The 72,089-nt window shown below is 38.4% G+C and overlaps 1 pseudogene; it reads right to left on the bottom strand.

Annotated features, from left to right (window-relative positions):
* Window positions 1-16,769: 16,769 nt before the first annotated feature.
* On the bottom strand, window positions 16,770-37,013 carry LOC149190785 (putative E3 ubiquitin-protein ligase ARI2 pseudogene; annotated as a pseudogene).
* Window positions 37,014-72,089: the final 35,076 nt, after the last annotated feature.

The raw sequence follows: 72,089 nt of genomic DNA, 5'->3' as shown, positions 1-72,089 counted from the left end.
AGTATCCATGTTCTGAGATCCTTGCCATCAAACTTCCTCATATTGATTTTTGGAACATGGTGGGTCTTCAATCTAACATTAGAGTCTATGAAATCATGATTAAAATTTCTTTTATTCTCATCATGAGTTTCCTTTACTACCCTTTCACCATTAGTGACGATTTCTTGTAGCAACTTATTCAAATTTATCTTCAATTCTTCCCTCTTATCATCCATGCCATTCATCTTAGCATCCATGCCATTCATCTTAGCATCCATGCCATCCATATTAGCTTCCACGCCATCCATTTTAGCTTCCACGCCATCCATCTTAACTTGCATGCCATTCGTATTAGCTTCCACGCCATTCATATTGGGTTCATTTACCTTTAGTCAGAGTGAAATTTGTTGTACTTGGTCTTGTAATTTTGATATATCATGTTGCATTTCTTCCTCTTCTTCACAAGTAATGCTAGAGATTTCAGGGTGCTTACTAGTTGTTTCCATTTTCTTTCTTTGGGGCATTAATTAATGCTAATAATTCTTCACTATTCCATTTGAATTCCTTCAAACTAATTTTTCAAACCAATCTTATGCAAAATTAAAAAAAAAACTACACACCTTTTTTTCACTTTGTAAGAGTGCGATATTGAATCTATTGTATCTTTGTAACTGTGGATCTCAAATATCTAAAATATCGTCCTCTGGTAGCCCCTTGAGTCCTTTTTCTAACCTCACAAGTCTGATCATTATTGGATTCTCCAAGGAAGAGTTATGCCAAATCTCCCAAGGTGACCTGATTATAGAATAGTTCAGTAGAGCGAACTTGTATGACGTGTCACGCATCACTCTTTCGAGCTTAGTAAATACAGGTCGTGCTCTTTTTGAAAATTCTTATGAAATTTCAATCTGATGCTCAAACCGAAAGTTATGACAATTTTCCCTAGGTCATTTGTTTGGAATGTAATTCGGAGTCTGAAAAAACCATAACTTCCTCAGATCATATCTCCGCAAATATAGCAAGACAAGCTCTAAAATTTAGACCCAAATTTCAGAACGATTCCAGCTCAAATGGGTTTTGTTTGTAGCTTCTGAAACATCGCAAAAAAAAGGTTATAGTGAAAATTCCACGATGACTTGTTTGGAGTAGCGAAACCGTAGAATCCAAAGCTCTGATGCCAAATTTTAGGAAACCAACTCACAAAAAGATAGAAAAGATAGATCAACACCTTAGAATTCAGCCTCTTCGAGGAGAAAACCTACTTTACATTACACAAATGAACAATTCTTGGATGATACAAATGACTAAACGTCCCTTCTATATATAGGAGTCTAAGGGGTCACAATATAATCAAGCCGACATAACAGTAATAACATAAGGGCACAAAAATAACAATAAGGGATACAATGAAAATAGTAATGGGGGAATCACTAGTATTATAGGGGCCTAACAGATGGATACATTATAACTGAAATTTGAGTGTTAGTTGAACTCCTCTTCTGCGATGTTTCGTAATTAGATACTTAGTTTACACATCATATATATGTGACTTGATAAATGTATCTGGTTATGGAATATGATAAGTGACCCCTTTTAGATATGTTGCTTACATGACACTGATGTTGTGTTGACACATATGTCTAACTAGTAAAAGGAAATGTTTTATACTCACCATCCCATTTATGCTCATCTATATTGAGCATTGCGTATGATGATGAAAAAATCTAATTTTTTTATGAGTATTAATATTTCTTAATTAGTTTAGATAATATTAGTGCTTATTTGATAATGGATATCATGATTTTTCCTTGATGGCATGGTTGATACTAGTTGATATTTTCATGTTTTGAGTATTAATATTACACAAAGCATTGGAATCCTTATGATGATAACCACTTGTGCAATTTAGTATTATTTATGAGGTGGTCTTTTGAATTAATCACATCATTAATTGTTGGTCAATGTTTTGAACCATCTAATGTGGTTTGTCTTCAGGATCTTATTTAATATTAGTGTATCCTTATTTCGATATGATCAAGGATGTGCATATTTTTAATGATGTGCATATGTTGGATGACTTGTTTTAATGTAGGTGAGTGTTAGATATTATTACTTTAATATGGTTCACAATATATACACATATGGTAGATACCTTGGTATGATATATATATGTGCTAGGATACCCCTTTGTTGAATGTGCAACATAGTTTGAATTTTGATACATGCACTCTCTATTATGATGTATACATGTACATGATTTCTTACCAATATCACATTCCATATTATTGTTGGTAGTGCGTGATGCTATTAATGTCAAGTTATGCATTGTCGTTGATGTCAAGCTCAGGGGGAGTCAAATGGTTATCATAGAGTAGAGTGTCGAGTAGGGTGTTGAGCCAATGAAATCAAGTGCTTACATAGGGTTCTTGCATGGGGAGATGATTTTCAACTAGTAGAAGGACAAGTAAGATTTTGGAATCATTTCCATGCTCGTGCAGACATTGAACAAAAATTAGTTTTTCACAAACCAAAACTTGTGTTCCAACGATGATTAACCATTAGATTATCAATGCCTAGATATGTGTCAAACATGAAGATCAATGGTCCATATTTATATCGGTCTCACAACACGTGTGAAGTCTAAAGTGTGCTTATGCATGTCATGGACGAAGAAGCCTCTAGATAGTGCTTATATCCTTTTATTTCCTCATTATTTCTCATCAAATACTCCTCGCTACTTATCAAATCCTCCTCATCACCGCTTATCAAGTCCTCCTTGATGCTAATCAAAAGCTCAGTTGACAAAAATATGTTATGATTCTATGGCCACTATCAGGCAAGAAGAATAAAAAAATTAATTTGAGAAGGGGATTGATCATAAGCAACCCTAGATGGCCAAATTAGTGCATTTTATAGCGATAAATGTAACTAGATTCCTTTTCTACCCATCCACATATTTTCAATATTTCTATATTTGCACAGATAGATGTTAAGGTCTTATGGACCACATAAGAAAAGTGACCTCATCCATGAAATCTATTCCATACATTTTTTGGTAGCTATTTGTAATCATGGGAGTTGAACATTCATATAATTTAATTTCATAACTCTTTGTAACCTTATAAAATTAGTTTTCTTGCACATTCATAATTGACGCTTTTAAGATTTAATGGTTGATGGAGTAGCTTAATTTTACTTGGTGGGATGGATTCATGGTTTAAGGAAAGTGGAAAAATATCTTAATCACAAAAATATGAAAATTACTTGATCATGCCAAGTTAGTTATATTAGTATTTATAGAAAAAATAGAATTAGTATTATAATATATTTTCCAACATTAATATGGAGTTTCTTTCTTTTATGTAGACTTCTTTTTTATTAACAATTCTTTAAAAAAAGTATTTTTGACTTTACATAAGTTATTGGGATTTTCATAGAATTAGAAAAAAAAAATAAAGAAATTTATGTATCCCTTCAAATGCACTAAAGTTTTTTAAATATACACATTATAAGTGATTTTCTGTGGGGTTTGAACCATAATCTAGTTATTATAATCTGTATTCTGATATCGTCAACCAATTATTCAAAGTATAAAAGCATGTCTAGGGTGTTGTAAAGGTACATTGGATCCCTTGATTTAGCATACTTATACTTACAAAAATATTGAAATTTCATTTCATTATTATTTTAATAACTCTTTGAGTAATGAAACATGAATTTTCTTACTTTTCTTTGAGTTGACCCCCTTACGTCCCTCATTTAATTTGGAAGAAAAATGCTATCTATAGAGATCTTCACTACTCCGGATGAGGAGGACAATTTCATGTGGTGCGTGCACCAAGTTACTAGGCTTATTTTATCCTTTTGTATTATTGTTCACTCAATTAAAAGGAACTCTTTCCCTTCTTCCAATTCAATATTTTTGTAATTTAGTATGTTTTTTTTTGGGGTAGGTAAGCACCCATGGGGGATTTGAACCAGTGACCTATCATAAGGAGTGCCTTAATAGTACACCCATTCACCATCAATCCAAAGTCCCATGGGCAATAATTTAGTATGTTGTTATATAAGCATTGAATCATGAATTTTTTCATGTTATAAAATCAAGGTTTTTTGAATATGCTATTGTTCTAATTCTAACATAAGATTAAAGTAGGAATATTTGATTGAGTGATTTACATCAACCTTTGTCTAGCCACGTGCACAGATCAACCCTATATAGTAGTTTAATGGAGTTCTCTTATTTGTTTGGGCATAAATTCTAAGTTTCTTTTCATTGCTATATTGTGGCTTTAAACCCTAGTTATAGGAAATAATATCATTTACACCTGAGATAAGAAAATACATTTTCCTATTATTAGAGGAGGATATCAGATAAGAAAATACTTTCCCTTATCCCCTTGAATATATATATATATATATATATATATATATATATATATATATATATATATATATATATATATATATATATATATATATATATATATATATATCGTAATTTATCATTATTGTTACATTTTGTATATGCAGAGCATTACTTAAGTGAGGCATTGCCTATTCAAAAACATGAAAAAACTTTTGTACATTCCTCCATGCAGGGAGTGAGCTATATGAGAATAACAAAAATAGAGAACTACTGGCCTCTTCACAAAGAGGGTATGGTGCTATATAAAAGTACTGATAAATATTTACAATATAAGAAAAAAGATAATGTCAAAGATTTCTTGTCCCTTGCAATGCTGCTTCAAACATATTCAGGGTCTATGAAGGGTCTGTGGTAGTGCTGATAGACAACACCATACTTTTCCTCACATATCAAGCAAGTATCGCCATCCTTGAGTGGTGCTTCCTTGGATAAGTGGTCGGAAACTGTGTTTCGCTCCCTATAAATATGATGGCAAGTGAAAGAGTCAAAAGACATAAGAAGTCTATGAGTCTCATCCAGAATGTGCTTCAATGTATATGCATTGCAGATGTGTTTTTTTTTTATCCAGTTAACAACTAGTTTTGAGTCACCATATAGTTGCGGGTTTGTGCATTGTTTATAAATAGCGTATTGGATGAGGTATTTATCAATTAAAAGCTCAGAATAGTTATTTATTCCTCTACCCAAACCCATTTGTATTTTGAAAGAATTTTATACTGATAAGTGCAATACGGCTCCCCCCCCCACAGCCCAATTCCTGTGTCGATCTATCAAAGTAAGCACATGGTATGGAGGAGTTTATGACTTCTGTCTCAATATTTCTGTGCTGTATTTGACTGGTGTCTTTATGCATTGAATGATAATCTGCTAAGGTTTTGTTCAGTGTGGAAGGCCAGTAGGGGGACTTTTGCTGAAATATAATTTGATTCCTAGCTATCCATAATGCCCAACATATGAGCAGAGGTATATTCCTTTCCTTGCCTATGGTGTCTTTCCACCAATTATTCCATGCATCCTTTAAGTTGTTTTTGTGCGACCGACTATGAATGGAGACCATTGAGAGAAAACCATTCCATAGCTCTTGTGAGATAGAGTAGTCTAGAAAGAGGTCTTTTGTATCTTCATTGCTATTCTCGCATAGGTGGCACCAGAAAGGCCCTGAGAAAGATTGTTTCATCAGGTTTGCTCCCGTTAGGACCTTGTTGTTTAATATAGACCATAGAAGCAACTCCATTCTTGGGGCCGCTTTTAACTTCCATTAAAGGTTCCACCAAGGCTCAGAGGCTGGCGGCTTGAGGGGATCCATCAGAACTAGATATCCTATCTTGTGGGCATAATATCCATGTTTGGCAAGGGCCCAAATGAGATCATCATCTCCTTTTGTGATTGTGATATGGGCCTTAGTTAATGCAAATATGTAGTCTCTCCAGTCTTGTTCTTAGGGCGGGGGAATGTTTAGAGAAAATCCTGTTTTCTAGGCCTATTGTGTCAGAGAGGATCGACCATTGTCAACTATATGGCATATATGTGTTATACCTTGATCAGCGAGGTGTGTTCTCAGTTCTTCGGGAAGTCTGTGTGCATTACCATAGCCTACCCAGGGGTCTTCTCCTATGCGCACCCGGGAACTGGATTGAATTCTCCAAGTCAATCCATTTCTTATTAGGTCCATAGCTTTTGTTACTTCCTTCCAAATGATAGATATGTTCCCGCTAGATTAGTGGCCATGTCTAATCGAATCAAGTGGGTTAAGGGGTGATGTATTTTGAAGTAACAACCTTCATCCATAGACTGCGATTATTGAGTAGCTGCCAACCCAAATTTGCTGCAAGAGCTTTGGAAAATGTGTCCAATCTCTTAATCCCCCATCCACCCCATTGTTTAGGCAATGCCAAGGATTCCCATCTTGTCCAGGCAAAATTTTTCCCTGTTTGTTTCCCCTTCCATAGAAAGCGACAGCAAATGTTTTGCAACCTATCTAGGATGCCCCTAGGAATCCAGGCTAAGGTCATCCAGTATACAAGTGTTGCTTCTAAAACGGCTTTGATCAGAACGAACCTGCTTGCCCTCGACAGGTATTTATGGTACCATATGTTCAAATGCTTTTCTACCTTAGTAATAAGCCAGATCCAATTAGCTATTTTGTAACCAAACGGCTTCAGGCAGTAGCCAAGGTACCTCAGACCTTCCTCTATAGGTTGGGTAGTAAAGGGGAATCTCCTTACGGTGAATTGTAATTCGTTTTGGGAGCACCCAAATGCTGTTAAAGTGGATTTGGATTTGTTCAACACCATACATGTGGCCATCTGAAAGGTACCAATAGCTTGGTGAAGAGCAGAGAGATCGTTGATGCCCCCATTGAAGAATATGAGAACATCATCCATAAAGAGCAAATGAGTCAATATAGTTGTGTCAGTGATTTTGATGCCCTTGATTCTCCCCTGTCTGTGTTCTTGTCCTATAATTCTTCTTAGGCCCTCCAAGGAACAGTAGTGGGGATAGGGGGCATCCCTTCCTGAGACCCCGCTCTGCATGAAAAAAGGGGGATGCCAATCCATTAATGAGAACACTGTAAGGAACATCTGTTATACAACTCATGATCCGCTTAACGAAAGAAAAAGGAAATCTCAATTGAGTTAATAGGATTCAGAGTTATAGTCAGTTGACTCTATCAAAGGCTTTAGATAGGTCTATCTTCAGAATCATTGCTTTTAGTTTCTTGAGCTATACATAATGAAGGAGTTCTTGAGCAGTACCATTTGCCTCATGTATTTGCCTATTATGCAAAAGGGCAAATTGTTCATGGGATATGTGAAGAGACAGAATTGGCTTTATTCGATTGGCTATAATCTTGGATATAATTTTATATATACAATTGCATAAGGATATAGGTCTGAAGTCATCAAAGGAGGAGGGCTTGTCATCTTTGGGGATGAGTGCAATAAAAGTGTATTTAAGGCCATCTGATATCCTTCCGTTCCTTCTCCTCTCCTCTATGATTTGCTGGAGGTCTGTTCCTAAAACCTCAAAGAAGGCGATGTAAAATTCCACTTTCCATCCATTCGGCCCCGGAATTTTGTCCTTCTTTAGCCACTTCAGAGTATCTTCTAGCTCTTTTAGAGAAACTTCTCGCATGAGTTCCTGTTCCGCCTCCTAGTCTACATAACCGGGAAAGAGCTACGCAATTCACATTACTTCAGCCAGGGTAGCATTGGGCAGAGCCATGTAGATGCCTTTGAAGTGTGAACATGCTAATGCAGCTAGCTCTTGGAAGGATTGAACTGATCATCCATGTGTGTCTTTGAGCTCCCATATTGTATTAATGGCCTTCCTCCCGTTGGCATTTTATGATAGAATTTAGTGTTATCATCCCCCTTCTTCAGCCAGATGACCCGGCTACGGAGTTGTCAGCTCTCTTCTTTGTCTCTTAATATTTGAGTTCTCTTTTGCAAAGATGCATAGTATTTATCCTTTTTCTACTGAGATGCTATAAATCCTCTTGTGTCCTCATCAAAAGAGTAGATATATTCCTCTGCTATTCTGAGACTATGCTCTTCTGCTTCCCTTTTCTTCTTAGCCCACATATTGGAGAGGGACTTCAACTCCATATTATGCGAGAATTTGTGTATGAGGTTCCCTATAGAGCCAGGGGGGTTTGACTTCCAAAAATTGGTCACCATTTTTATGTATTCCACATCTCGTAGCCATGTGGAATTAAATTTGAATAGGGCCCTTAGTTTGTCTATTACATCCTATAGCTCTGGGTAGATAGGTCGATGATTAGATAGGCTACCAAAGCTCACCCATTGTTTGATACGAGATCCCCTATTGACCAAGTATTTTTTTATGACGAATCTATCAAGCCGTCTAGATAGGCTTGCATCCCCTATTCTATTGTTCCTCCAGGTGGGCTGCAATTTGGCTGAGGGGATATCAATAAAGTTGTGGATATCCAGGAGGTTCTCAAAGAAAGCAGACAATGCATCCACCTGTGCTTGATTTCCCCAAGTTTCTGCATAACCCAAGGAGAAATTTAGGTCCCCCCCAAGATGATGTTATCTTGTTGTAGGATGGTTGTATTAAGCAGTTTCCTCCAAAAACCGGCTCTGTCCTAACAGGGACCATATACATTAATGATCCTGAAGTCTGCTTCAAGAGTAGGTGAGTAGATGCATGCTCTCAAAAACCCCTGTCCTCCCCAAACCCTCAGATTCTTGATGGTACGATTGCAGATACCCAAGGTTAACCCACCAGATCTGCCCATGGCATCTAGGGAGTGGAAAGTCCAGCCTGGTAGCCAAGATTCAAGTAAGGGGGTGATGGTGCTCGCAGGGTCAAGGGTTTCTTTAAGGAATATAATGTCTACAAGTTCTGTGAAAAATATACGCTTTAGGGCTAGTTTTTTATCTAGGCTAGCCATCCCGCAATAGTTGAAGGAGAGTAGCTTCATGGAGAGGGGGTGATAGGGGTTTGCTCTGCTCTGAGGGCCCAGTAGATGGTTTTCTATTTTCCATATGCAATTTCCTCCCCAACCTAATGGTTGGCTTTGGATAAATGGGAGGGATGCTGCCGGGGTTTGGGAAGAGGGGGGTTAGAGTCTATCCTGAAGCCTATGATGTCGAGGCCCTCAGATTGCATTCTAGAGCGAAGGGGGTAACAAGATTCCGGAGGAGGGTGAATAGGTAATATGGAGAGGGTGCTCTGGAGAGGGAAGGCTGAGGGAGGGAGTAAGTGAGGGGGGGGGATGCACTAAGGGGCAGTGCTAAAAGTGAGGGGGCTGATGGAAGAGCCAGGGAGGATGAGAAAACGAATGAGAGATATTGAGGGGTGCGACCGAAGAATCTGAAGTCCAGTCATGTAATGGAAAGGATGGCAATAGAGGAGAAACAAAGGTAGTATATGCAAGAGAGAGAGAGGAGAATTAGTCATACCCATGGAATAAGAGTCCCCTATAGCCACCCGAGCTCTCGTTAGAGGTGGGGAGGGAGGCCGAAGTGGAGCTTTACCACGCTTCTTCCTTGATTCTTTCTCGTGCGCCTTGTCTGCTTCTGTCAGGACTTGTTGTGACTGATCTTCCACTTCCATAGCTGGTTGAGGTTGGTCCCAAGGGGTACGAGCATCCTGGTCTTTGTCCTCTGATTGGTGACCACTCTTTTCTATCAAGGGGCGGTCCTTATATACGTGTCCGACCTTGTGGCATTTGCGAAATCTGTAGGGTATACCTTCATACTCCAATGGCTGCTTTCGGGTGAAAGATCTCCATTGAATAGTAATGTATTCCTATAACCCTCCTCTGGTATCCATATGCACCAGAATCCTAGAAAAATCCATCTTTCCAGTAGATAAATAGGATTTATCAAATTCCATGTGTGTGCCAATTGAGTTCCCAATGCGGCGGAAAATGTCTTCTGACCAAAAGTGTAATGGGATCCCTGATAATCTGACCTAGATCAAGCAAACACCTATCTTTTTCTGTATCTAGGTTGAAGAGGGGTGACCAATGCTTCAATAGGACTAGGGCATGCTCAAAGTGCTAGTATGACGATAGGACCCAGTTTGTGTGTTCTGGCATGGAGAAACATAAGGAAAAACACCCTTTCACAAATGTCTGTACTAGGGTAGGTCTGCTAAATGATGCCCCCAGACCTCTGAGACCCATGTTTTTAAGCCAGCCACCATATAGTTCTGTCCCGAAATTCTTCCGACTAGAACCCTATCTGCGAAATCCATTGTATCACTGAGCTGGATATCCTCCTCAAGCTTGAGAAAGGTGTCAACAACTTTGTTCTGAAAGCACTTGGTCTTCTTACAAGGCCTTACTTCAGCAGTTGAGTCTCCTCGATGGTTAGAGATGTACTCAGATTTAGGGGGGTTCACGGGGGGAAGGGACGAGTCGACAGGGAGGGAATTTGATAAAGGGGGGATATTAGTGAAACTGCCAAAATGGGGAAAGGATGAGCGCAGCATAATCAGGGGAGTCGTTGAGGAATATGGAATGAGAGGAGCGGGGGGATAAATGGACAGAGGGGGATGGGAGTTGTGACTAGGGGTAGGAGACGGAGGGTTACGGTTAAGGCACCCCGTTGAAAACCCTAGGGATGACGGAGACGACGGGCGAGTGGAGAGGGACAGCCAGGTTGGTGGGTTGTCTGGCAATATCACCAAGTGATCAGATGGACCTGAGAGAGAGGGGAGACTGGAAATTGTCTCAGTTAGCTCGCTACTAGATGAAAGTGACCCTAGCTTAATAGAATGCGGGGTCGTCGAGATAGAACCCTCCGCCAACGGTTCTTCCGAGTAATCCACCATATTTAGGTCCATCGCTGTCAGGTAACTTGGATCACCAGCTACCTATGGTAACCGCCAAGGGAGAGAGTAGCAAGGAGAAATGGGTGATGGTAGCTAGGGGTCAAAGTGTCAAACTGCAGGGTAGGTAAAAGGCAGGCACTGTAAAAATGGTGTAAAAAACATAGTTATAGAGGCAGTAAAGGAATATAAAAATGAGTCTACCCTATATAGAGGGAGATGTGTACTCGCGCTGTACAGCCAGCTGTGCCAACATGCTGCAGACACACAACATCTAACCAAAATCCCTTGTCTGCTCCATCACAATGACTCCTTCCCATGCTCTTATATATATATATATATATATATATATATATATATATATATATATATATATATATATATATATATATATATATATATATATATATTTATTTTTTGTTTTCTTTGGTTTTAATTATGACACCTCCATTGTATATGTCAGAGTTTCAAATTATAATAGGCGATGCCTGGAGAATCCACTCAAGATAGCCTTTACGGTTATATTAAACTTGAATTGTGCGATTGATAGACTATAAATAAATTTGAGTGTTTTACATTGTTAGTTTAACTTCTCTTTTGTGATGTTTCCTTATTGGATACTTAGTTTCCACATCACATATATGTGACACGATAAATGTATGTACTTATGGTATATGATCAATAGCCTCTTTTGGATATAATTCTTACATGATAATGATGTCAACACATGTCTAACTAATAAGAGAAAATGGTCTATACTCACAATCTTCCTTATCCTCACTTCTATTAACCATAAAGTGTGATGAACCTAGCCGCTATGGAGTAATCCAATTTTGATGAGTATTAATATTTCTTAATTAATTTAGAAAAGATTGATAGTTATTTGATGGTGCCTATCATGATTTGTCCTTGATGGTATCATTGATACTTATTGTTTTTTTATGCTTTGAGTATTAATATTACATGAAGAATTGATACTCTTATGATGATGACCTTTCATGACAGTTTAATATTATTATATCCTTATTTTGATATGGTCAATTTTGCACCCCCGGATGCGGGTGCTAACACGCTAGCCAGGGACGGGCCACATGCCGAGCATGTGCCACCCCGTGTTAAATTAGGACAGTTATTACACACTGCCGCCGAGGAATGAAGATGGATTTTACGAGCTCTTCGCATTCAATGTCGCACAGGGTGAAGAGCTGTTGTTGCAGAGAGCAGTTATGGAGGGTTACTTTCGAGAGAATGTTGAAAGAATTAAGACGGGAAAAGGTTCACTATAGGCCCATTCGCAATGTGAGGCTTGTGAGGCGCAGGCACTGGAGGAATTCTGTCTGGTGGGCATTCGTCCCCTTCAAGCTTCAGCTCCTGCTGTTGCAGACAGCCATTACGAAGCTGTGGAACTCTTCAAGTGGGAACTCCCGGTTGAGTGCTATTTATTTGCCACTGAATTCTGTCCCGGATCTGCCAGGAGAGGTCTCAATTGCGCAGGGGGGCGACTCACGCTGGAGAATTCCTCCTCTGACGCTCCGCTCCTCACCTCAAGCATTAAGGCAAAAATGGGCCGTCCAAGACAAAGATTGCTTAGTAGGCGAGGCTCTGCTCGCGGAGGCTCTTCACGCAACCCTGTCGCTGAATCTCATCACCATTGCTGTTGTCGTTATTGCCATAGGGGATCAGGTGCCAATCCCTTACAGGTCAGCCAATTTATGGATTCAGGCAGTCCCAGTGCTGGACCGCCCCCGCTGCCAGCGTTTGGTACTGTCGTTTTCACTCTGGGCTGCTCTAGAAATAATGCTCGTATCAATGCACATATATCAGTCCTATTCATTGAAGACTCTCAGGAAGGGGAGGGAGGTTCAGGCAGCAAGGAGGCGCCCTCAGAGGACCAACCGGAAACAATTGAAGAAGAACCAGCGGGAGTTCCGGAGCAGATTCCCTCCCAACCTCACGAGAATGAGGCGTCGACCTCCAAAAAGGCTGAAGTGGACGAGTGGGAAGGCCGCCCTGAAGGATATGGGTGGTGCAGAATCCTCGAGGAGAAGCCTGAGGAATAGCAACCCTCGGCAAGCTCCGTCATCTTCTTCTTTTGCTCAGGTCCGGTATAAGTTCTCTGTTCTCATCTGCGTCGGGTATAGGCCAAGAATCTCTGTCTGGGTCTTTTTAGTTTTTACTTATGGTAATGGTTGTCATAGTCCTGCTAGTTTTTACTTATGTTAGTGGTTGTCATAGTTACTGTTCCGCTGTCACCCCTGCGAGGGTATATCTCTGTTTTTGTTTGGAAGCCCCTGCGTGGGTTGCTGATGCAAGATGTGAGTACAGTTTTGAATTTTGTCATGTGCTGGAAGAGATTAAGTCTGGCTACGAAGCCCCTGCGAGGGCCTATTCTGAGTCGTGAACTGCCATAGTTAGCCCTGGGCTACATGTCTTTCTGAATGTAATGTTTTACTGTACATAATATAATAGAATAGTATAGCTTTAACGAGAAAAAAAAGATATGGTCAATTATGCACAAATTTTCAATGATATGCATTGTTTGACACCTTTTTATGATGTATGAATATATTGGATATCCTACCTTTGACATGTTTAGTATTACGATTTATGATATTTTCATATGTTAGATGAATTGTTTTGATGGATGTGAGTGTTGTCTATCTGTTCTTTAATATGGTTCCATTTATTGTTGGTAGTGTATGTTGTTATTGAAGTCAAGTTATGCAGTGTCATTGATGTAAAGCTCAGGGGGAGCCAAACCAAGGTTGCACAGTATAGGGCCAAGTAGGGTGTTTGAGTAATGAAATTAGGTTCTTACACAGGATACTTGAATGGAAAGCTGAAGTTTGAGAAATAGAAGAACAAGTAGGATATTGTGAACATTTTCATCCTGATGTAGAAACTGAATTAAAATTGGTGTTTCCATGATGATTGAACTTTAGAAGATCAATGCCTATATTTGTATCAGACATGATGATCAATGGTCCATGTTTGTATCAAGTTCGCAACATGTGAGAAGTTTAAAGTGTGCTTGTGCATGAGATAGATCCAACAGTCAATAATATGTAAATCCAGCTACATAGATCCATATTGAGCTCACACATGTTTGATGGTGAAAGCAAGGAATGCACCAAATCTAGTATCTAGTATGGTGTGGAAGCACACTGACAAACATAGGGTAGATTTGATGACATTAAAGCATAGTCAATTTATAGGAAACATTCATTTTTGGTCGATTTGGATGGTACACTAGATGATTTGGAGGTGACATGTGGATGGTACACGTCAACACTTAGGGGTGAATGCATGAAGATGAATACACTTTTCAGCCAAATGTGGTGATGAAATTTCATTCTTTTTCTCTTTTATCGAATTGAAAACCTCAAAATTCATATAAGAATTATGAATTTTGATTTGGCATAAAAAGAAAATTTTCGGAGAGTTATGTTGTTTTCCTAATCCTGTACTTGGAGACAATGAAACCAAGTAAGCATCCAGACTCGACAAAGAAAATGCATTTATGCATATTTAGACATATATTTTATAACTGACACCCAAGAAAAATTGCTCATTAATGATCTAGGTTCTGCGATCACTTCTTGGAATGGGTTGGGAGGTCATCTAAGTAAGCTTGAACGATATGTCTAATATTGTGAAGTGTGTAGTCCATGGAACTTTGAAATGTTGCTCTAGCATTCTTGAAACCGAATGGGAGTTTTCAATAGGCAAAGATTCCCCAAGGGAAAATGAAGGAGGTTTTGTGCTGGTCTATCAATTTTATGGAAATGTGGTTGTAACCTAAGAAACCATCCATGAATGAGAATGATTCACAAATGATACAGTCATCGATAATTTTGTCAATGAACAGTGTCGGATAATTATCCTTTTGACACGCGGTGATTAAGTCTCGATAGTTGACATATATGTGGATGATACCTTGCTTCTTATCAACAGGAACGAGATTGGAAACCCATTCTATTAAGGGAATGGGCAAGACGAAACCAGCACGTAAAAAAATTTCCACCTCAGTCGTGCTGGCTGCCGTTTCGCAGTGGTGGACTTGTCGAAGCCTTTGGCAGACAAGCTTGGCATTGTCTTATATCTTGATCTCATGCTCGACAATAGATAGATCTATGCCAAGCATTTCCTCGTAAGACCAAGCGAATACATCGCGGAATTCATTAAAAAGGCAGGTGAAGCTTTCAATTTCTTCAGGAGTGCAATCAGCTTCAACCTAGATGTTCTCTACGATGCCTATCTTGATAGAAATATCGATGAGCAATGTCTTTGAAATATTTCCCATGTTTCCCTTCGAGTCCAAAGTTTTGATAGTTGTATAAGGTGACGAAACAATTTCAGGTGCATCAAATGATAGGATTTGAAGAGGCATTGTGTTTGAATCAGATATTGAAAGATGATGGTGAGAGTCCTCCCAAGGTCGCTCTTCTAAACACATGATCTCTCTAATAACTTTGTATGAAGGTAGGACTTGATTGAGGAGATCAAAAGAAAGAGCAGTTATGGGAGTGGAGGTGGTACCTTTGGCCATGACCAAAGTGACTGAAGATTTGGATGTAGATTGAATGGATTGGTAGGCCAATTCAACTGGTGACAACGATATTTGTTCTTCGTAAGTGTCAATGTCTAAAGGGGTCGGGAGGATGCAATGATCGATAGGTTTGTGAGGAATGGATGAAACCATAGAGATTGTCTATGGAATCGTAGTCAGCATAAGAGGGAAACAACCCATCAGTGAAGATCCCTTCAATAGACCAGTACCGATATTGATGTAAGAGTTAGGTACACCACCCACTAAAGGTACATAGCCACAGGGTAACGAGGAATAATCAGGGTGCAAAAGGATAGTTGGTCCACTGTGACTATCTTTCCATCCAATTGGAATAGGATGATGCGAAAGATAGTAGACACAATGGCAGTCATGGCATAAGTCCAACTGTGACCCAACAATAGATGATAGTCGAGCTTTCTATCTACGAATTTGATGTCCACCGTTATCGTTTTCCCATTCAAAGTGACGGGGTGGCTAGATAGGTAACCTTTTGGGATGAAAGTGTGGTCGTTGAAAGCTTTAAGGGAATTCAAAGGTAGGGATAGGGTTGGAGAACCCAAAGCGAGACAACATGAATCCAACATGACATAGGTTGAAGCACCTTCATGAATGACAGTTCTATGTACACCTCATCCTTTCAAATATATTTGCACCTAAAATGCAAGCTTTTGTGAAAGGGGAGGTTTACATTTGTCCATGTCAAAAATTGCAAGTGTGGAATCCTGAGGGTTGATACCACCAATTTCCAAAAGTAGAGCTTTCCTTTGTGCTGGACAAGTTTGTAATACTTCGAGCACTGACATCGCTGACGGTGCTTATGCCAAATCTTCTACAATACTGTAGTGCATATGTGTTATGAGTTGTGCAACAAAGTGCCCCTTTTGGGGGGTGAATCACAAGATCAACAATCGACCTTTCGATATGAAGATTGTTAGGCGGTGGTGGGTTTTGACTCGAGGAGGCTTCCTCAACATTAGTGACTAGAGATCCATAAGAGTTGGATATAGTTTGTAGATCTACTGTTTCAAAGGTGTAAATGGTAGATGGTCCTTCACCAGCTGAAGGATGATGCGAACTATCGTTGCCCCCTGGCGGGGGTTGGGGTTGGTTTTCAACTAGGTGTTGTTGCTACTAAGTAGGGAAAGGATTATTTAAGACTACAGGGGTCCTACTAGTGTCCTTTTTAATGATGAAATATGTGCATTCCTGAAGACGTAGACAATGATATGTCATGTGGTCTTTAGCATAGATTTTGCAAGGGAATCAGGCAGGTTTGTCCTTTCCATTGTCAGAATGCACAACAACCCTCTGCTTTGGGTTGTATTGCTTTGTTGAATGCTCTTTAGAAGGATCAGTCTTTTTCTTATTCTTCTTATTCTTACCACCAGGTTTTTGTGTAGACTACACAGACTTTATCACGGTGGTAGGAAGAGCAGTTGATTTGGTAGAGGGGTCAACTGACAATAGGGCAATGTGACCACTGAGTTATTTTACAGCATCCCCAGAGGTAGCGCCAATAATCCTATCAACATGCGCTCCGGGTTGCTGAGTAGCGGGAGCATTGGAGTTGCGAGGGGCATTGGGAATGATGTCATATAAAGTGCTAGACTGCAGATATGTCAAATCTAAGTGCTAGGTGCAATGAATGGATTGGTCTTCCATGACTGTACCACCTAAGGCCACATCTTTAGTGATTTGAGGGAGTAGAGAATTGTAGAACCAATCCACTAATAGATATTCTGGGAGGGGAGCTTTGAGTGGCCTCTGCCTATGTCTCCATTCATGGATATGATAAGATATGTGGGTGGTGGTGCCCTGACGTAATGAAATGAGGAGTTCCGTCCCAGTTTCATAGAAGATGGGTAGCTAGAAATTCCTTAAGAATTCCATCATTAAAGTGCCAAAGATATTGACTGACACGCGTGGTAACTTGATGTACCACTTGGCTGCATTGCCAGTAAGGGTGCAGGGAAATATCTGTAGCCAGATACTATCATCCACCATGGAGTTAGAAACACACCACAAATGATAGGTGGTGATGTGTGTACCTGGATCCTCCCCTTGTTTCCCTTCAAACTTCGAGATGCATGTTGGGATTAGAAGCCAAAGTAAGTTGTGATAGATGGGGTCATTTGAGTTTGTACAAGTCAGGTATATCAAGTGTTGCCAAGAAAGGTAAGGTGTTTTATGCCCCCGAATCAAACCAAGGTGATGACATATGACTTGAGGATCCTTGCGGTCCTCCCATCGTGTTGTTCCAAATATTATACATAGGTTGCGTGGAATAGTAATTTCCTTGGGGTACAGTCGTGTACTATGGGTTTCCAAAGGGGTTGTTAGACTGGGGGTTATAAGTGCCCCCAGGATAAGGAATTCCCCCTTGACTCATTTGAGCTTGAGAGTAGGGTGCCCATATGGATTGATTGGGACCTTGTTGAGGGTTCCCTCTCGCCACGTAATTAACTATAGGTCCTTGACTGACCAAAGGAGAATTCATGTAAATCATTAACTATCCCTGCAGTGTTGTAAATGGAGGGGGAACTGTTACGTTCCCAACCGGTATATGCATAATGGGAACTGTGCCCCCAGGCATCTAAACCTGGGGGCTAGAGCTAAATAATGGATGCCAACCATGGGGGGGTTGACAGGACCCTTGCTAACTATGCTATATTGAGTGTTATAAGGAGTGCTATATGTAGCACTTGTCGAAGGTCCGGGGGCTGACACAAAAGGTACAAAACCCAATATGTACTAGGTTCCACTTGTGGTGGGTTTCATGATAGGGTTTGAACCTGGGATAGGCGAGATAGCAGGGTTTGCGATCAGAGGTATGGTACTGACTGTCGACTAGGGAGGTGGTGGTGGATCAAAAGTGTCCATAAAATCCGACGACTCGTTAGTCGTCGATGGGACGGGTGGTGTAGGTCCAACATAAGACATAGGAGGTACAAATGCAATGAGAATCAAGAGCGGTCCCAACAGATTCGTGATCAGAGGATTGTATGGAGGAATGAAACCTTTATTAAAGAAATCTTCTGGTAAGTTTGAATCGTGGGATGTCCAAACTGATTCTGTGTTAGATCTCGAAGACTAATTTCCCGAATATGGGGAATATAGTTGACTGGGGCTCAGAGGATCCTCCACAATTAGTGGGGGAATACCCAACAACCATTTAGATTGACGACGAGGGCCAGATGTAGCCACAGGGACAGATAAATTTTATTAATAGATTTTACAGTGATATTTGTTAAAGTCTCGGTGATAACAATCTAGCACTTAAAAAATAAAAAATACATGAAGGAAATCAATCAACAAGTAGAGGGAAATAACCTTGTCTGATAAGCACCGATCACTGGAGATGAAACCTAGTATCACAATGAATAATAGAGAGAGTTGGCCAAATGTACAGTTATGATTACTCCTGAGCTTTGCCCGAACCTTAGATTAAGGGGCCAAATACTCTTGTAAATATGAGCACCCTACCAAAAACTGAAGACAGAGTGGGTTTGTCTGTGTTAGGTACCAGGGAAGCCCGCCCAAGTCACACTGTGTTTGTCCCTAAAAGTATGGCCACTAAGGATACCCCAAATCACAGACACTATCGGGAGGAACATAGTCGCAGATAGTACGTTGTGTGGGCAAGATACTTGAGTCCCCAACTCAGCTCTGATATCACCGAAGGGATCCCTGATACACAGAATACCCAAAGGATATGTAAGCAAAGGCAGACTACCTTCAATTGCATTCCGATGTTGTCTTGTATTTAGCTCCGCTTTTACTAGAGTGGTCCCTAATAGTATGAGTGCAGAAGGATTTCTCTATTTAATGACACTAGTTTCAGTGTATGATCTTGGGCAGTTAACTTACACTGCCTATCCCAAGATCCTAGATTAAACTAATGTGTGTTTACTCTAAAAGAGTTGCTAATTGATTTTATTAGGTATATTTTAAATGTACTTCATTAGAGTCTTCGGTAGGGGTGTTGATGTATGAAGTTATATGGGACTCTAACTCAAATCATGCAAAAACAATGCTTGTAAGTTTTCACTTTCGATGAATAAGCTGCTTCTACAAAGGGAGAGTCATTCATAAATCAATATATGTACCATGCATCCTATTTAGTAAAATACTAGCATAACCGACATAAATTCAATGCTCACTAAAACCTTTTGAAACCAAATAATTCAGATCTAACCAACTAAGTAGAAAACAATAATTTTTTTGTATTTTTTCTTTTATGAAAACAAAAACTTTAAGAAGTAAATCTATTTTCTTTAAAAAAATTGTTTAGAACACAGATCATTCAAACAAGCATAGCTATAGATCCCTGATCAGTCTACAAGCATATTTACCAACCCATGAGGTAAGAAAGCAGTATGTTTATCAAGAAATGGCTGGCTAACGCTCTATACTAGAGGCTACAGAGAGTTACTTGCAGCACTAACGCACTGTTTGTGAGGCCACAATGCTTTATAAAGCATTGTTTACACTAGCAGACAACATTAGTGAGGAAAAAGGCTCAAAAAATAGGTTTTTGGGATCAGATCTAGGGCTGAGCACTAAGAGAAGGGATTTTTATAGTCTTGAGTGGTCAGAAAGGGAATGAAGAAGTACAGGAAGGCCTGGAAGAAAGAGATATCTAGGAAATTTCTAGGAAAAACTAGGAACTAATTGTAGTCCCTAGTGGAGTTGCCAATTATGTTATAGGGATAAATGCACGGGTGTTTGGTGATGTAGAAAACCTCAAGGATGTTCCCAGGATCCTTGGCAGACTATAAGGTTAGCTCCAGCTGTCACAAAGATGCATGCATATCTATGCTTAACAAATGAATATCACAACGGGTGTGTGGTGTTGTTGGAGAGCGAAATGTAGCTAGGCAAAAGACCCCTAAGCCAGTGCCATATCAAAACTTGCACATAGAAAAGACAAACATAATATCACAACATAAAACCTTGATAGACAATGCATAAGCATGTAAAGATATCTAGTTGCATATATCTAAGCCACTCATAATAATGACATTGCATGAACATATAAACAAGTTATAATACCAACATCGCGGAGTGGAAAACACAATTACAGTTCTATATTGATGTAGAAAAGAGTGATTACAACCATCAGTTGTATCAGCCTTCCCTTACCCCTCTAGCTCCTCTCTCTCTCTCCCTTCTTTACCTCTTGTGATGCCTTAGTCTGAGACTATGCTCAATAGTCAAATAGGAAATCCTTTCAAATGGTTTAACCCCTTTCACAATGGCACTAAACTTGCATATATAGCATGTGAGGATAGGGTTTCCAAGTCCTTCATGAGTTCCATTAGGCAAAAGTAGTGATGTTTCCATTCCTTTGTGCTCTTTCCCGTTTGTATATTCTATTATGAATTAATAATTCCTCCAAACAGGTCGAATTCTGATGTTTCCTTGCTTTTGTGAGATGAAGTAGGAGAGAATCTTGGGATATTTCTTGGTTAGCTTGTTCCCTTGACCTGTAGAAACTCATTAAAGTTCAATAATGCTCTTCCTGAGGTAACAAACAGAGTTACCCTAGGCACTAACGAACCCTTAGCCTTGCTAGGAAACTTTATAAAGTACGTTGGTAGTGGCTAGACATCGTTAGCTTGACAACTGGGCCTATGAACTTGGTCAATCCTTCAGTCATCATGTCTTTCTCCTCTAAGCTGGTGAGGAGGTAATTTTCCTGTATAATGGTGCAGGAGCATTCAACTCAGCAATTTTGTTATATTCTAGTTAACTTAAGGGGTCTTGTGTTTTCAAGGATGTTGGATTCCTATATATGTAATTATTAATGTTTTGAGTGGTTGGAATAGGAATTAATTAGATATTGTGAGGATATTTGTAAATGCTCTCAAATGTAGGAGAACATGAGTGATTAGTGGGGACTGAGAGAGATGGAAATCAATTATAAGTCTTAGACTAGAAAGCGGTGTCATGATTCGTGGAACTAGAGTGGATTCCTAGGGGTTATTGGAGTTAAAAGTGGACTTAGAGGATATTCGGGATTTAGTTCATCAGATTAAGGATCTGAACCAGAATTGGTTAAACAAAACCTTTTGTATAAATGTAAGCCTAAAAGGAATAGATTCAGTCATAGGTAGAGAGTCAGTTAGTAGTTAGGAGTTAGAGGGTCAGTCATTTATGCGTATGGGTAGAGGTAAGGAAAGGCCACTGATATTGAAAATCAGGCCAACGAAGAAATTCCTATGTAAATGGTTTTTCATTAATACAAATAACTCGATTCTAAGTTTGTGTGATGTGTATTTGAATTATAATTTGTGTGAACTTGAGTAATTCTGCATAACGTAGGTTGCAGGTGTGTAGAATCAGAGAAGAAGTGCAGAGAGGAGTGTTATGGTCTTACACACAGATAGTATTGGAGAAAGCCTTTAATGTTACATCGAAGGTGAAGGAAGCATAAAGGCACGAGTGGAGATTTATATTAGAACAAGTGAAGATTGTGAGGTGAGAACAAATACACCGGTTGAAATCCAAATGGGCTATTACATAGTAAGAGCCAATAGAACATATCAGCGCACATAAACCGTTAGATTAGTCAGATCAATGAATGAGAGCAAGGGAGATAGACGACTAAGATTAAGCCATGCAAAGTAAAATCAAGAAGATGAATGGCAGAGATTAAATCCACGTGCTAGAAGAAGGATGAAGTGGTATTCACAAGGGGTAAGCAGTTTCTCATGCACCCTCAAGGTGGTAAGTGATATTTCTAAAATTCATGCAATTAAGCTTAGAGGCCAACATGTAGCATACGATGGAGAGAGAAAACCACTTTTCTCACGTGCTCTCAACCTGATATCGGTTGTGCATGATTCCACGTGAGATTGCACAATAGTCGTTGGATCAAGCGAGATTGATCAATAATGGAGAGCAGCCAAGATGGTTGGTGATTGGGTGATGCGACAGCCATTGGATCGAGTGGAGCAGATCAAGGGTAGAGATTGTCCAGGTTAGCTGATGATCGGGTGACATGATAACCGTCAGATCAAGGAATGAGATCGACGGTGGAGATTTAACGCACTAAGGAGAGCATCGATGTATGTGTAAAGGTTTGTGGAATGGCAGAAAGGTAAAGTTTTAAGCACGGTTAATAAATGAATCGAAGGGTTGAGTTGTAAGGGTTAAGAAAGAACCTTATATATTTCTACTTAAAGACTTAAACTTTGATAAAGTGGGTTTTCATCAAATGTTTTATTTCCACTTATTAAACCTTGGTTAAGTGAAGGTTTTACCTAAGTAAGGAATTTTGGAATTCCTGGGACACACATAGTGTGACATGCAATTTTATTTACACACTATGGGTATATGCGGCTTAGGCTGCATCATTGGCGTATATGCAGCTTAGGATGGCATCATTTGGTATCAAAGCAAATAAGGAAATTCTGCGTGTAAGAATTCCTTGAGAAAACTTAGAATAGAATTAAGTTTTGAATATGTGTATGCAGGCAAGAGGAGATCATATTTTAAATCTGAAAAATAGTAGGCACATAGAGAAAAAGTGTAGCAGAATTTGCAGATGCAAAGGAAACAAAGAACAATCCATTTAAAGTGCAAGTGAATGGTAGAACAAGATCATGCAGAGGTATTGAAGGTAGCATCATAAGAAGGTTAGAGGATTGCAGCAACCTAGAGCAAGGAGTGCTCAACTGGTTCCAGAAGAGAGAACCAGAGAGATGCCAAAAGATTGAGCTTAGAGGAGAGAAGATTAGTGAGGCATGTGTAGCAATAAGGAGAGTTGTTACTGCAGAGGTTTTTTTTTAGCTCATGGAAAGATCATAAAGGCAATTCCATAGAGGATGTGGGTAGAATTGCTAAGGGATGAAGAAAGTTGGTAAGAATTTCTGAGTAAAAGAAGAGGTGGTTAGAACCTAGTATTTCATTTGTGATTGAAATATAAGAGGACAATTGTGTTATTAAAAGGTGCAGATGAGTTGAAGCCTAAAAGGAGCAGAGAGAAGTGCTCAAAGAGGTTTGAGAGAATAGAGAACCAAGTGCTTGCGAAAAGACCAAGTACAGAGGAGAGCTTGGTGAGGTAAGTGGCAGTAGGGAGGACTTGCTGTTGCAGAAGCTTTAATGCAGCTCATAGTAAGTGAGTGAGGAACTCATGGAGATAGAGAAGAAGATGACTACTGATAGTCATAACAGAGATAACAAAGGTTCTAAGGAAGACCACAGTAGAAGAAAAGTGAAGAAAGAGGATGCAAGGCAAATGGCAAGAGAATGAGTCAAGAGGAGCGTGACAAGGAGATTGTAGAGTTAAAGGAACAACTCAATGTGTTAAGGATGATACTAGAGGAAAACCAAAGACAAGGTTGGGTCTTCAGGAAAAAGGTAGTGAATTGGTATGAGTTATAGAGAAGGCTACAATAGAGGCAAGTGAAGTGGCTGGTGGAAGAACTCAGAGAAGCTGAGTTGAAAATGGAAGTTTTCATTTCTGAAGTAGAATAGGGTGAAGTTTTGGGTGAAGATGACGACTGGAGATTTGTGGAAGATCTTATGAATTATTGTGAGAATTCAAGACATCAAGGAGATATGATTACTGAAGCATAAAATGAGACCACAAGGTATTATGTTTTTAAAACTAATAGTTTTTGTATGATTGCAGGTATTGCAGGAGAAAAACAACTTTGTGAAGATGTATTCAGGATGGATGAAGATCTTGAAGTAAAAGGTGACAAAGAAAATTTCTTAGAAGAGGAAGAATTTGACTGGTTACAGTAGAAAGAGTCTATGGATGAGTTACTTAATGAGAGAAGACAACCATTTAAAGCTACCATAGAGATGGAAGATCGGGATCTTATGCTGATGAATAATGAAGGAATATTGTCTTATAGAGGTGATCTAATGAATTTGATTAATGTTATTGATGAAGGAAAAATGCAGGAGAATATTAATGTAGACGATGGGGCAAGGATAGCTCTTGAAGAACGTTTACAGAGAGACAACAAGGAAAAGTCTATTGAAGAAGAAGGAAATCTACTGAAAGATGTTAAGTAAGAAGAAGTCTATGCAAAAGATTTAGCAAAAGGAGAAAGGACATCTGATGATTGGTCACTAACAAAGGAAGGTTTTGTAGAGGATGAGCAGTCTTTTGAAGCTGTCAAAAGTATAAAAGAGTATCTTTCAGAAGATGGATACTTTGAAGTAAAGAAGGATGGAGAATGTCTCTTAAATGGGAAAAGAAGTGAATTATTACAGCAGAAAGAATTTAGTAATACATTGATGTTTGAAGCTATTACAATCTAGGAACAATTTCTTGTGAAAGAAGGAGATGAGAATCAGTCTGAAGAGCTTATTAGTAAGGCAACAGTTGAGACTGTTGAACCTTGTAATTTTCAAATTGATAATTTGTGTACAAATGTAGGAATTATAAGTGATGATGAAGTACTTATGAAGTGTCAAATAGAAATTGAATTGCTGGAAAAATCAGAGTATGACATTGTGATTGCAGAAGAAAGAGTTCACTACAGTGGACAAGAGTAGAAAGACATCATTGAAGCAGATGGTGTGGAAGAGAGAATTGCTAATAGTCTCGAGAGTCCTTTGGATAATTCTTTAGAGATCTTGAATCGGCATACTGATGTGCTGATAGAGGAGGAAAAATCAGAGCAACATATTGAGGTGTTGCCAAAAAAGGAAGAAGAGGTAAAAGGACCTTATATTTTCAATTCTGATAATTGTTTAATGATTACAGGATTTGATGAAAATGAGACAAACATGTTTCAAGTTGAAGAGTCAGTTTTAGAACTGAAGAAGACTAGCAGTTTCCAGGTCAAAGATGTTGATGAGGAAAAAGAAAGGCATGAAGATACTATGCTTAAACTTATTGTCAGAATCAGTCAAGGAAGTGAAGGACAATTACTGAGGGTTGTCAAGGAAGAAGAAGGAAAATTTACTAGAACTGATGATTCAAACATCATTGTGATGTATTTGAGAGGAATCAAGTACAAAGGAAATTGAAGGACAATTTACTTTTTGAAAGTAAATTTACAGATATTGAAGAGATGTTGTTTGAACAACAACAAGAGGGTAAGGATGAAAGGGTGGTAGTAAGAATACAACAACTTCAAAGAGAAGACAATAAATAGTAGTTTGAAGATGAGTGGACAGAGAATAGATGGCAAAGTAGTTATCATTCAAAAGATAAATTGGACATAGAGATTGAAAGAATAATAATATTGATGATGAAGGTGCCTCAGAAGAAAACAACAGTAAGAAGGCCAAGGAGCAGTAGAAAGAGAAAGACAACAACAGACTGTGAAAGCATAGCTAGTGGAGCAAAGAAACATAAAGTGTGGAAAATTGGAGAATAACAAACAACAGCAGCAACCAAAGACAAATTACAGAACAAAGTATAGGATCCAGGAAGACAAAGGTCGGAAGCACATGATGAGGAGATCATGATTATTTTAACCTTGGGAGTCTGATGCAATAGCATTCAACTCACCAATTTCGTTATATTCTAGTTAACTTCGGGAGTCTTGTGTTTTCAAGGAAGCTGGATTCCTATGTATGTAATTATTAATGTTTTGAGTGGTTGGAATAGGAATTAATTAGATATTGTGAGGATATTTGTAAATGCTCTTGAATGTAGGAGAGCATGAGTGATTAGTGGGGACTAAGAGAGTTGGAAATAATTATAGTTCTTAAACCAGATAGTCGTGTCATGATTCATGGAAGTAGAGAGGATTCTATTGGTTTACTGGAGTTAAAAGTGGACTTAGAGGATATTCAGGATTTAGTTCAGCAGATTAAGGATCTGAAACAGAATTGGTTAAACATAACCTTTTGTATAAATCTAAGCCTAAAAGGCATAGAGTCAATTAGAGGTAGAGAGTTAGTTAGTAGTCAGGAGTCAGAGAGTCATTCATTTAGGCCTACGGGAAGAGGAAAGGAAAGGCCACTGATATTGAAAATCAAGTCGAGGAAGAAATTCCTATGTAAATGGTTGTTCATTAATACAGATAACTCGAATATGAGTTTGTGTGATGTGTATTTGAATTATAAGTTGTGTGTGAACTTGAGTATTTCTATGTAATGTAGGTTGTGTTAGCGCTTGAAATTTCACCTCAGGCTGAGAAAGGTAAACTTCAAGGCAACATCAAACCACTTAGCCTCGTAGCTAGCCCTACGGGGCAGGAGAGGGCTCTCTCCGGTCTATCTCGGTAAAGATCTTCAACGGGCGAGATAACCAATAAGGAAACACTGATTTTAGGCTAGTAAACTGATAAAAAGGTTTGAATTGGGAAGTTTTAAGATTTTGGTGGAAAATTGGGGAAAGGCAATTCTGGGTGCGGGGATTGGACACAGTTTTTGCAGGGGGTTCTTTGGGGCAAGGTAGGAGACTGTACTGATGCCTTTGAATTAAGTGAATGGATAGGAATGACCGGTGAGGAGCTAAAGAGAGCAAGAAACCTTCAAGAGTTCTCTTTAGACAGATGAAAACATAAATATTAAGCAAACTTAAAAGCAGAGCATGGCAATCATGAATTCTACTTTAACACTTCATTTGCCTAATTTGCAGAAGGAAAAGTAAGGAGATGATTCACATAAAAAACTTACAAGTACAAAGAGAAACACACCATCAATACATGTAACCACGGGAATCCCAAAAAGGACTGCAAAACCCTGGTCTTTCTTCCTTTGCCAAAATTGCAGAGATACAATGAGTAATACAATAGAAGCTTTCTCCCTCAAGAGTCCAAAAATGAAAATGACCAAGAAAGTACATAATATAGGCAATATAGCATCTTTCCTTGCCTCTAGGGGTCGAGCTCACTATCCTAGGAGCTGTTTCAACCAATTTTAAACTGAGCACTAAAATCTAGGCAGTCAAAACAACTTGCCTCTATAAGCTAGGAAACCAATTCATTCATTAAATGTTTGTTATTTCATGAATGAATCTTCTAGAGTAGGTAAATAAGTGTCATTTCAAAATGAAAATACATTAATTACATCAAAGAGGGTGAAAAATCCCATCACAAGTCAAAACTGGTCAAAGTTGGGCGAATTCCTGAGCTATAGATGAATTCCTGTGAAAACTGCCTAACGGGTCGCGCTCTCTTTCTGAACGGGTCGCGCTACTTTGGAGCTGCTTTTGAGGTACTTCCAGGTGTCCAAATGAGGCAAAAGTGGGCTTGTTGGAAAGGTCTGGATGTCTACTTTCCAACCCAAGTGGAATGTCTGAATTTGGTGGTCATTTTCCGCTCCAAAATGGCAATCTCCCAATACTGCTTCCTGTGTGTCAAAAAGGTGGCAGAAAGTCATTTTTTGCTTGTTTTTTGACTTTCTGGAGGCCCAAAACTTGGTGAAATTTCTTGGAAATGGCTGAGAAAGTGTATCTTTGCATGAAAAATCCAAAAATACTGAGTTTTCCCAAAAAGGAGTTGCCCAACGAAAAGGTCGCGCGCGACGCGCGACCCGTTGGTGGAGAAAACCTATTTTTGGCACAAAAAATTCACAATTGACAAAATTTTCTCCAAATTTCTTGAAATTTGGGCTGGGAGTCCTCAATAAAGTACCATGCTCAGTCAAATAGGATTTGGCCAAAATTTGTAGTGGATCGGGCCTTTTCTGTCGTTTTAGTGCCTTGGCCAACCTCCTTGGATCTGGCGATTGTAATTTTGACATTTCTCTAAAACCATGACACCTGTGAAAAAAGTGAAGGAGGGTTTTCTTCTCTAGCCTGTTTTGGACAAAAACCTCTCTCAGTTTTCCAAAATTCATCTTTGATTGCTCTGAAACATCTTTTGAGTGAAACTTGTCCTGATGTGTGAAACAAGGAATTTTGTCGAAATGGAGCGAAATGAAGGGGATAAGAGGCTTCTAAATTATTGGGGAAATTTTTGGGAGTGGGGAGGGATGTTAGGAAGCAAGGGAAAGTGGAATCTCAGAGATTGGGTGAGGGGAAGGGGTCCAAAAGGGCAAAACACAGGCCAAACCTAGAAAATTGCCAAGTTGTAGCTAGAAACTAGGGTTTGTGCAAAAATGAGGAATTTGGCGGATCTAAGGGATGGGAAGTGTTTAATAAGGTACATGAAGGATATGGGAAGGTGTATGAACATCTGGATACAAGTTTTGCTAATGATTTGTCCGTCCAAGAGAAATTAGCTTTCAAAACCCTAGGAGAGGGAAATGACCTTACCTAGGCGCAACTGAAGCATGAACAAGATGTAAAATGACTCATTAGACATTGAGATGATAATGAAAACCCTATGAATGATGATAGAATCAGCTGAATGATGACATGGACTGACATTTGGACAACTTTAGAAGGAGTGAAAGCAAACCCTAGACCTAATGCCTAGTGACCAAATTTTGCTTGAAGACTCACTGAAATGACAAAATTTGACCTTGACACTTTAAAATCACTTTGTAACAGCATATTTGATCACTGGAGGAAGGCTGGAAAGACTGACACTAACATTGGCTCCAATGGGGATGGTAGCTCCTTGGAGGTGCCAAGAACCGCAGACCTCTAGGAGAGCAGACCAGTGCCTTTCAATCATTGGGCAATGGAGTCATTATTTGACAAACAATACAAGACTTTGAATCATTTATTGACTGAAACCTGACTCACAAATGACTCATGACTGACTTAACTAAAACAAAAACTTACAAAGCTTATTGAAGGGTAGCAGTCCATCAAGATTTGAAATCATGATGACAACCACCTGTGTTTCTTACAAGACAATATACCATCAAACTATAACAAAATGCCAATGCAACCAATCAAGCAGATGCCTTCTTGATTGATTCTCCTGATCAGATCTTCTGGTCAACAATGAATACTGGTAACTGGGCATCCAAAAATATAGTCGACCATATTCTCCTTCATCACTGAATACTGCAATAATCACCTTCATTGTTGATTGCAACAGGGCTGCCATTGGATCTTGAAAAACATGAAGTTTTGCCACTGCCACCTCCTGCTGAAAAAACAAGGTGTCCTTTGTTTCAAATTCTGATCTGCCTTCATCATGTGCTTCGGTAAAAGTATGCTCATGGGCTTCAAAAAACTCTGAACAGGTAGATGAGCAGATCTCCTCTTGTAAAAACATTTCAACACATGAAACATATGAAGAATCTAAAAGGTAATCCTGTATGCTATGATCTTCTATAGTCTGACAATATGGTAGGTCATCTTCATATGATATCACAACCAAATTATCAAGTTCCTTATTACATTCTTCAATATTATCAAGCACAATATTATCATTTACATCGTCTACCACAAATTCACTCAAAGAAACTTTTTCACTTACTTGAGCAAAGATCTCACCTTGCTGTTCATGAGTAGACTGAATGACCTCCTCATGAAGACTCTGTTCTGATGAAATGGGAGCACTTAAATTTGTAACTTTGTTTTCTTCATACCAAATGATCTCAAAAGCCAAGTTTTTCTTTATAGGATTCGGCACAAGGTATTCTTGGTCATCATGATCTGAATGTTGATCTGAAATAGTTGACTTGACTGCATCACATGAATCTTGACTACCGTGCACGTTGTCTTCTTCTGTGGGCAGATCTGAAATAGAACCCTCTCTTTCATCATTTTCAGCCATATGGCCATCTTCAAGCTGCTGACCTTGATTCTGCTGCAAACTTTCCTGATCATCTTGATGGGTATCAACTAGGTTCTCTTCATGTTGCTAAAATGGATTCTCATACAGAGCCTCCATGATCTCAACATCCATAAAATTATCATCTTCATAATATTTCTCAAGGCTTTCGATAAAACTATAAGCATGCTTGCAACAGTCATGAACCAAATTTAATGATGGATAAGATGCTTGATATCTTTCAATGAATAAGGCATGAAAATCCTTTAAACAGTAAATACAAGCCTGCGGCAAATTTTCATACCAGGATTGAGCTGCACCTTCCAGAGTGGCCAAGAATATCTTCATCAAACAATCTTCAGGAAAATCAACCTTCAACTTGCGAATATGCATATGAAATCTAACTAGATGTAAAGCAGCATCCTTCTTACCATCATCTTTAAATGTAGGCAAATTCCTTGACCAATCTACCTTTGGAATTTTATTTGGAAAACCAGGGATGTGATCTCGGCTCAAGGGAGCATATCTTCTTGTGATTCGATCCATCTTGAAAAGCTCAAAGCTACTGATCTTTCTGCAGTGAAGTCACCATGAAGCATTGATCTCTGGAGTTTTCAGTGAAGGAGTCGCTAGTGAATGATTTCAGCCTGTGAAAACCCTCAACTAATCATCCAAAAGTTCAGAGTTTACAAATGAACTGGGGTAAAATGCAGATCGAAGTGGCCGTATTCACAAGCTCATGGAGATTGACTGAAGCAGCGTTTATCTACTTCCGCTAATGCAAAGAAAAAGCGTTTCGAAGGCTACCTGGCATAACTTCAGGCTCCGTCTAAGACTTATGAAACCAAAACATCAATCAACAAACAATTTGTTCTCCCCAGTATGGTTGCCAATATGTTAGCGCTTGAAATTTCACCTCAGGCTCAGAAAGGTAAACTTCAAGGCAACATCAAACCACTTAGCCTCGTAGCTAGCCCTACGGGGCAGGAGAGGGCTCTCTCCGGTCTATCTCGGTAAAGATCTTCAACGGGTGAGATAACCAATAAGGAAACACTGATTTTAGGCTAGTAGACTGATAAAAAGGTTTGAATTGGGAAGTTTTAAGATTTTGGTGGAAAATTGGGGAAAGGCAATTCTGGGTGCAGGGATTGGACACAGTTTTTGCAGGGGGTTCTTTGGGGCAAGGTAGGAGACTGTACTGATGCCTTTGAATTAAGTGAATGGATAGGAATGACCGGTGAGGAGCTAAAGAGAGCAAGAAACCTTCAAGAGTTCTCTTTAGACAGATGAAAACATAAATATTAAGCAAACTTAAAAGCAGAGCATGGCAATCATGAATTCTACTTTAACACTTCATTTTCCTAATTTGCAGAAGGAAAAGTAAGGAGATGATTCACATAAAAAACTTACAAGTACAAAGAGAAACACACCATCAATACATGTAACCATAGGAATCCCAAAAAGGACTGCAAAACCCTGGTCTTTCTTCCTTTGCCAAAATTGCAGATATCCAATGAGTAATACAATAGAAGCTTTCTCCCTCAAGATTCCAACCATGAAAATGACCAAGAAAGTACATAATATAGGCAATCTAACATCTTTCCTTGCCTCTAGGGTTCGAGCTCACTATCCTAGGAGCTGTTTCAACCAATTCTAAACTGAGCACTAAAATCTAGGCAGTCAAAACAACTTGCCTCTATAAGCTAGGAAACCAATTCATTCATTAAATGTTTGCTATTTCATGAATGAATCTTCTAGAGTAGGTAAATAAGTGTCATGTCAACATGAAAATACATTAATTACATCAAAGAGGGTGAAAAATCCCATCACAAGTCAAAACTGGTCAAAGCTGGGTGAATTCCTGAGCTGTAGATGAATTCCTGTGAAAACTGCCCAACGGGTCGCGCTCTCTTTCTGAACGGGTCGCGCTACTTTGGAGCTGATTTTGAGGTACTTCTAGGTGTCCAAATGAGTCAAAAGTGGGCTTGTTGGAAAGGTCTGGATGTCTACCTTCCAACCCAAGTGGAATTTCTGAATTTGGTAGTCATTTTCCCCTCCACAATTGCAATCTCCAAGACTGCTTCCTGTGTGTCAAAAAGGTGGCAGAAAGTCATTTTTTGCTTGTTTTTTGACTTTCTGGAGGCCCAAAACTTGGTGAAATTTCTTGGAAATGGCTGATCAAGTGTATATTGGCATGAAAAATCCAAAAATTCTGAGTTTTCCCAAAAAGGAGTTGCCCAACGAAAAGGTCGCGCGCGACGCGCGACCCGTTGGTGGAGAAAACCTGTTTTTGGCACAAAAAATTCACAATTGACAAAATTTTCTCCAAATTTCTTGAAATTTGGGCTGGGAGTCCCCAATAAAGTACCATGCTCAGTCAAAGAGGCTTTGGCCAAAATTTGGAGTGGATCGGGCCTTTTCCGTCGTTTTAGTGCCTTGGCCAACCTCCTTGGATCTGGCGATTGTAATTTTGACATTTCTCTAAAACCATGACACCTGTGCAAAAAGTGAAGGAGGTTTTTCTTCTTTAGCATGTTTTGGAAAAAAACCTCTCTCAGTTTTCCAAACTTCATCTTTTATTTCTCTGAAACAGCTTTTGAGTGAAACTTGTCCTGATGTGTGAAACAAGGAATTTTGTCGAAATGGAGCGAAATGAAGGGGATAAGAGGCTTCTAAATTCTTGGGGAAATTTTTGGGAGTGGGGAGGGATGTTAGGAAGCAAGGAAAAGTGGAATCTCAGAGATTGAGTGAGGGGAAGGGGTCCAAAAGGGCAAAACACAGGCCAAACCTAGAAAATTGCCAGGTTGTAGCTAGAAACTAGGGTTTGTGCAAAAATGAGGAATTTGGCGGATCTAAGGGATGGGAAGTGTTTAATAAGGTACATGAAGGATAGGGGAAGGTGTATGAATATCTGGATACAAGTTTTGCTAATGATTTGTCCGTCCAAGAGAAATTAGCTTTTAAAACCCTAGGAGAGGGAAATGACCTTACCTAGGCGCAACTGAAGCATGAACAAGATGTAAAATGACTCATTAGACATTGAGATGATAATGACAACCCTATGAATGATGATAGATGCAGCTGAATGATAACATGGACTGGCATTTGGACAACTTTAGAAGGAGTGAAAGCAAACCCTAGACCTAATGCCTAGTGACCAAATTTTGCTTGAAGACTCACTGAAATGACAAAATTTGACCTTGACACTTTAAAATCACTTTGTAAGAGCATATTTGATCACTGGAGGAAGGCTGGAAAGACTGACACTAACAGGTTGTAGGTGTGCAGAATTAGAGAAGAAGTGCAGAGAGGAGTGTTATGGTTTTACACAGACAATATTGGATAAATCCCTTAATGTTATAGCAAAGGTGAAGGAAGCATAAAGGTGTGAGTGGAGATCAAGATTAGAATAAGTGAAGATCGTGAGGCGAGAACAAATACACAGGCAGAAAGTCGAATGGGCTATTACACTGTAAGAGCCAAAAGAATGTATCAGCGCACAAGAACCATTAGATCAATCAGATCAACGAATGAGAGAAAGGGAGATAGACGACTAAGATTATGTTGTGCAAAGTAAAGTCTAGAAGATGAATGGCAGAGATTAAACCCACATGTTAGAAGATGGATGAAGTGGTATTCGCAAGGGGTAAGTAGTTTCTCGTGCACCCTCAAGGTGGTAAGCGGTCTCTCTAAAATTCACATGATTAAGCTTAGAGGCCAACATGTAGCATGTGATGGAGAGGGAAAACCACTTTTCTCATGTGCTCTCTACTTGATTCCATGCGAGATTGCACGATAGCCATTGGATCAAGTGAGATTGATCAATGGTGGAGAGCAACCAAGCTGGTTGGCGATCGGGTGACGCGACAACCATTGGATCAGATAGAGCAAATCAATGGTAGAGATTGTCCAGGTTAGTTGATGATTGGGTGACACAATAACCATCAGATTGAAGAACGAGATCGATGGTGGAGATTTAACGTGCTAAAGATAGCATCGATGTATGTGAAAAGGTTTGTGGAATGGCAGAAAGGTAAAGTTTTAAGTGTAGTTCATAAATCAATCGAAGGGTTGAGTTGTAAGGGTTAAGAAAGAACCAAATATATTTCCTCTTAATGACTTAAACTTTGATAAAGTGGGTTTTCATCAGATGTTGTATTTCCACTTAGTAAACCTTGGTTAATTAAAGGTTTTACCTAAGTAAGGAATTTTGGAATTCCTAGTACACACATAGTGTGACATGCAATTTTATTTGCATACTGTGGGTATATGCGGCTTAGGCTACATCATTGGGGTATATGCAGCTTAGGATGGCGTCATATAACAACCACTCAGGAAGAGACACACGTGAACCAAAAAAGGCTTGTCCAATATCTAGTGGAATAGTTCACAACGGGTGCAACAATTGTTACAACCAATGAACAGTGAAAGATCCATCTACCATCCAGTGAAGTAGTCCACAATGGATGTGACAGTCATTACAAATGATGAGCATGGAAAGGTTTATCTAGTATCCTATGGAATAGTCCACAAGGATGAGACAATAGTAATAGCCATTGCAACACATTCCCAACAAGATAAGCACTAAAAAATAAAAATAGCTCAACTATCTTAGTAAATGTGAAAACAAACATCAAATACAAATGCTTACATAATAGTCTTACAAACATCCATAAGTCATGCATGGAAGCATGCTGCCCTAAAAAGGATTCTGTAATTAAGAAAAATTTCCAAGACACTTATTTACATTGTACATCACTAGTGCCAGTAGTGGGACATTGGATCCAGTCCTTGCTTCTCAAAGAACTAACTGAACTCTCTATGCTTTGCGGGAGGAGCCAAGGTGAAAAGTTTGTTTCTCATACAATGAGGGAGTATATATAACCAAGGGGTGATGCTTGACCCTTGTGATTCTTTGACTTCGCTCATGATTGTTCAGCTTCCTATTACTTTTCAACTGGCATGACTCTTCGTATTCATGTGTGTCCATTGGACTTCTACTTTACAATACATTTGATTTAAAATATACATGGCTCATAATAGTGATGTGGCCTTTGAAAACTCATGACACAACTTGACATGACACCGCTGACATGGACTAGCTTGACAATGTGGCAATGTCAAGTTGTTGTTGCTACTGAGTAATATATGTGTTCTTGGATATGTTAGGTCCCTATAATACTAGTGATTACCCCATTACTATTATAGTTGTATCCCTTATTAATATTGTTGTGCCCCTATTGTGCCCATATTGTTATTACTGTGCCCCATAGAATCCCTCTATTTTTATTTTTGTGGCTTTACATTATTATTATTAGGTTGGCTAGGTTATATTGTGACTCCTTCGATTCCTATATATAGAAATAAGGTTTTGTCATTTGAATCATCCAAGAATTGTTCATTTATATAATGTAAAGGAGGTTGCCCCCTCGAAGAGGCTAAATTCTAAGGCATTTATCTATCTTTTCTATCTTTTTGTGAGCTTGTTTCATGACATTTGGTATCAGAGCTTTGGATTCTAGGGTTTCGCTGCTCCAAACGGGTCATCGTGGAATTTTCGCTATAAATTTTTTTTTGGGACGTTTCAGAAGCTAAAAAGAAATACCCATTTGAGACAAAATCGCATGAACTTCAGGTTTGAATTTTAGATCTTTTCGCACTATATTTATGGAGATATGATCTGAGAAAGTTGGTCTTCATGCAGACTCCTGAATTACATTCCAAATAGGTGACCTAGGGAAAAACATCATAACCTTCTCTCTGAGCATCAGATTGAAATTTCGTAAGAAGCTATAGAAAGAGGATGGACTTCAGCTTATTTTATATATTTTTTAGAGCCAAAGGTCTAAATAGTGACTCATGGCACGTTTTACAAGTTCGCTCTACTGAACTAGTCTATAATCAGGTCACTGTGGGAGATTTGGAATAACTCTTCCCTAGAGAATCCAATTTGGATCAGACTGGTGGCATTCGAAAGAGGAGACCGAGGGCTACTGCAGGTCACAATTTCAGAACTGGATGATCTGAAATTACAGAGATACATCGGATTCAATATCAGACTCCTACAAAGTGGAAAAAGGTGTGTAGTTTTTTTTAAATTTTTGCATAAGCTTGGTTTGAAAAATTAGTTTGAAGGAATTCAAAGGGCATAGTAAAGTATTATTATCGGTAATTGATGTATTATTATCGGTAATTGAGCTCCAGTGGCGCCACCACACAACCAACAGAAGTATTGGCCACATAAGCAGGTCACCAAGTTGCAGCCACCATCTTTTGCGACGTTTTTCCCACAGTTGGGGCAGGACTTGGTATTAACTGCAATCAAATTTTGAGACTCAGACTCGTCATTGCATTTCTTATCCCAAAGCTCCCAAATCAAACAGGAGCAAGGAGAGTGTGGTTGAGCCAAACAATTGAAGCAAAACTGATGCCCGCAAGCGCACTGGATCTCACAGTAAACATCTCCTTCAACTCGAACTGCATTTCCACAATGGGGAACACTAGGGCACCACTTCACTCTGTCGTTGTCATCAATATAGGACTCAAATAGGAAGCGATCGAAGCGTTGGGCTGCTTCAGGGTCTCTGGCGGCGACTAGTTTTCTTATGATGTCTTCATCATAGATGACATTACATTGGGGATCCATGCACTTTATCCGCTTGCTTTGTCCCTCTCTTATCTGAGTAAGAAAGTGCTTCGTCCAGCAGACATTGCAGAAAGTGTGACCACAATCCATCATTGTGGTGTCCCCCTCCTTCAAATCTTCCTCTGTGCACACATCACAGATTCCGGTAACTACGGAATTTGTGGATTCCGGTCTATTTGCAACACCCGCTTGTGAAAAAAACCACTCAACATCTCTTTCGGTATATGCATCCAAGAGTCTTTGAAAATCCCAGCGATGATGAATTAAGAGTGTGCGAGCACGTTGCTCCTTTACAGCAAGGATTGCCATCACCTTATCTAAATCCCTTCTCTGTTCCGACAATAAATTTTGTTGAGAGATGAGGCGGATGGTCTGTGCAGGGACAGGCATGGAGGAAGAAGCCTCTAGATACTGCTCATCACCACTTATCAAATCCTCCTCATCTCCGCTTATGAAATCCTCCTCGCCGCTAATCAACAAGTCCGCCATGGCAAATCCTTTACGATTATGTGGTGACTTCTATCATGCAAGAAAAAAAAAAAATTCAAGGTTCAATATGAGAAGCGGGCAATTTCAAGGGGATTGATCCTATGCGATCCTAGATGGCCACATTTTTATAGCGATAAATGTAACTGACATTTCTTCCACCCGCCCACACCATTTTTTCTGGCACACCACACACCTCGTCAGTGAAAATACCTCGTCAAGGTCTTATGGACCACATACCTCGTCAATGAAAACCGTTTCATATAATTTTTTTAAGTAGCCTTTTGTAATCATGGCAATTGGACAATTAATTTAATTTAATTTCGCAACGGTTTGTAACCTTATATATTACTTTTCTTGCACATTCGTAATGGAAACCTTTTAAGATTTAATGGTTGAGAGAGTGGTTTAATTTGACTTGGTGCAAGGGACTCATAGTTTGATGAAAGTAGAGAAATATTTTAATCATAAAAATACCCAGATTACTCGATCATGTCAAGTCAGTTATGTAAGCATTTATATCACAATAAAGAGTTGGTATTATTATAGTATTTTTTCGAAAAACAATTTCTGGATTTACATAAGTTATGGGGTTTTAATAAAAACAAAAGGTTTTTTTTTTTAACTAATTCAAGTGTGCCTTTAAAATGCACCAAAAAAATTTAAATATGCACATTATAATGGGCGATGAGAATGGGATTGATCATATGCGCTCTTCGACCCACGACTTGATGGTCATTCTCGCTATGCACAGATATTAAAGTCTGATCACATAACTTGAGTAACCTCGTCAATAAAAATTGTTGAATATATTATTTTGTTTATACCATTTTGTAATCATGGACCATTAATTTAATTTAATTCTGCAACTGTTTGTATACTTATATGCTAGTTTTCCTGCACACTCCCAATGGAAACCTTTAAGATTTAATGGGCGACAAAGTAGTTTAAATTGACTTAGTGGGAGATCATTATGGTGTGAAGAAAGTGGAGAATTATTCAAAAAAAAAAAAAAAAATTACCCAATTATTTATAATAAAGAGTCTCGTATTTATTTCTCTAATTATTTTTCTTTTAATGCTTACTTTCTTCCATGAATAATTTTTCAAAAGACACTTTTTGAGTTCACTTAAGTTATCCTAATTTTTTATAAAGACACTTTTTGAGTTCACTTAAGTTAGCCTAATTTTTTATAAAATCAAAAGACTTTGAAAATAATCCATGTATGTCTTCAAAACGCACCATTTTTTAAATATATTTATTATAATAAATGTTTTTGGGTTTTGAACCCTAATTCAATTATTATAGCACATATTTAGATAAATATACAAGTATATCTAAGGTAGTGGAAAGGTACATTGGATCCTTTCATTTAGCATATTTGTATTTACGAAATATTAAAATTGTATTTTTTATTCTTTTAAATTACCCTTCAAGTCCGCAAACATTATTTTCTTGTTTTCTTTTGGGTTGAGCTTTTTATTTCTCACATTTAGTAATGAAGTAAAAGATTATTTGCAAAGATCTTCATTATTAAAGATCTTCATTATTAAGATGCAGAAGAAAATTGTGTGTATTGCATGCATCAAGTTATTAAGTTTATTTTATCTTTTTATATTATTGTTGTATGGAAAGACACATTCCAAACATTAAGTTATTAAGTATAGAAGAGATGTTGTAATCTCCTGTAAACATTTTGACTAGATCAAAATACATCAAAATAAAATATAAAATAAAATAAGTTAATTAATAATTATATTTATTCTTATGTTTATAATTTTAATTATAATTAACTATAATTAATAATTAAACTAGCTTAGATCTATTTTAACTCTCGATCTACCAAGCACTAATAGGATCAAATTTCTTTTCACATTGAAAGAGGTTCGCATCTTAATTGATTTGATCCCTCTCGATGCTTGGCAAATTTAGAATTAAGGTAGATCTAGACTACTTTACTTAATAAGAAGAAACTCTTTCTCTTTTTCTAATTAGATATTTATGTAATTTAGTATGATATTATGCATTGAATTATGAATTTATTTCAAATTATACAATAAAAATTGTTGAATATGCTATTGTTCTAATTATTACATCAAATAAAAGCACGATGATTCAATTGAGTGATTTATAATCAACCTTCATATTCCCACTTGCACACATCAACCTAGATAGTAGTTTAATGAAGATTTCTTATTTGTTTAGGCATAGATTCTAAGTTTCTTGTCACTGTGATATTGTGGATTTATACCCTTTCTATGTGAAAGCAATTCCCATTAACACTTGGGACAAGAAAGTACATTCCCATATTATTATTCAAGGATATAGCATAAGAAAATAGTTTCCCTTATCCCCTTGAAAATTAATAAAATTAATATATAGAAAAAGATACAATTATATAAATCATACATATAGATTTTCTTATTTGTTTTTAATATTTTTTTTCCTTTACTTATGACTACTTTGTAGTATATGTCATAGTTTTAAATTATGAAAGGATATGTCTAGCAAAGTCACTCAAATAGCCTTTACAATTATATTAAATTTGAATTATGTGATGGATACATTATAACTGAAATTTGACTGTTAGTTGAACTCCTCTTCTGTGATGTTTCTTAATTAGATACTTAGTTTACACATCATATATACATGACTTGATAAATGTATCTCGTTATGGAATATGATAAGTAACCCCTTTTAGATATGTTTCTTAAGTGACAATGATGTTGTGTTGACACATATGTCTAACTAGTAAAAGGAAATGTTTTATACTCACCATCCCATTTATGCTCATCTATATTAAGCATTGCCTATGATGATGCAAAAATCTAATTTTTTTTATGAGTATTAATATTTCTTAATTAGCTTAGATAATATTAGTGCTTATTTGATGATGGATATCATGATTTTTCCTTGATGGCATGGCTCATACTGGTTGATATTTTCATGTTTTGAGTATTATTATTATACAAAGCATTGGAATTCTTATGATGATAACCACTTGTGAAAATTTAATATTATTTGTGAGAAGGTTTTTCAAATTAATCACATCATTAATTGTTGGTTGATGTTTTGAACCATCTAATGTGGTTTGTCTTCAGGATCTAATTTAATATTAGTGTGTCCTTATTTTGATATGATCAAGGACGTGCACATTTTTAATGATGTGCTTATGTTTGAAGCCTCAAGACGTGTGAAATCTAAAGTTTTCTTATGCATGTGATGGAGGAAGAAGCCTCTAGATAGTGCTCATATCCTTTTATCTCCTCATTTCTTCTCATAAAATACTCCTTGCTACTTATCAAATCCTCCTCATCACCGCTTATCAAGTCCTCCTCGATGCTAATCAAAAACTCTATTGACAAAAATATTTTATGATTCTATGGCCACTATCAAGCAAGAAGAATAAAAAAATTAATATGAGAAGGGGACTGATCATAAGCAACCCTAGATGGCCAAATTGGTGCATTTTATAGCGATAAATGTAACTAGATGCTTTTTCTATCCATCCCCATATTTTCAATCTTTCTATATATGCACAGATAGACGTTAAGGTCTTATGGACCACATAAGCAAAGTGACCTCATTAATGAAATCTATTCCATACATTTTTTGGTAGCCTTTTGTAATCACGGGAGCTAAACATTAACATAATTTAATTTCATAACTCTTTCTAACCTGAAAAAATTAGTTTTCTTGCACATTCATAATTGACGCTTTTAAGATTTAATGGTTGATAGAGTAGCTTAATTTTACTTGGTGGGATGGATTCATGGTTTAAGGAAAGTGGAAAAATATCTTAATCACAAAAATATGAAAATTACTTGATCATGCCAAGTTAGTTATATTAGTATTTATAGCAAAAATAGAGTTAGTATTATAATATCTTTTCCAACCTTAATATGGAGTTCCTTTCTTTCATGTAGGCTTCTTTTTATGAACAATTCTTAAAAAAACTATTTTTGACTTTACATAAGTTATTGGGATTATCATAAAATTAAAACAATTCTTTTAAAGCAATTTATGTATCCCTTCAAATGCACTAAAAAAAATTAAATATACACATTATAAGTGATTTTTTGTGGGGTTTGAACCATAATCTAATTATTATAGTTTGTATTCTGATATCATCAACAAATTATTCAGAGTATAAAAGCATGTCTAGGGTGTTGTAAAGGTACATTGGATCCCTTGAGTTAGCATACTTATACTTACAAAAATATTGAAATTTCATTTCATTATTATTTTAATCACTCTTCAAGTAAGGAAACATGATTTTCTTACTTTTCTTTGAGTTGAGCCCCTTATGTCCCTCATAAGTAAAATGCTATTTGTAGAGATCTTCAATACTCCACACATGGAGGACAATTTCATGTGGTGCACACACCAAGTTACTAGGCTCATTTTATCCTTTTGTACTACTATTTACTCAATTAAAAGGAACTCTTTCCCTTCTTCCAATTCAATATTTTTGTAATTTAGTATTGTTAGCCTCCTGCTGCAGCAGGTTAACCATTTTTCATGATCGACATTTTTACATGCCAAATATGTCGTACTATGCATGCTGCAATGCTCCATATTTGATACAGATGGCCAAAGAAGTGTCCATAAGAATATGCTAGTCTAAGTGCCACTGCTGTGTTCCAATTTTGATAAGCAATCCATTTTTCGGTTTAAGGCAGTATTTCAGTTGGAGGTACTTAGGCTGGAGTTCACTAACCTCTCTCTTCTTCTCATCACCCTTATTATATAAACTCCCTATTAGTTTTTCCCTTCCCCTATTAAAATCATGTATATAAATCCCCCTATGTAAATACCCCTCCCTGGCATTATAGCCATAAATCTACCAAGTCCGGGAAATCACAGTCCATCTGGGATTGTTTTTAGCCCATCCGCGTCATTAAGGAACTAGTTTGACATCTGGTCAGCTAGTAACCTCCCCCTTAAACCTAAAAACCCCCAAAAAACCCATATTCCACCCCTAAACCAAAGTTTTGCGCATAAATATTAACCCGCGCCTGTAAAAACCCGCATAAACCTGTTTCCCTAAGTTTTAACCCATCCGCCGCGCGTATTAAAAAAGGAATATTCCTGCGAATATTCCCACCCCTTAACTCGTCGTCCCTTCGCATCCGCCGCTAGCCGTCCGATCCATAGCCCTGCAAATCGACAGTGGGCGGGCATCTCCGTTCCCAACACGCCCGGCCTTTAACGTCCGGGAGTTCGGCGGTTTTGCCGCCATACTCTCGCCATGCGTCAGGCGCTGGGCTGTGGCGGAGCCCCTCCCTCCGAAACTGCCATCCCCGAAAAGCGGTGCGCCACATACTGCTTACCGCCTCCTGCCGGGTGACGTCACCGCCCACGTCACCCCCTGCACAGTCACCGCCCACGTCACCCCTTGTCCAGTCACCCGATGAGTCACCTGCCTGCGTGACCTCCTGCCATGTCACTGCTACATGTCCCCGCCACCGTACCTGCCACGTCACCATCCGTACATGATGACGTAATGCTGATGTCATCCCGCCACGTCGCCCTGCTGACGTCATGCTGACGTCATGTTGACGTCATCAGCACTTTTTTTGGTGCAAAGGCACAAAAGTTGCACTTCGGAGCCTTGGAATCAAATTCTGAGGCAGTTTTTGATGTAGCGCAAATCGCTCATCGCACGATTTTTTGGGCCAAAATGGAGAATCTTCAGGGAATCTTTAGGGAATCGTCTCACCATGCGGCCCCAGGAAGCCCGAAAAGGCGCAAAAATGATCCGTTTTCTTCACAGAGCATACCAAAATGATCAGAAGACAATTCCAGATGATACCGAGGCCGAACAACGTCCATTTACTGGTGATTAGACCCGTAGCACATCAGATTAGCAGTCCAGATTTTGTCAGAGAGTATCAGTGGAAGAAAAGACGCCAGAGAGTATCAGTCAAGGTTTTTTAGGGGCTCGAGGCACTTGAACATTGATGGAGCCCCCAGAAAGTCAAATCAATAAGTATCAGCCCATCCTTGCCTTTAAATCACCTTTAAGGCATTCAAGGCACCAGGACAGCAAGAAAGCAGAAACCCATACTCATTTATTGCAGAAAACACTGCAACAAGCCATCGAGGACAGCATCATTTATTTAGTTTTGACACATCGGCCCTGAGCACGGCCGGAGATATTTTTTTGCATTCATTTCTAGATAGGATTAGGTCAAGTAGTCATTTTTATGACCTAATTAGGTCAAGATGTAATAAAGGAACTCTGCAGAGAGTTTTTGCCCTATATATACCACCCTCTGTATAGTTTTAAGGGTTGGTTAATTGAGATTTTCACTAGAGACTCGCTGTGTATACCTGAACTTTTCTGTAATCAAAGATTGCTTAAAGCTTGGAGAGCGAACTGCGTGTTGCTGATGAATGTTCTGAAGAGTTGAAGATGGAATTCCTGCGCTGCGGTATGAAGAAATAAGTTCCTCTTATCTCTGTTTATGTGTTTGCCATTATCTAAAGAGCAGAAAAAAGGAATAGCCTAGAATTAGTTTAAACACTCTCTATGCTCAATTTCTGCTGTTTCTTCATGTTTTCCTCTAAAAGAATTGGTTATGAACATTGAATTCCTCCCGGCTCATGTTTACCCCAATTCACGTGTGCTGGCCAATTATCTAGGGATTCTTAACTGCCCCTAGGTAACGCCCTGTTATTTTCTCTGCTAATTTGTCGGAGATTCTTAACTGCCTCTCTTTCTTTAGCATTCATTCCATCCTTTGAACTTGAAAGTTGTTTCTGCTTCAGTTATCTTGCTCCATTTTCCCCTCACTGTTATTAAGGAAAGACACCAGCAGTTCCCCTCCTCGACTCCACGCCCAATGGTTTGAAACATTCAGACTATACTCTGCCTCTCTACCTGAAAGTGTCAGTTTTCCCACCAAAACTCAATCAAAGCCCATGTGCATCATATCTAGCCTAAAATAACCCTTTTCAACAAAGCTAAATCATAAAGAGAGAGCCCTCTCTCACTGCAGGTAGGCTAGGACTTGCAGTCCAAAGTTGGTTTGTGGTTACCTCGGCCGTATCCCTTTAGGAGTCAAAAGGGATAACCTGAGTGATAACATAATGGCGACTCCACTGGGGAAGTGAATCATGTGTTTATCAGTGTAAATCCTCAATTTTGACCAGTTCGCCTCGTTTTCTGGAGAAAGTGTTCCTTTCTTCAGGGTTTTTCATGTTCAGCTCTGATCTGTGATGGTGGACAGAGATCAGGCACTTCAAGGTTAATTCATCCACCTGGTGACTCCACATCATCCTCATAATAAAGACTCCGCTGGAGAAATGAACCCGAAGGAATTATACAAGCAGATCAGGCTCTTGACTTGGACTATCATCCAAGATATCATGTTCTTTCTCTTGCACCAGATTTTGCTGTGCATATTGTACTTTAAAAACAATTTTATGTCAGATTTTTATGTTTTTCCTTTGGAAAAGATTGTTGAAAGGCCTCCTTGCACATCAGAGCAGCAACTCTCAAATGCTGTTGAAGATCATCATACAGCCAAGGAGGAACCAAAAATAGAACCCAATCTTCTAGTTCCCGTACATACTCCTGTGCCTCGTAAAGTTCCTGAAAGATATAAGCTGCTCATTTTGCCTCCTGTGCTTGGTCCCCTACCGGCAAATCATCCTGAATATCTCCCTAGATTTGAAGGAGAGAATGGCATTACTGCCCATAAACATATACAGGATTTTGAAGATTATCTTAATACATTTGAAGTGGAAGATGAAGATGTCAGTCTTAGACTATTTTCCCTTTCTTTGCAAAGCGAAGCTAGGACTTGGTTTAAAGCGTTGCCTAAGGCGAGCATCTCTAAGTTTCAGCAGTGTGCGAAGCTTTTCCTTGATAGATGGATGATCAGAGGTAATTTCTTCGTGCTCATCGAAGAATACAATCATTTAGAAAGGCATCCAGATGAATCTGTTCAGCAGTTTTCAGACATATTCAATCAAGTTTATCAGTCCATGCCTTTAAATATAAGACCTCCCCTTGATCTAGCTCTATTGCAATATCCTAGAGCATTTGACACAGAAATGGAGTTCTGTTTGAGAGAAAGAGGCCCGTCCACTTTGAAACAGATGCAGGACATAGCTGTGGACGTAGAGGCAAATTTAAGAAGGAGGGAAGAACAACGCAAAGCATAGCAAGAAGAAAGATTTCATAGTGTGTTACAAAGGACAGAGAAAATGATGCAGCTGATCACAATGAAAGTGGAATGTTCAGAGCACCAGAACAGATCTCTTTCACAACAGGAAAGTAGTGACATTCACGAACAAACCTGCCACAAAACAGATGACATATTCATCCAGCCATACATGATGGAGCAGTCTCCTGATATACTGTGTGAATATAATAGCTTCTCTTCTTTCAATTGTCTGCCCAAATATGATCTGTATGATGATGATTATGAGCCTAATGACCAAATCAGCCTTCCAGAGGAATCAGATCCTATTTTGGCAGGAAGCAGTGTTCAGGTTCAGCAACCTGAACCCAATGATCAGCGTGCCCATCGCAGCTATGAAGAAAAGGAAGAAAACGCAGAGTGCGTTGATTTCAGTGAAGGAACTTTACCCTTTTGTTTTGAATCTTTTCAATTTATCAAGGATAACTATCATGCTATATATGATCAAGTGTCACCGCGTGCTGCTATTGACCGTCTAGAGGTTAATCAAGATATTGTTCCAAAGGTATTGCCTCTAATTTTGCAGCCCCAAAGAGCCATTGAATATCAGATTGAGGAGGATCCAGAAGCAGCAGCATATGACCAAAAGATCCAAATGGATCCCCCGCCTCATTATTTTCAGCCATCTGAGTTGTTCAAAGAAGAAGAAGACCAACAGCCTGCACAGATCAGTCAAGTTCTATTCGAGCCAGATTGTAACAAATTACAAACACCTCTGCAAGTTCTAAATGACCTATCCGCTGGCAGGCAGAATGATGAAAGAGATCAGTACTCTTCTCCATTAACAGGCTACAAGGCTCAGTATCGAGTTGTCGATGATCTCCCGACTCCAAGGCATGGTAGCGATCCTCAACCTTTGTACAGTTCTTTAATTCAGCCTAGAAATTGTATATATATGTTGCAGGATAGTTTTGTACAGTATTTAAACACCGCAAAGGAGGTCAGTAGCTTCCTGATCTTCTCAAAGATTGACAAAGCCATAACAAATTGCAGAATCTCAATTGGTCTCACCGGCAAGCACAAGCAGCAAAGCCCACTCATGTTATTATTGCTTAAGTGGTTGCATTGGCTATTTCACTTCACCTAACAGCAAAGTAAGTACTGTTTAGGGTAGGTAGGCAGGTAGGATCAATAAGGCAGCCAGCCAAGAGAAATTTGCAGAACACAACAACAATTGAATACAAGGCAGTCTGACTTGTTGTTCTTGACTTTTCACAAGGAAAAGCCATCCCCAAGTGGAGCCACTATTAGCCTCCTGCTGCAGCAGGTTAACCATTTTTCATGATCGACATTTTTACATGCCAAATATGTCGTACTATGCATGCTGCAATGCTCCATATTTGATACAGATGGCCAAAGAAGTGTCCATAAGAATATGCTAGTCTAAGTGCCACTGCTGTGTTCCAATTTTGATAAGCAATCCATTTTTCGGTTTAAGGCAGTATTTCAGTTGGAGGTACTTAGGCTGGAGTTCACTAACCTCTCTCTTCTTCTCATCACCCTTATTATATAAACTCTCTATTAGTTTTTCCTTTCCCCTATTAAAATCATGTATATAAATCCCCCTATGTAAATACCCCTCCCTGGCATTATAGCCATAAATCTACCAAGTCCGGGAAATCACAGTCCATCTGGGATTGTTTTTAGCCCATCCGCGTCATTAAGGAACTAGTTTGACATCTGGTCAGCTAGTAACCTCCTCCTTAAACCTAAAAACCCCCAAAAAACCCATATTCTGCCCCTAAACCAAAGTTTTGCGCATAAATATTAACCCGCGCCTGTAAAAACCCGCATAAACATGTTTCCCTAAGTTTTAACCCATCCGTCGCGCGTATTAAAAAAGGAATATTCCTGTGAATATTCCCACCCCTTAACCCGCCATCCCTTCGCATCCGCCTCCAGCCGTCCGATCCACAGCCCCGCAGATCGACGGTGGGCGGGCATCTCCGTTCCCGACACGCCCGACCTTTAACGTCCGGGCGCGCGTCAGGCACTGGGCTGTGGCGGAGCCCCTCCCTCCGAAACCGCCATCCCCGAAAAGCGGCGCGCCACATAGCACTTACCGCCTCCTGCCGGTGACATCACTGCCCACGTCACCCCTGCACAGTCACCGCCCATGTCACCCCTTGTCCAGTCACCCGATGAATCACCTGCCTCCTGCCACGTCACTGCTACGTGTCCCTGCCACCGTACCTGCCATGACATCATCCGTACGTGATGACATCATGCTGATGTCATCTCGCCACGTCGCCTTGCTGACGTCACCCGCCGTACAATGCTGACGTCATCAGCACTTTTTTGGGCGCAGAGGTGCAAAAGTCGCACTTCGGAGCCCCGGAATCGAATTCTGAGGCAGTTTTTGATGAGAAAATCGCTCATCGCAGAATTTTTTGGGCCAAAATGGAGAATCTTCAAGGAATCGTTAGGGAATCTTCTCACCATGCGGCCCCAGGAAGCCCGAAAAGGTGCAAAAATGATCCGTTTTCTTCACAGAGCATACCAAAATGATCAGAAGGCAATTCCAGATGATACCGAGGCCGAAGAGCGGCCATTTACTGGTGATTAGACCCGCAGCACATCATATCAGTAGTCCAGATTTTGTCAGAGAGTATCAGTGGAAGAAAAGATGCCAGAGAGTATCAGTCAAGGTTTTTTAGGGGCTCGAGGCACCTGAACATTGATGGAGCCCCCAGAAAGTCAAATCAATAAGTATCAGCCCATCCTTGCCTTCAAATCACCTTTAAGGCATTCAAGGCACCAGGACAGCAAGAAAGCAGAAACCCATACTCATTTATTGCAGAAAACACTGCAGCAAGCCACCGATGACAGCATCATTTATTCAGTTTTGACACATCGGCCCTGAGCACGGCCCGAGATATTTTTTTGCATTCATTTCTAGATAGGATTAGGTCAAGTAGTCATTTTTATGACCTAATTAGGTCAAGATGTAATAAAGGAACTCTGCAGAGAGTTTTTTCCCTATATATACCACCCTCTGTATAGTTTTAAGGGTTGGTTAATTGAGATTTTCACTAGAGACTCGCTGTGTATACCTTAACTTTTTTGTAATCAAAGATTGCTTAAAGCTTGGAGAGCGAACTGTCTGTTGCTGATGAATGTTCTGAAGAGTTGAAGATGGAATTCCTACACTGCGGTCTGAAGCAATAAGTGCCTCTTATCTCTGTTTATGTGTTTGCCATTATCTAAATAGCAGAAAAAAGGAATAGCCTAGAATTAGTTTAAACACTCTCTATGCTCAATTTCTGTTGTTTCTTCATGTTTTCCTCTAAAATAATTGGTTATGAACATTGAATTCCTCCCGGCTCATGTTTACCCCAATTCAACTGTGCTGGCCAATTATCTAGGGATTCTTAACTGCCCCTAGGTAGCGCCCTGTTATTTTCTCTGCTAATTTGTTGGAGAGATTCTTAACTCCCTCTCTTTCTTTAGCATTCATTCCATCCTTTGAACCTGAAAGTTGCTTCTGCTTCAGTTATCTTGCTCCATTTTCCCCTCACTATTATTAAGGAAAGACACCAGCAGTTCCCCTCCTCGACTCCACGCCCAATGGTTTGAAACATTCAGACTATACTCTGCCTCTCTACCTGAAAGTGTCAATTTTCCCACCAAAACTCAATCAAAGCCCCTGTGCATCATATGTAGCCTAAAATCACCCTTTTCAACAAAGCTAAATCATAAAGAGAGAGCCCTCTCTGACTGCAGGTAGGCTAGGACTTGCAGTCCAAAGTTGGTTTGTGGTTACCTCGGCCGTATCCCTTTAGGAGTCAAAAGGGACAACCTGAGTGATAACAAGTATGTTGTTATATAAGCATTGAATCATGATTTTTTTTCAAGTTATAAAATCAAGTTTTGTTGAATATGCTATTGTTCTAATTCTAACATAAGATTAAAGTAGGAATATTTGATTGAGTGATTTACATCAACCTTTGTCTAGCCACGTGCACAGATCAACCCTATATAGTAGTTTAATGGCGTTATCTTATTTGTTTGGGCATAAACTCTAAGTTTCTTTTCATTGCTATATTGTGGCTTTAAACCCTAGTTATAAGAAAGAATAGCGTTAACACCTGAGAGAATAAAATACGTTTCCCTATTCTTAGAGGAGGATATCGGATAAGAAAATACTTTCCCTAATCCCCTTGAATATATATATATATATATATATATATATATATATACTTTGTTGTTTTATTTTTTATGTTTTCTTTGGTTTTAATTATGACTCCTCCATTGTATATGTCAGAGTTTCAGATGGAAAATCCACTCAAGATGGCCTTTACAGTAAGTAAATTTGATAGACTATAAGTAAATTTGAGTGTTTTACATTGTTAGTTTAACTTCTCTTTTGTGATGTTTCCTTATTAGATACTTAGTTTCCACATAGAATATATGTGACATGATAAATGTATGTACTTATGGTATATGATCAATAACCTCTTTTGGATATCATTCTTACATGATAATGATGTCAACACATGTCTAAATAATAAGAGAAAATGGTCTATACTCACCATCCCCCTTATCCTCGCTTCTATTAACCATCAAGTATGACGAACCTAGCCACTATGCAATAATCCAATTTTGATGAGCATTAATATTTCTTAATTAATTTAGAAAACATTGATAGTTATTTGATGGTGCCTATCATGATTTGTCCTTGATGGTATCATTGATACTTGTTGCTTTTTTTATGCTTTGAGTATTAATATTACATGAAGCATTGATACTCTTATAATGATGACCTTTCATGATAGTTTAATATTAGTATATCCTTATTTTGATATGGTCAATTATGCACAAAGTTTCAATGATGTGCATTGTTTGACACCTTCTTATGATGTATGAATATATTGGATATCCCACCTTTGACATGTTTAATATTACAATTTATGATATTTTCATATGCTAGATGAATTTTTTGGTGGATGTGAGTGTTGGCTATCTTTTCTTTAATATGGTTCACAATATAGACGCATATGGTAAATACCTTGTTATGATATATATGCATATAGGGCACCCCTTTGTTGAACATGAGACACATTAAGATTTATGAAGCATGCACTCTCTATTATGATGTATACATGTACAAGATATCTTACTAATATTACATTCCATTTATTGTTGGTAGTGTATGTTGTTATTGAAGTCAAGTTATGCAATGTCATTGATGTCAAGCTTAGGGGGAGCCAAACTAAGGTTGCACAGTATAGAGCCAAGTAGGGTGTTGGAGTAATGAAATTAGGTTCTTACATAGGATACTTGAATGGAAAGCTGAAGTTTGAGAAATAGAAGACCAAGTACAATATTGTGAACATTTTCATGTTGATGTAGAAACCGAATGAAAATTAGGGTTTCAACGATTATTGAGCTTTAGAATATCAACGCCTATATTTTTATCAGACATGACTATCAGTGGTCCATGTTTGTATCAGGCTCACAACATGTGATAAGTTTAAAGTGTTCTTATGCATGAGATAGATCCAACAATCGAGAATTCCTAAATCCAACTACATAGATCCATATTGAGCTCACACATGTTTAATGGTGAAAGCAAGGAATGCACCAAATCTAGCATCTAGTATGGTGTGGAAGCACATGGACAAACATATGGTAGATTTGATGACATTAAAGCATAGTCAATTGATAGGCAACATTCATTTTTGGTCGATTTGGCTGGTACACTAGATGATTTGGAGGTGACATGTGGATGGTACACGTCAACGCTTAGGGGTGAATGCATGAAGACGAGTTACACTTTTCAGCCAAATATGGTGATGAAATTTCAAATTTTTTCACTTTTATCGAATTAAAAACCTCAAAATTCATATAAGAATTATGAATTTTGATTTGGCATAAAAAGAATATTTGTGGAGAGTTACGTTGTTGTCCTAATGGTCAATTTTATATCGATAAATGTGACTTACACTTTTACCTACCCTTGGATTAATGGTATTTCTAGCTATGCAAAGATATAAAGGTATTATGGACCACATACATAGAGTGACCTCCTCAATGTAAACTATTGTTCATACTTTTTTTTTGGTAAAATTTTGTAATCGTGGAAATTGGGAAATTGTTTTAATTTAATTTCATAATTGTTTGTAACCTTATATACTAGTTTTCTTGCATATTCCTAAGAAACCTTTAAGATTTAATGGTTGATAGAGTAGTTTAATTTGACTTGGTGGGAGGGATTCATAATTTGAATAAAATGGAGAAATATTTTAATCACAAAAATACAAAAATTACTTGATTATTTCACATGAGTTATATGAGAATTTATATCAAAATAAAGAGTTGGCATTATAGTACTTTTTCCCTAGTTTTGTCGTTTAATGCAAACTCTTTTCTATGAAGAATTCTTCGAAATACAATTTTTGAGTTGACATAAGTTATCAAGATTTTCATAAAATCAAAACTTTTTTTTGAAATTAATTCATGTATGTATTCCAAATGCACACACATATATATATATATATATATCTGCATTATAACAAGTTTTCTTGGGGGTTGGACCTAATTCAATTGTTATACCCAGTATTTTGATGACCCCAACTAATTATGCACAATATAAAAGAATGTCTATGGTGGTGGAAAGGTACATTTGATCCTGGATTTAGCATACTTATCCTCACAAAATTGTTAGAAATTGTAGCAAGAAAGGCTCAATTTGACTTGTTTCTTAGTCAAGTTGAGTAATTCTATTTTTCATATCAACATGATGACTTGGATTGCAGTTAGCTAGGGTGACATTGCATTTTCTACTAATTAAGTTAGTAAATTCGAGTTATAGGCTTGCAATAGAGTTGTGCATGTAATGATTGCTAAAATTTAGCAATCTAGTTCAGTTATTTTTAGTTTAACTCAGTTAGTTGAAGGTTAACTAAGTAGTAGAACTATTGCTAACTCAGTGGTTTTTCAGTTAAACTAGTCATTCAACTAAAAATAGACTAAACATGCATGGAATTAAAATTTCCTAGTTGGAGTGGAGGAAAAGACACATTGTAAATATCAATTGTATACTAGTTGAGTGTATAGGCTTGGTAATTAAGAAGGTGATCAATTCCCTAGGATTTGCACAAGGAAATAGGGAATTCCCTATTATTTAGGAGCTCAATTTCTCCTAAAATTTTCAAGGAAATAGGAGGAGGAAGGAGCCTTGAATTGGATAAGTGTTGCCTAGAGCAAGAAAATTAGTAGGAGAATAGGTTTATAGTGTAGGGTGTGCTTCAAAGTTGAAGCAATACATTGTAATAGTTTCTCATTCTCATCTGATTAATGAAAAGCAGTGGAGAGGTTTTCCCCAATCAAGTTCCCCTATAAAATAATATTTCTCTAGTGGTTTTGATGGTTTCATGTCATTGAATGTGTTTCTAAATTGTGATTTCCATTCTGCAAAATAGTAGAGCAAATTTGTAATCTCTTGTTTTCAGTTCAAATTCATCAGTACTAGAAAATTTCTATTAATTTCTACATGGTATCAGGGCTCAAAATCGTAATATAAATTAGTCAATAGATATTATCCTTTAGAAATTTTGATTTGTAGATTAAGTGAAGTAGGTTTTCTTCCATGCGGGAAAATGTCTTTCAATGGGTTGAGATTGGAGTATTCCTTGGAGGAAACCTCACATTTCATAGCTTGGAATGAAAAGATGGAGGTTGTACTCGATGATTGTAACACCCTCCTCCCATATCTACACAAGCTATCGGCTAGTTAAGGTAAACATGTGACAAGAGGTGATCCAGGTTGATCTTCAAAAAGTACCAGTGGCATGCTAAAAGGCTCAAAACTCAAAGTGGCGAAATTTGGATAAACTTAACATCAGATTGAAGTGTTCATCATCTTGATTCCAGTGGTGCAAATGACACTCAAATCCAAGTTCATACGAAGAAGTTAGAGCAAGTCAAAGTTTTTGTTTGATTTAAATAGGTGGCAGGAAGAGATGACGTGGCAGTGATGCGATAAAATTGCAATTGCCTATCAAAAAAAGGCAAAGTGTTTCTGAATCGGCCCCTAGCAGGATCCCAGTTGCGATTGTGATATCACATATCACGGATTGGAGGGGATCCAGGGTTAACAAATCGGCCCCGACGGAGTCCAGGTGTGATGTGATATATATCGCAACCACAGTTCGTAGAAGGGGAGCAGTAGCATGAAGTGCTAACCCCAGTTCCACGCTGATTTTTATTTACGATAGGGTTTCCGAACCCGAAATGTTATGTGTTATGTTTAGTACTCCCAATAGGTCCACTGTATAGCAGGCCACTTGATGTATGGGTTTGTCTTTACATCAATGAAAACACCGATTGTGGGGAAACACCGACAGTAAAAAGATGTTGAGTTCAATGCGTAGTTAAAGGGGTTTTTCCATGTTTGTAAGGGTTGTTTCCACATACTATTCAGGGCCACAAGAACCTCAATTGGAAAATGACCACTTGCTAAACTTTGTCGTTTGTTTGGAACTGCCTAGGTATTGAGGGATTTTGCTGCCAGCTATTGGGCGTAGAAGACCCAAACCTGGCATTAAGCGAGACCTTGCCTTGAGCAACAAGGAGGTTCTGAGAAGTTATAAAAAGCCCGATTATCTGAATTAGGTGTTCAGATACACATTTTTGCACAATTTTTCACCAGGATTTCAGTGGTACTGTCTGTTTCTGAAGATGGGCTCTATCTTCTTCATCCATCTTACATATTGGAGATATAAGGATTGTAAATAATGTTGCTTATACTTTTATCTCTTTTTATGCCACTTAATGAATGAAGGCCTCCCCACTATTGAGCAGGGCCCAGAAACATAGTCCAAATTGGACGAATTCTGTAATCAAATATTTATGTCATAGTTTCTTTCTTATCGTGTTATTTCTACATTGTTTTATGTTCTGTTAAGTTCCATGGTTTATAAGATTTGTTTCATGTAATTCTGATGCATCTATAAGCAAAAGATATTGGATCAAGTTTGGTATCAGAGCAAGTCTTTGTTGATGTGAATTGCGTGAGTATATGCTAACTTGGAACAAGCTCCGAAAAGGAGAAGGAACACTTAATTCCTTTGATCTTGAAGCAGGATGTGCACAATGAAGAAGCTCGATGAGAAGAGGAACATACTTTCCGCAAGGTATTCTAAAATATCGGAGAGAAATTGGACAAGTTGTTTTCAGAGTATGAGAAGGCACTTGGGCACGAGAAGGAAGATGTTGATGATAACAAATCAACAAATCATGAAGGTGGTGGAGAAGAGCCTCCTACCTCTCCTTCTTCAAGCGATAGTTCTTATCACTCTAATCGTGATTCCAAACATACATCTAAGAAATCATTCTTTAAGCTAGATGTAAAGTTTGACCTGCCCATGTACAATGGAGAGTGTAGTGTAGAAAAACTTAATAATTGGATAAGACAAACAAATGTTTACTTCCGGATCCAACATATCGAAGAAGATGAGGAAAAGGTCTAGTTAGAATCTCTTCGACTGAGTGGCACTTCTCTTGTTTGGTGGGAGAGCAAGTTGTAGAAGGGTAGCAAAATGTTGGGTAGCCTTCTTTCTTCTTGGTCCAATTTTATTTCTACACTAAAGGACCAATTTTACCCTTTGGGTTATAAATAGAAGGAACTAATGGAATGGAAATATATAAGGTAAGGTAAAGACTAAAATGTGCAATGCTTCACTAAAAAATTTGAGAAAGAAGCATTTAATTTGGGCATCTTATTAGATTCACCTGAGATTGTAACTAAGTATGTTGGTGCGCTACATAGTTACATACGACACTCACTGTTATTGTTCGAGCCTACTATGATTTATGCAGCCAGCGTAAAGGTGATTCATCTTGAAAGCCGAGGAAAGAATGTTAGAGATGATGAAGCCAAGAAAACATCGTTCAACCCTCAGCATGGAAAATTCCAAAAGAAAGGTAAGGGGAAGACTAAGAAGACCATCATAGCCAAGAAAGAGGATGGAGCAACATCATCTTGCACACATTTCAAGAGAGAAGGTCATGGGGAGGACCATTGTTGGAAGCTACATCCAGAGCTAAGACCAAACAGATTCAGTGAAAAGGGCAAGTAGAAGACACTGGAAAAAATGTAGCAGGACCTTGGATCAGATTCTGGTGATGAGACATTGCTCAGAGTCCTGGGTGAGAAAGGTACTCCTTCTATTAGTAATAGTTATGATTCAATTATAAGTACTAGTTATTTGGATAAGACTATAAGTAATGAGCAAAAGAGAATTGAACTATTCCATTTTAGAGTTATTATCAAACACATAAAGGTGGAAAATATGTTCGATTCACGATCCCAAGCAAATTTAATCTCAGAGACCTTAGTGAAAAGGTTAGGCCTCGAAATTAAGCATCATCCAAGTCCATACCCTCTTGGTTGGGTAATCGATAAAGCATAATTACAAGTAACCAAGCAATGTAGGGCCAGATTTGTTATAGCTTCCAAATTAGTTCATGAGGTAGAGTTAGATGTTGTGCCTTTGGATATATTTGGAATTATCTTAGGAAGTCCATATATATATGACAGGAAGGCAATTTTCTTTCGGCACGAAAATAAATACCACCACCCAAAGGATGGAGTAGAATATATAGTCAGAGCTCATCATACAAAAGTTAGTGCTAGCCTTGTAAGTGAAGGACATATTATACAACATTAATTCCAGTAAAGGGTGCATGCTCATGGTAGTGAGAGAAAAAGAGGCTGAGACGACTAACGCCTTCAAAGGTTGTGATCCTGATCATAACAAATAATTGTTTGAAATTATTTCTGACTATGATGGATTCTTTCAAGAACTGAGAGGATCTCCCAAAAAACAGGCAATTCAACATGAGATCCATTTACAACAGGATTCCCCTTTCCTGAATATTGGCATGTACAAGATGGATTCTATCAAGATGGAGGAGATTAAGAAATAGGTGCAGGAATTACGAAATCAAGGGGTCATCAGACCGAGTTCTTCTTCGTGCGAGTCAATGATTATGTTTGTGCCAAAGAAAGACGCCACATGGAGAATTTGTGTAGACTAGAGGGTGCTAAACAAAATTACGATGAATAAATGATACCCTCTCCCTCACATTGATGAATTATTAAATCAGTTCAAAAACGTTGTCTACTTTACAAAACTAGATTCTCATAGTGGATATCACTAGGTTAGAATTGCATAACAAGGCATTTGGAAGACTGCATTCAAAAAAAAACACGAGTTGTTTGAATGGATGATGATGTCATTTGGACTGTGTAATGCTTCAACCACATTTATGAGGGTAATGAATGATATATTTAGGAATTTTCTTGATAATTGTGTGCTTGTATATCTAGACGATATTCTTGTGTATAGTAGGACATGGGATGAACATGTATGTCATGTGAAGAAAGCTCTTGATGTTCTGAAAAAAGAAAAAATGCATGTAAAGCTATCAAAGTGTGAGTTTGGGAAGACCTCTCTAGTTTATTTAGGTCACATAGCAGGTAATGGGAAATTGAAAATAGATCCCTCTAAAGTAGAAGTGATTATGAAGTGGTATGAACCAACAAATGTTACAGAGGTCCAGAGCATTTTGGGTGTGGTATAATATTGGAGAATGTTCATTGCAAACTTCTCTTTTATCGCATCCCCCTTACACACATTAACAAGTGTGAAGCAAGCCTTTTAGTGGGGATGAAAGCACCAGAAATCCTTCAACACACTCAAAGATAAGATTAACACAACACAAGTGCTAGCCTTACCAGAACTTCAACAACCTTTTGAGATTGAAATAGATGCCAACGGATATGGCATGGGTGTTGTATTGATGGAGCAAATGAAGCTTGTATGTTACCATTTAGAAACTTTATCCCAGGCTGTTGTGAATTATCCCACATATGATAGGGAGTTGTACACCTTGGTTCAGAGTGTAAAGAAGTGGAAACACTATTTGATCGGAAAGGAGACCATTATCCATATAGATCATCAGCCCTTGTAGCACCTTTAGTCATATTCCAAGCTTCAGCAAACCTGTCATTTCATATGGAAGGGATTCCTCCAACAATTTCATCTGGTAATAAAATACAAGAAGGGCGCTAGCAACAAAGTAGCATATATGCTTTCTCGTCCTCCTATTTCTGCATCTGTAGTTTTGCAATATGCTTCTTTATTGTTAGAAATTTATGATGAACAATATGCTAACGATGACAATTTTAAAGAGATTTATGCAAAATTGACTCATGGATCGCAGGTGGACAATTATTATTTACACGGAAAACTATTGTATCACCTTGGCAAACTGTGCATACCCATCGATGAAACGGTAGATGTAATCTGAGAGGATCATACCTCTCTGGTGTCTGGTCATTTTGGGGTGTAAAAGTTTATGTCATTTACAAAGGTTTTGTTTTTTGGTCTCATATGAAAAACATTGTGACTCGCTTTGTAAAGGGTTGTGTGTTGTGTTCTATTTCAAAGCCCTCTAATAGAAAACTTGGGCTCTACACACCACTCCCTATTCTGAGTCAACCATGGGAAAGCGTGCCCAATGATTTTATAGAAGGTTTGCCTATGTCTAGGAAAGGTCACGACTATTTGTATGTCGTCATGGATCATTTTAGTAAAATGTGTGTTTTAATGCCTTGTAAAAAGCAGGTCACTGCTGAGAAGACTACTTATCTTTTCTTTCAACGTGTTTGGGTCCACTTTGGGTTTCCCACATCTATTGTGTCAGATCAAGACTCTCGCTTTATTTGAGAGTTTTGGAATAGCTTGTGGAGAATGATGGATAGTAAGCTAAAAAGAGGTACGACATTTCACCCACAGACTGATGGGAAGACAAAGGTCATCAACTGCACCATGGTACACTTGTTATGAGGCTATTGTGGAAAAAATCCCAATTTGTAGGATGAGAAGCTTCGCTATATGCAACATCCATACAATCGAGCAACACATTCATCCATATAGATCTCATCGTTCAAGACATGTTTCGGTTATCTACCAAGGGATCCCTTAGACATGATATTTGGGAAAGATGAGGATATCAATGAATGAGATGATAAGGACAAATCACAAAATTTTATTCAACGTATACAGGTAATTCATCAGGTAGTATAAGAGTAGTTGGAGAAGAGTCGGGCTTGGTATATAGCTTGACATGATAAGCACCGAGTTGACCGTAAGTTTCAGGTTGGGGACAAGCTATGGCTCCACATTAGCAAGGATAGAATGAAGGGATAACGGAATAAATTGAGACCCATTTGATATGGTACCTTCACCATATTGACAAAGATTGGAGACAATGCTTTTCATATTGAATTGCATGCTTATATACAAATGTACTCAATGGTAAATGTTGAAAGCCTAAAGCTTTATGAACCTCCATTGATTATGGATACAGAAGAGGTTGCACAGATTCCAACAATGGATGATTTTGCACCAATGTATCTAGATAATTTGCCGGAAGATATCATTCTTGACAGGAAAACCAGAACTTCATGACGAGGGGAAGTGGAATACATTCATGTTGGCTTCAAAGGAATGCATCCAAGTAAATCTCTATGGATGGAGAAAGAGAAAGTGAGGGAGCAATTTCCTCACTTGCCAATTGACTGAAAAGGCTTTTTATTGGTCCAAAATCTCTTAGTGGGGAGGATTGATCTAGGTGGATCTTCAAAAAGTACCAGTGGTAAGGTAAAAAGCTCAAAAATCAAAGTGGCAGAATTTAGATAAACTTAGCATCGGATCAAAGTGTTCATCATTCTTATTCCAGTGGTGTGAACGACACTCAAATCCGAGTTCATGTGAAGAAGCTAGATTAAGTCAAAGTTGATGTTTGACTTGAACAGGTGGCTGGAAGAGATGATGTGGCAGACACTCTTAGTGAATGGATAAGTGCCAAGTGGGAGGCTACAATTGGTCCCGCATATCGCAAATAACAAGAGGAAGAGGCTATGGCTTAAAGAAAATTGGACCCAAAGAGTTATGGCTGCATTGTGATCAAATCACAATTGCCCATCAAAAAAAGGCAAAGTGTTTATGAATAGGCCCTCGACAGGATCCTAGTTGTGATTGTGATATCGCATATTTCCAATCAGAGGGGATCTAGTGTTTACAAATTGGCCCCGACGGAGTCTAGATGCGATGCGATATATATCGTAATCGTAGTTCGCAGAAGGGGAGCAATAGCATGGAGTGCCGACCTGGGTTCCATGCCAATTTCAATTTGCGATTGGGGATCCAGACCTCTTATGTTATATGTCATGTGTAATACTCCTGGTGGGTCTACTGTATCGTAGGCTGCTTGATGTATGGGTTGGTATATACGCCGATGAAAATGTCGATTATGGGGAAATGTCGATAGTAAAAAGCCACTGAGTTGACCATGCAATTAAAGGGGTTTTTCCATGTTTGTAAGGGTTGTTGCCACATACTATTCAGGGCCCCAAGAACCTTTGTTGGAAAATGACTGCTTACTAAACTTCGACGTTTCTTGGGAACTTCCCGAGTATTGAGGGATTTTGCCTCCAACTTATATAAAGGACCATACGTGTCAGAGAAAAGTATAGAGCAATGACAGATTAGTTTAGAATCTATTGAGTGCAAGATACCCCGACCTGGAAGCAAGCCAGGACCTCGCCTTGAGTAACAGGGAGGTTTCGAGAAGTTGCAGAAGGCCCGATTATCCGAATTGGGTGTTCAGAAAGGCGTTTTTGCATGATTTTTCGCCAGGATTTCGGTGGTACTGTCTGTTTAGATGTTGGGCTCTCCATTCTTCATCCATATTCCAGCTTGGAGGTATAAGGATTGTAAATAATGTTTCTTGTAATTTTATCTCTTTTTATACCACTTAATGAATGAAGGCCTCCCCTTTATTGAGCAAGGCACGGAGACATAGCCCAAATTTGACGAACTTCGTAATCAAATCTTTGTGTCATGGTTTCTTTCTTATCATGTTATTTCCACATTATTTTATGTGCTCTTAAGTTCCATGGTTTATAAGCTTTGTTTCATGTAATTTTGATGCATCTATAAGCAAAAGATCTCAAATCAAGAGGCCACTATGATATGATTTGACCTCCTAAGTTAAGTTAAGAAAGTGGAACCACTGAAAATACACCATATAGACATTCAACATTAGCATTAGGACCCTCAAGAACCAATCCAATCATTCTGCTAACAAGCCCCTGGGTCCCACTGCAATTTTGGACCACTTGACCTTTGGACACTCTCATGTTATGGGCATGCTAGTGTCTAAGGACCTCTGGACGCTCTCATAGGATTGCAAGCTAGCATTCAGGGATTATTTTTCACGGTGTTGTGCTAACATCCATGAGATTTGAGCCATGTTTTTAGGCCCAGAGTCCAGGACACTATCCAGAATTGAATGACATTTTCAAAACAATAAAGTAACAAAGAAATGAAAGTATAAATGCAATCACTTGAATGATACCTTAACTGGAACCGTACTAGCCATGACCGACATTTCATCAAACATATCACGAATATGTAATCTACAGGTGTAAATAACATATACAAGAATAGGGGTCTCACACTTAGCTGAGAATCGCTAAGAAGCATTGATGCCTCAACACATTCACTTCCATTTCATCCATTAGGTCATAGATATATTGTTCATTCATTTACCAGTTAAAACATAATGAGATCCACACATAGCTACTTGTTGGTGTATAGATATGAATTATGGAATTCACCCTTCCCCACATTAATTGTCAACTCAGGGCTAGTTAATTGTTTCAAGGCTACCATGAAAAGTCTATGCAGGCCACATGTTCCCTACCCAGTATTGAGTAGTCAATTAAGCATAATAATTGAATAACAACAAGGAAATAATAGTAACAACAATCTAAATTCATAGTATTACAATCAATAAATCATTACAACAATAAAGTAAAGCAAACACAGCCAACATAAATCTACACACACAACTAATCCAACAACACCTAATGAGAAGAGTGGGCCATGTTGGTGTTCAGATATGAATTATGGAATTCACCCTTCCCCACATTAATTGTCAACCTGGGGCTTGTTAATTGTTTTAAGGCTACCGTGAAAAGTCTATGCAAGCCACAAGTTCCCTACCCAGTATTGAGCAGTCAATCAAGCGTAATAAGTGAATAACAAAAAGCAAATAATAGTAACAACAATATAAATTCACAGTAATATAGTCAATAAATCATTACAACAATAAAGCAAGGCGAAAACCACTAACATAAATCTACACACACAACTTAGACAACAAAACTTGATCAGGAGAGTGGGCTCGACTCTCCGATCAGGGTTGTGGCAAAAGATCGAAGATTATTCGATGCTCAGGAAATCAAAATTGCATTAATCAAAAGGAAATATAGTAAAGTTTGTTATTACACTTCTCATATCTAGTGTCTTCATTTCTGCCTCCTTAACCATTACTTATACATTTCATTGTTATGTAAATAGTACTAACAAACTCAAAGATTCGATAAGTTTGTCTTCCCACAAATATCCAATAATCGTTAAAGTAGAAACATAATACAAAAGATAGAAATGATATTAATCCATCAGCTTCTTGTTGGTTAAACATCATCTATGTTGGCTAAGTGCGGGAGGAAGGTGAACTTGTGTAGAACTTGAACTTGTGATCACACACTTACTATACTTCAATTACGAAACAACATAGACCACCATAACAACAAGACAAAGCAATACTGTTAGGCCCCTATACTACTAGTGTAACCCCTTATTGTTATTAGTATAACCCACTTATTATATTGATGTACCCATGTAGTGCCCATATTGTTACTATTGTACCCCATAGAAGCCCACTATTGTTATTATTGTGCCCTTACATTATTATTGTTATGTCGGCTCTAATTATGTTATGACCCCTTAGACTCCTATATATACAAAGGAGGTATTTTCATTTGTAGCATCCAAGAATTGTTCATTTATGTAATGTAAAGGAGGTTTCCCCCTCGAAGAGGCTGAATTCTAAGGCGTTGATCTATCTTTTCTATCTTTTCTTGAGCCGGTTTCATAATATTTGGTATCAGAGCTTTGGATTCTAGGGTTTCGCTGCTCCAAACAGGTCATCGTGGCATTTTAGCTATAAATTTTTTTCTGTGACGTTTCAGAAGTCGCAAAAAAACACCCATTTGAGAAGAAATCGTGCTGAACCTTGGATCCGCATTTTAGAGCTTTTCGTGTGATAGTTTCGGAGATATGATCTAAGGAAGTTGGTCTTTTTGTAGACTCCTGAATTACATTCAAAACAGGTGACCTAGGGAAAATCGTCATAACTTTCTCTCTGGGGATCGGATTGAAATTTTGTAAGAAGGTAAAGAAAGAGGACGGACTGTAGTTTCCTGTGTGTGTGTTTCAGATTCAAAGGTTGAAACAGTGACTCGTGGCACGTCGTACAAGTTCGCTCTACTGAACCAGTCTAAAAGCAAGTCACTGTGGGAGATTTCACATAACTCTTCCTTGGAGAATCCAATTTGGCTCAGACTTGTGGCATTGGAAAGAGGACACAGAAGGATACTACAAGTTGCAATTTCAGAACTTAAAGATCCGAAAGTACAGAGTTACAGTCGTTTCAAGGTCGAGCTCCTAAAATCAAGAAAAAGCAAGATGAGGAAGTTTGATGGCAAGGATCCGGTAAATTGGATACTTCAGATGGAACAATATTTTGATCTACATGATGTACAACTGTTACAAAAGGTATGTATTGAATCTTCGTATTTAGAACCAGATCAATTTTTATGGTACAAAGGGCTTTGTTCTCGTAAAAAACTTGTTACGTGGTCAATTTTCACGGAGGAAATGATTGCACGTTATGAGGATACAAAGAGCAACACCTTCTTTAGAGCAACACCAGAACAATTGGAAAGAGTAAAAGGGCTTTGTGACATAGTGGAAAGCAAAATTATGGAAAGCAGGAAGTGTACCCCTCACAACTATAAATATGGAAGTTTTGTTTCTCCTAGCCTTCCACAACCTACAAGGGTTACACCACAACAATTGGAAGAAAAAAGAGAAAAAGGGCTTTGTTACAATTGTGATAGAAAATGCACTAAAGGTCATAAGTGTGCTGAGAAGAAAATATTTTACATAGAATATGAAGAGGAGGAAGAAAAGGATCAAGAAACAACAAAAGAAGAAGATATACGCCAGGACCCCACCCCAGAGAAAGAAGAAATTAATCAGACCATATCTTGTAAAGCATTGGCAAGAATTACCACTCCTCAAACTCTCAAGATAGAAGGACATATCAAGAATAAAAAGGTGCAAGAAGTGAAAGATCACATCGAGAAAGAAGAAATGAATCCAACCATATCTTGTAATTCATTCTTCGAAATTACCACTCCTCAAACTATCAAGATAGAAGGACATATAAAGAAGAAAAATGTTCAAGAAGTGAAAGATCACATCGAGCATCAAGAAATGAATCTGACCATATCTTGTAAAGGATTGAAAGAAATTACCGCTCCTCAAACTCTAGAGATAGAAGGACATATCAAGAAGAAAAAGGTTCAAGCAGTGAAAGGTCACATCGAGCATCAACAACAAGTTCTCCAACTTTTAAAGGATAATGCCTCTTCGGTGCAAAATCAAATGAAACAACAGGTAGATCAACATCGTAGTGAAAAATGTTTTGATGTAGGTGATTGGGTATTTTTACTGCTACATCTCAAGCAAGCTATTTATGAGAAGGAAATGTTGGCAATACTACATGCACTTAAAAAATGGCGACCTTACCGAATGGGAAGACTCTTCAAGGATGAGGATGCGGAAGCATTGTTTTGTGCTATTTATATTATCCAACCAGATTGGATAAACGAAGCAAGGGATAAATGGAAGAAGGATGAATAAGTATGGCCACTTATTCAAAAGTTGCAAAAGATACCAATTCAAACAATATTGCCAGAAATTAAAGAGGAAGGAAAAATCATATTGGAACCTGGAGCAGTCACAGAAACAAAAACCCGAAAGCTACGAAATCGAGCAATTTCAGAGTATCTCATCAAGTGGAAGAAATTACTTGCTGAATATTCCACATGGGAGGACAAGAATTTTATACAGAAGCATCAAGAACTACTCAAGCGTTGAGGACAACGCTTTTTGAAGGAGAGGGGCATGTTAGGCCCCTATACTACTAGTGTAACCCCTTATTGTTATTACTATAACCCACTTATTATATTGATGTACCCATGTAGTGCCCATATTGTTACTATTGTACCCCATAGAAGCCCACTATTGTTATTATTGTGCCCTTACATTATTATTGTTATGTCAGCTCTAATTATGTTATGACCCCTTAGACTCCTATATATACAAAGGAGGTCTTTTCATTTGTAGCATCCAAGAATTGTTCATTTATGTAATGTAAAGGAGGTTGCCCCCTCGAAGAGGCTGAATTCTAAGGTGTTGATCTATCTTTTCTATCTTTTCTTGAGCTGGTTTCATAATAAATACTCTCCGTGTGACTTTCCTATAACAAGAAGCGACAAGTGTGACACTTGAGATAGACTTTAGGACAACCGTGAGGAAACTTGTGGGACAATATTTAAAACTTTTTGTATGAGTTCCACAAGTGTTTACATAGCTAGGAAAACTTGAATACATAAAGACCAACCTTCAAAATCACTAGAAAATGTCTACAAGCATGGAAAAATAGTCAAACATGCCAAAAGTTGACAGTTGATCAAAAAAGTGAAAGGGGTGAAAAGAATCTAAGAAATCTCATGAAATGAGCTCAAGTGTTTGCAAAAATCAGTGGAAATACCAAGGAAGTCTCTGAAATTTGAGTGCAAGCCCAAATTTTGGAGGTTGTTGCAGCCACTACAACACTTGATGACACACTGGTTGAATTCCAGCTTCTCTGTCTTGGTTCATTTTTTAGTGTAGGGCCTTGGTCCTTCAGGGAGTATTGATTCATCGTGCAGATTAATTTGGCTTCTACACTTACTCCATGGGAATACATGGTCCCCTTTGTACCTTCTTAGTTGAACACATCATAAGATTCAACCACATCACAATGTTTTGAATTGGGAAGGGTAGTTTAGCTCACGAGCTTAATATATTTAGAGTATAGTTTTTCATCTCTAGTGTTTCTTTTTTGCCAATAGGCCTGGAAAGTACCCCGATAGAGTCATGGAGGAACACAAGCATTGCTCCACTACCAGCGAGCCTGGATAGTACCCCTATTGAGTTGCTTTCTTCACCTCTCTGTTGAGGATGTGTTTCTCTTCTTTCACCTTTATTTATTTATTTAAAGAGAACTTTGCACTAACATGTATTTATTTTGGGGCAGAAGAGGATCCTGAATTATTGAGAGTATGAGAGGTTGTGCCTTCAAAGAAGCATATAAATACCTCTTATTTAGGTTTTCTCATTTATATTTTCCCCTTCTCCATTTTTACTAGTTGGATAAGATTGAAAACATCAAAGTAGAAAATTGAGTATAGGTAAGACGTTCCCAGACTAAACAAAGGGTCATCATTGACCAAAACTCTCCTTATGGGGGGATTGTATTTTCCGTGAAAACTTCATTAGTAAAAAGATACAACCAATACAAGGAAGATGGACACAGGACTGGCCAAGTGTTGTAGTGTCACAAGATCCTTTGAACTTCAGCTACACACACATTTAGAAGCCAGAACGCAGTAAGGCACAACACTTATTTACATAAGAAAAACAATAGAAAAATGAAGAAAACATAACAAAAAACAATGAAAGACTATGTACATAGTGCGAGGTGCAACCTCGGATCTTCATTTAAAATATTGTTTTAAGTCTTGGCCATTGACATGGAGAGTGTCAATCTTCTCATCAAGTGATTGAAGACGATAAGTGTGTTGGCCAAGATTTTCGTGGACTGTGTAAGGGCCAATCGATAAGGATTGAAACTTAGTGTGATTTCCTTTGTCCTCATGGGCTTTGTCCCACTTCAAGACTAAGTCACCCACACTAAAACTACTTTTCCCTGCATACTTCTATCAAACCATCTCTTGATACGACTCATATGGATTGAAATTTTTTCTTTTTCTTTCAGCCTTTCTTCGTGTAGCTTGTGCAAAGTGTCCATCCTACGCTAAACTAAAAGACATGGCTTGACTTGGGATTCTTGGGACAACTGGAGAGCAGGAAAGTAGATCTTTGGTGGGAGGATGGCTTCCTTTCCATACACGAGGAAGTAAGGAGAGGTATTCAGAGAAAGTTTAGGTCTGACTCGATCAGCCTATAAGGCATTCACTAAAGCGAAGTGCTAGTTTCACTACTCAAATAATATGGTTTCTTTTATGATACAAATGAGGTTCTTATTCATGGATTTAGAAATATCGTTCCCCTGTGGATAATATTTAGTAGAATGTTTCAAGGCAATACCATTTATAAATGAAAAATCATAAATATTTAGCATGGAAAAGTACGTTGAATTATCAGAAACAAGTGACGTAGGAACACTGAACCTAGAGATGACATTATGTTGCATAAAGGTGATGACTTCCTCATCATTCACTTGTTTAAGTGGAACTGCCTCTCTCCACCGCGTGAAATAATATGTAGTGGTCAAAATATATCGATGTTGCTTCGATGAATGATGGAAAATTTCCCCAATGATATCCAAGCCCCACTATTGAAACAATTCTTCCACTGCAATGGGCTATAGTGGGGTTGTTGACTTTTGGTTTTTGTTGGCACACCTTTGACAAAATAGACACTTGCGGCATAAGCATGAACATACTTTAATAATGTAGGCTAGTAGAAACTAGCCCGTGTGACCTTGAGATATGTAGTGTTTCCTACGAAGTGTTCCTTGACCAATTTGTTGTGATCACGTAAAACCTTGTTTGAATCATGTGCCTCTATACACCTGATCAATATCCCGTTGTGGTTATTTCTGAACAACACCCCATGCACCAACTGATATGATAGTGCATTCAGTCAAAGTTCTTTCTTTTGTCACATAGAGAAATGAGAGGGTACGATGTGATGTTCAAGGTATTGGTGCACATTTGCGTACCAAGAGTTTCCATCTAAAGTGGGAGAGGCTCACTCAACATTGTACATTTCGATATGTTTCTCCCATCCTACGAGTTCTTCTTCTTCCTCTTGTGAGTTGACTTCTTTTTCTGCTAACTTGCAAAGACAATGACCCTTGATGGTATGAACTGGTTTTATGTCAAGATCGTATTCCTATAATATGGCCATCGAGTTTTCCCTTCTCTCACCCAAATCTTGCTAAACAAGTAGTGATCTGATTGTTGGGTGTGGAACAAAGATAATACAATGGTTTTTCAACAAATAGGGTTTGAAGTGTTTTACCGCCTTGTATACTACATAATATTTCTTGTCCATGGTGGGATAGTTGAGCTCTAGTCCTTGTAAGCTCACTCTCATGAAGGAGATAGGTTGTTCTTTGTTCAACCGATCCTTTTGAGTGAGCACAAAATCAAGAGAAGTTTCGGAAGTGAAAGTCTAGAGAAATAAGTATTTTCCGAAGTCTGAGTTGTACAATGCTGGTGCTTTTGCTATTACTTGCTTAGTAAAGGTGAACGCATCATTTTCCCTTTTATTCCAGTTATAGACTGCACCCTTCTTGATTATCTCCTGTATTGGGTTTGACGATCTGAGCATAGTCGAAGATGAAATTTCTGAGGAAGTTGATCTTCCCTGAGAAAGACTGAATAGCTTTCTTGTTCACTAAGTGGGGAATCTGCATGATGGTCTGAACCCTATCCAGATCTACTTTGATCCAAATTTTAGCAATAATATGTCCAATAAGGTTACCCTCAAACACTATGAAGATAGTCATATTTGCTTGTAAAACATTTTCATGTCATCAAGGTAGACCACTACGCTTTGTCTAATAAGCTCGCGGAAAGCGATTTCCATTTCCTGTTGAAATGTTGCACCCGTGTTGACCAACCCAAATGACATTCGGTGAAATGCAAACGTGCCCCACTTAGTACAAAACATAGTCTTTAGCTTGTCAGGATCTGCTACTAGAACCTGGTTATAGCCTGAGAAACCATCTAAACATTTTTGCCCCAGATATTGTTTGCAATATTTTCTCCATGGACATCACTTGGTAAATGTCCTTATTTGAGGTGCAGTTGAGATTGCAGAAATCTACACACAGGAAGATCTCCTCAGACTTCTTCCTTATATGGGATGATTTAGATGCCCATGTCGAATGTCGCACCTTGTAAATAATCTGAGTGTCCAACAATTTTCTCAATTCCTTCTATATGAGGGGCTCAAGCGTTGGATGAACTTTCCTTAATTTCTATTGAAAAGGCTTGGTCCCTTCCTTGATTGGTATCACGTGCTGGATTATTCGTGTGTCATATGTCTTAAGATCATCATACGTCTATGCGAAGACATCACAGTACTGCTTGAATATCTGGATAAAATCTTGTCTCTCTTGTGGTGTACAAAAAGTACCAATATTAACATACTTTAGATCCTTTTTTGTTCCCTCACTAATCTGCTCATGTGAAAATGTAGAACTGTGGGTCTTGGCATTCACAGGTCCCCGAAAACAATTCTGTAGGTCATACAATTTTTCTAGTGATACCACACCTTTGGGGATGAGGTTTCCTTTGCTTGTATTGGTTGTGTCCTGTAGAGTCTACTCATGCATGTTCTCATCAATGATTGCGTCTTTGAATACATCATCATTGGCATCAAAGTACAGTATCTATTGGTGATCATAAAAAATGCGTAAATTAGTTATGTTGTCTGGGATGGATGGTTTATACAAAATTTGAATAGTAAATCTGTCCCTTAATGATAACATCCTAGTAGCCACGTTTTCCAAGGCATATGCGGTTGCATTACGCATTCTTGGTACTAAAATGATATTGAAAGCTTGGAAATGAGAAATAAGTCATCATACTTGTTGTTGATAACTCTTAAGATGAGGTGACACACATTGTATAGTGTTACATACTTGATGCACCACAATTTCAGAGTCACCTACCACTTTCAGGAAAAAAACACTGAGGTCAATGGCTTTTTGTAAGCCCAAAATGAGTGCTTCATATTCTGCAGTTTTGTTTGTGCACACGAAATCCAAGCAACTAGAGGTTAAGTGTTTTCTCTACAATAGGTCTATTAAAACACATCCAACTCTAGAGCCCACTTATGTCTTAGATCCGTCAAAGTACATGGTCCACATATCATCTGTACAATGACTTCTTACCGCACTAGTAATAGTAGTAGTAGTACTACTACCACTACTATTACTACTTATTGTACAAAGTTCATTATGACCAGTTGGACATGGAAGGAGGTCCAACTCTGTGTCTGGTGGGACTAGGGATGGCTTCGCAAGATAACACCCCAACTTTGTCTCTAGAAAATAATTTTCAAAAACAACTTCCGCAAAAGCTAAGGGCTCATTATGTCCATCCAAGGGAGTCATGGTGTGCTTCATATATCTCTCTGAATGTACCTGAATCTGATTGTTCTTGCATCTATATGGAAGCCATAAGTGTGACCAGTCAGTGGAAAAGTATCCTTGCAACTTGCTTGACTAGTCTCTATGCAGCAATACCCCATACACTTCTGGAATGTCCACAATTACAGTGTTGATGCATTGATGAACTCGTCTATCAGATGATAACTGGATGATCACATCCTTGATTTCAACAATTGTTGGAACACAAGTTTTGTACAGTTTGATGATCTGTGCATCTATTTTACTCCATTGAGAATTAATCTTCTTGGCAACAGAGAGTGGCATGAAATTAATCGATGCATCGGAATCAACCAAGCAATTGTGTACATTTAAGTTAAATATTTCAAATGTTAATAAGAATGATGGGCAAAGTGAGTTTTCCTCGAGACATAGTGCATTAAGTATATACGCGAGTTTCAGAAAACCTTATAGATCCCTCGTCTTATGAGGTAGCATCACCAATACAATTTTTCCCAAGTGACCGTAGAAGAATATCCCAATGGTTCATGATTTTGTGATTTGGAACAAAGAGATGTTTGCACAAACCTTCTTCATGTCTTCTACAATGTTTTACTCTATTGTGAGAAGACTCACTGAGGTGTCCAGGGGTGGAACTGAGTTTGCAGTTTCCGGTGGAATTATTTTTTCTTTACTGTTGGTGGAAACACTTTTCGTTGGAACTATTTTCCCGGACTTGCTCTGAGTGTTCTTTGTTGAGTTAGCCGCAGGACTCATTTTTCTTAACAAATTTTCCCCGAATTTCTGTTTCGACACCTCAATCAAAGTGGTCAGCCCCTAACTTCTCAAGTTGTATAAGTTACTCTGCTTTAGGCCAGACCATCACTCGGAGGCTCTTTATCAGCAATTCTTTTTTGGGCTACAAGAATCTACAGATACATGTTTACTACATGCCCAATGCTTGGAGATTCATCAGTTGTAGCATATTATTCATCGTCAGGTGCAACCTGTTCATTAACCATGACTATGTCAAACAACTGCGCAACAATGCTACTCATTCCTTGCTTCCATTTTGGGCATGTCTTTTCCAAATTATGCTCATGGTGAAACGTACAGTATGTATCCGTACTAATTTTCTCAATGTTCAAAACCATATTGGAACTCTGCATAGATTTCACTGGCTGATTATTGCTGCTACTAGAAGCTGCATTCTTCCTAGATGGGTACCTAGGGGGCTTACTGCTCAGAGTGGTCTCACTTGTCCTCTATTTAAGTTTAGCCATTTCGGTGGTCAGGGACTTGACTAGATGAGTAAGGCTTTCAATATTGTTCGTGTCATTTTCCTTGGCCTTTCTCACAGAGATTTGAGACCTCTTACTTGTGTCCTTGGATTCCTTAGTGGGTTCATCGTCTGTGATGACTCCAATTGCACGCAGGTCCTTTTTTAAGACAATAGTCTCTTTATCATTTTCTGTTAGAGTTGGATTTACAATTCACTTGATAAAATATGCAATACTAGTTGGCAAGGCAGAAGTGTAGTAGTCGATGGTGATGGAGTCATGAGGTTTCATGTCATTCGAAAACTTGTTCAAAATATGGTTGAACCTCTGATTGAAATATTTAACCTTTTCCTTCTGCTCCATCTTGATACTACCCAACTCCTTCAGTAACATGACTGGGGTCTTATCTTCAATAAATCTTTCAAGAAATATCATTTTGAATGCCCTCCAACTCTGGATGAAGTTTGGAGGAAGGTTGTGGTACCATATAGGTGCTCTACCATCCGAGGTATGTGGAAACAATCTACATGAAACGTCATCATAACGTAACTCAAGCATTTGCAGATGTAGGTAAAATTTTTCTAAGTGATCTTCCACCTTTATTGTCTTGTGAGCGTCATATTTTGTTACTAGCTTCTCGCATGTCTTGGCATCTTGTGCAAGACACCTAGAAGTGCCAGTGGGCCATGAGTCATCCAATACAAATTTTGGCCTGCCATGTCACCTTCTTCATTGTCGTCCTCTTCCTCTTCTGAATTTGTTGGTTCCTCTTCCTCTTCTTCTACTTCATTTCCTTCCCCTCCACCTCCTCCACCAAAGTTTGAACCCAAAAACAATGGACTACCTCCTTCTCATTTGTGAAATATTAGAGGCTCCTCTTCCTTTTCAACGACCTCTGCTAGTTCTTCAAGTGTGGCGAGGATCACTTCTTAAACAGAAGAGACCACTACTCCTGTGGTGGTGGTCTTGTTTTTATTTTGAGAATATGGACGAGCGATTACTCCCGGAATCAGTCTAACAACTTTTTCAAATTGATGGGTAATGAGGCGCGGAGCCTGAATATGATGGTTGGGGATTTCATGGTCAGGTCTGGGTGGTGAGGAATTACTAACTTCAGATTTGAGAGTAGGAGAGAGGGAGAGAAAATTATTGCCTTGACAAAAATATGGATGAGTGGGGTCGGT

The sequence above is a fragment of the Pinus tabuliformis genome, chromosome 3_1 (assembly GCF_031772625.1).
Source record: "Pinus tabuliformis cultivar Carrire ecotype Pingquan chromosome 3_1, CPIR1, whole genome shotgun sequence".
In the NCBI taxonomy this organism is placed as follows: Eukaryota; Viridiplantae; Streptophyta; class Pinopsida; order Pinales; family Pinaceae; genus Pinus; species Pinus tabuliformis.
This window is presented reverse-complemented; position numbering and strand designations above follow the sequence as displayed.